Below are 72,089 nucleotides of genomic sequence, written 5' to 3' on the forward strand. Positions count from 1 at the left end.
CCATGGCACCCCCCCTCCCGCATACCTGAACATGATGCCGGCAGATTCTTCTTTGCAGACAGAGGATCTGGGACAGAAGATGGAGAATGTCTTGCCTGCCTCCTTGCAGCAGGAGGAAAGGAAAAAATTTTGAGAACCTCCCATGAGTTTTATGTGTCATGCTATTAATAGTTAACATCTAAGGAACACTTCATGTCGGGAACACTTCCTTTTTCTTAATGTTTTATTTATTTCTGAGAGAGATAGAGCACAAGCGGGGGAGGGGCAGAGGATCAGAGGCAGGTTCCTTGCCGACAACAGGGAGCCCAATGTGGAGCTCAAACCCACAAACCGGGAGATCATGACCTGAGCGGAGGTAAGACGCTCAACTGACTGGGCCACCCAGGCGCCCTGGGAACACTTTCTGTATGACAATACATTTATGAGATACTTCCATTATGTCATTTTCACATACATTACTTCATTTAATCCACTCAACAAACCTGTTTGATAAGTACCATTACGACTTCCACTTCACAGATGCCAAAATCGAGGTTTATAAGGATTGAACACCTTGCTTCAGCCACCGCATCATAGAGAGAGATTTCAAATCCAGAGATGCTGACCCTGAAGTCTCAATTCTTTACATTATACCACCTCACCTACAGTGTTGGATTATCCACCACCCACTCCAGTGTTTCTATTTCCCAAATCAGCTCTGAACCCCATCTAATGCAAGAGAAAAAGTGGGTATTTTAGAGGAATCAGCAGTTTTCACCACTCTTCTCCCTAGGGGAAAAAAAATCCTATGTATCAACTAATATTTCATGAACATTTTCTGAGCTTCTACTACATCCCAGGCACTGTACTAGATGTTTCCACATTATGTTACCTAACAGAGGATTTAGATATACAAGAATAGCCCAGGCATGCCCCCCCCCCCATAACTTAGCACACATCCCTAATCAATCAGGACGCTCACTCCACTTGGGTCTAAATGCAGCCTCAGAGCCCTTCTCAACACAGGACTCCAACAAACTGCTAAAATCTGCCAGCATCACACTAGATGAAGCCTACTGGAACTCCCTGCTGCAGAATTCCATAGGGAGAAACGACTGACATGGCACCAAGGAATAACAGAATGCAATATTTTCAGCAGAAGTTCTGAGATCAAATCCTTGTTCTACTTCTCACTAACTGGGCATGAGCAAGTAAGTTAAACTCTACTAGCCTAATGGAGATGATAGAAAGATATCACCTATGTCACAGGACTGCTGGATCCAGAATTGTTGGAAGGAGGGAGAAGAGAAAGCTGTAAAACCAGGAGCCTGGGGCAAGAGTACCAACAAGAGTTAAGACAGTGAGAGAGCACAGAAGACAGATTTTTGCCTGGGACACAGCCTAAGATTTTCTACAAAGGAACCATGCTGGGTGGGGGGTCGAAATGTCCTGTGCTACACCACAGGGTTTATTATGCACAAATGGTGGGAGCCTCTCAGTAAACAGTGGGCTTGAGCCAAGCCCCCCACCACACCCTGAGCAGAAACATGCTGGCCAGGGAGGAGCCTGGCTGCCTGGTTTGACTCCCAGTGCAGCCACACACCAGCTGTGTGATGTTGGGCAAGTTCTCTGACAATTAGAAGGTGGAGAAATGGAGAAGCCAGGATGTGGACATGTTAGCCTTCACAGGTGGTGTCTTATTTCCCTCTTGAAGCAAAGCTGCTGCTGCACTGGCATGATTGTCGTCCTTTAAGAGATGATGAAGAGTCCCAGAGGTTACATGACAGGTCAAGGACAGGGGAGTCACAGAGCTGGGCTTCAACCAAGGGAGTCTGACTTTAGCAATGACCATGGCCCAGGGCACCTGGGTGACTCAGTTGGCTGGGCATCTGACTTCAGCTCAGTTCATGATCTCATGGTCTGTGGGTTTGAGCCCCATTTCGGGCTCTGTGCTGACAGCTCAGAGCCTGGAGCCTGCTTCGGATCCTGTGTCTCCCTCTCCCTCTGCCCCTTCCTCGCTCATGCTCTGTCTCTCTGTGTCTCCCAAAAATGAATAAATGTTTAAAAACAAAAAAACAAAAAACAATGACTGTGGCCTTCCTTCCACTGCCCATTGCCTGAGCTGTGATCTGGCAACTTCACTAAGCCCACATCACACCTCATGCCTTGCCCTTCCTCTGAATTTTTGCTGCAGTGGCTGCCCCAAGGATGCCTCATGAGCTGAAAGGAAAAGAGAAGCAGCAGAATTATGAAGACACAAGGTCACAAGAAGGACAAGTGAGGGCTACAGCCCGGCAAGCATTTGCCCTTGGCCACTCTGAGGGAAGAGCTACCCTGCCCCTCCCAAGTGCAAGGCTGTGCCTTTTCCACCTGTCACCAGCTCCTCCAAGGCGAAGCACTGGATATTGCTAAAGCATCCATCGATTTCCAAATACAGTGCTAAATGATGTATCTGGGTCATAAATACTGTATAAGCACTTTGCAAACGGGTTCGTTTTTGTCACCATTTCAACCCTTTTATACATCATTACCTATTCTGACCATTTAGAACAAACTGTTTGAGAAACAGGAGACAGCCCACAGCTAGCAGTAGCCCCTCTTAGATTATTCTCGGAAGATTTGGCAGGGTGACAGTGGAAAGATGGGGGCAGATATCTGTCATCCTCAGATCCGCTCACAGTCCAGCCCGCCTGATCAACCTGTGCCCAAGTGCAACCTAACAGGCTTTATTTGAGCCCCGCTGTGGCCATTGGGCACCTTGCTTTGAGCCAGGGATCAAAAGCATCACAATAGAAGGAGACGCAATCCCTCTCCTAGATAGCCCACTCTGCCCAGACACCACATTGTAAAACTCACCCAGCTTTGCCGAGTTGTTGGGCCCAACACCAGAGCAATGGGGCCATTGTCCTTCGGGTAAAAATGCTGGCTGTCCCTAGCTCCATCTCCAAACTGCCAGTGTGACCTAGCTGAAGGGTGGAGAAGCTTCAGAGGCATAGCCTAGTTCAGAGAAGAGCCTCTGGGAGGAGGCTAATTTCTCAAATAACTCAATTAGCATTGAACTTGCAGGTTTGGTTTATTTACATCCTAAGGTAGGGAGGCTCTTCTTATGCTAAGGGTGGATTCGCATGTGGCAAACAGCCCCTCTTGCTGAAGCAACTAGAAGAATGAGGCATACTTAAAATATCTGTGTGAAGGCATCAGAGATCTCCTGAGCTAACCAGGACTTGATGACACAAGAGCACACAGTGAAGTGCAGGCAGGGGAGCGCCTTGTGGCATCTGCCCTTTCCAATATAGTGACTGCTGGCCGAAAACTTGGACAAAACGTAGGTGTCTCGAGAGCTTCAAAGTAGTAACATTGAAGTCTGGAGCCCATCCAGCAGCAAAGGCTCCAGAAAACAGTCCAGACTCTCCATCGAGAACTCTAAAGGGCTCCCCTCTAGGAGCTGGGTGCCAGCATGCACACCAGGGCCACAGAAACTGAAGCCCACCTTCGAATCAGCCCAGACCCCGAGCACTCCATGCAGCCGCTATCAGGCAATTGGAACTGACACACCAGGTAGAGGCTTGTGTGTCCGGGAAGAGTCCTGATTCTGGAATTAGAAAGGCCTGGAAGGTCCTGTTGTGTGTCTGGGTCCCTTAACCATTCTGCCCCTCAATCTCCTACCCTTAAGACAGAGGCTGGTGGAAACAGCACAGAGATGCCTACGGCCTCCCCAAGCACATACTGGGCACCTGGGAAACAGAATCAGGGGTGAGTAGGGAGGAGCAGTGCACTTTAAGGAGGCAGGAGACTAGACCAGCCCCAGCTCCACTGCCTGGCTGTGTGATGTTGGGCAAATCACTTGGCATCTCTGGGTCTCAATTTTCTAAATTATTAATAGAGAGGTTGGCTTACAACCTCTAGGGTCACCAATAAGTTTAAATTCTCTGTTTCTTGCTAGGCATCTTGCAAAGTCTAAGCTAGATAGATAGATGATTGATAGATAGATGACAGATACATGCATAGGTATATACACATATATAGACATACAGACACATATACACATAAATACAAATTTTTATAGAATTGTCGAGTATTTGTGCATATATGTATATATGTGTATGTGAAAAATATATATACTTTTTTTTAAAGTTTTGTGTCTTCTCAAGAATATTTTCATCTAGGGCTTTGTCAAAGGGTCTTTAGCAGGCATCACATAGCAGTGGGAGCTGCAGGGAGACATTTCTGCCTGGACCTTACCAGTTCGTTCTCCCAGGTACAGAGCTCAGGATGCCCCCAGATCACACTAGTCCAGGTACAGCTTTCCCCCTATTCCAGAGCCATCTCCTATTTCAGGCTACAGAGGACTGGAAGCCGGTGGAAGAAGAGAAAGCATTTATAAATAAATCCTAAGAGCCTCCCCAGCTGACTTTGGCAACAAAAAGCACTACACCTGAACCTGTAGCTTCTCCCTTAGGACACTACAGAATTCCTTGAGGCTCTGAGACTGGACTTACAGAGATGCTCCCATACCCAGTGGGTGGAGGGGCCTACAAAAGGCATCTGGCGCTAATGCCAGCTTCCGCACACACCAGAGTTTCAAGTTGGCCAGGAGGAGGGATGCCAGCATCCCCAGAGCATGCCATTGGGGAAAACGCGCTGAGAGAACACGGGAGCTGCTGTCAAGAGAAGACAAGTCAGGGGCTCAGGGCACTGCCTGTGAGAGAGACAAGTGGGGCCAGGATCCCAGCGTTCCCCATGGGGTTCTGGGAGAGAAACTGAACATTTTCCTCCACAGAACTATGTAGCTGCTTCCTTGCCGCTAGAAGATTCAGCACAGGTGAACTGATCACAAGTGTGAACACCTGAGCCAGACCTCCTGGCTTTGAAACCCAGCTCTGCCACGCTCTACCTGTGCAACCTTGGGCAAGTCACTTGACCTCTCTGTTCCCTCATCTATAAAACGGAGATCATTGTATCTGTTTCAAAGAGTTATTGAGAGTTACATGAGGGCTTGAACCCTTGGCCCTGGATAAACTTGATCCAAGTATGAATTATCATTATAAAAGTCCTATTTAAAGGTGTTTCAGTAGCCTTGATGTGGGCAAATGCATCTCTCCCAGCATTTCTCTGTTGACTCCTGGGCATGCATGTACAGCTTCAGCCTTCTCTTCCAAGGTACCCTTTTCCCGTCTGGGCAACAACCCCTTGTCGGTTTTCTTGCTTTCTCTGGCCCACAGGAAATACTCGCATTTGACCTCAGTCAGTGGGGGTGGAATGACTTTCCAAAGGCATCCTTCTGTTCACTGATTCACCTGCAGACAGCTTCAGCCACAGGCTCTTGCTCTGTAAATTCCCCAATTTGAGATAGATATCAGACCACTGTGGCTTTCAAGCACCAGGGGACGCATGCCAAGAGCTTTGAGAATTCCCATTAACATTCTTCTCAATAGGTTTGGGTCAGAAAGAAAGAATCCCCTGGTCCTCTGCTGCCAAGGGTAAAAACCATTGCACAGCTCTCTCCAAATTCTAATCACCCATCTCCTCCTTTCCAACTTTTTATGTCCTGTCTTTCTACCCCTTTTCACACCCTCCAGCGGGTAAGTATTTGAGGTTCCAAAACCAGTTTGCAACTATCTCTTCTGTAAATCCTCTAGCAGCAGACTTTGTGATATGGGAACAGTTGGCCTTCGCTGTCTTAGAACAGCGATGGAGGTGCGAGTCCCATTTTAATATCCTTTCGACAGAAAGAGTTCATAAGCGAAAAGCACCTGCTTAGTATAAATACTTTAAGGAAAATAGGCTGGGAACCTCACCGATGGCCATAATTACTCCCAGGGTTCAAGGCTGAAGGAAGACAGATATCCTTGCCTTGGTGTGAGGCCATTTCCTCACCAGCGGAAACGGGCTGCCAGGGGCACTGAAGATGTGCTAAATCTGTACAGGAACATTTTCCACCAGCTGCCTGCTAACTTCCCTTAGGGGCCAAGTTCATTATCCTCTTAAAAGCTTGCTTTCTCATGCAGAGGAGCTTGGCAGGCCAGAGAATCTGTGGGTCCTTAGTCTTGGTCTGTGGCTTCCACAAGAACTTATTTCCACGGAACACTGCTCAAGCCCAGGGGCAGCTCCCACTCCCGCACGTGGTCAGCACGTGGCTGTTGTTACTCCTTCTGGGGCCCAGCTGCCTTTCCAGAGGGACCTGAATGTCAGCCGTCCTAGGTTCAAATTTTGGCTCTCCCACTCCCCAGCACTGAGACTTCCAGTGAGTTATGTAATTTCTGCAGACCTCAGTTTTATGCCCTGTAAAATGGAAGTCTTAGCTCCTTGTTTTGAGGCTCTGGTGTGTATGTGATAGGATATTGTACACAAAGCATAGACCAAGGTGCATGAAACAGAGCAGAGTCTCAGGCACTTTGTTCCCTTTCTTCTAGAGCATGCTATAATCTGTGATTTTTTTTTTAATGTTTATTTTTGAAGGAGAGAGAGAGACAGAGGTTGAGTTGGGGAGGGGCAGAGAAATAGGAAGACACAGAATCTGAAGCAGGCTCCAGGCTCTGAGCTGTCAGCACAGAGCCCGACACAGGGCTCAAACTCACAAACCATGAGATCATGACCTGAGCTGAAGTCAGACGCTTAAACGACTGAGCCACCCAGGTGCACCTATAATCCGTGATTTCTTTTTTTTTTTTTAATGTTTATTTATTTTTGAGAGAGAGACAGAGTGTGAGCAGGTAAGGAGCAGAGAGAGAAAGACACAGAATCCAAAGCAGGCTCTAGGCTCTGAGCTGGCAGCACAGAGCCTGATATGGGGCTCGAACTCACAAACTGTTAGATCATGACCTGAGCCAAAGTCGAATGCTTAACCGACTGAGCTACCCAGGTGCCCCTATAATCTGTGATTTCTTATATTGCTCTTCATTCCATGGGTCTTAACACCACGTCAGCACCAATACGACACAAAATAAAAACACTGTCCTACACTAGAATAATAGTCTAATAATTTTTACCATCTGCTTTCACAGGGACACAAAATGTAGGTACTGACAGGACATATAGAGGACCAGCCCAGCAACCTCTTTATTTCACAAATGAGGACACTCAGGGGACAAGGTAGATGCATGGTTTAGTCCACAGAGCCACTTAATTGAAGATCTGACCCAGAAGCAAGGTCTCCTGCCTAACTTGGGGCTCTGTATCTGATTACCCTATTTCTAGGAGTGGCTGGAAGAGCATGATAAACTACGGATCGAAGAAAGGGGAAGTGTAGGAGGAACTACAACCAGAGTAACAAGCGAGGGTAGGGAAGCCACAGGAAAGACAGAGCCAGAGATGGCAACTTCAAACCACTTATCGTTATTGGGCATGTACTCTCTACCTGCTCAAAGCTACCTGCATTATGGACATTACCATACTTATGCTTACCCGTTCTTTTTTTTTTTAAGTTTTATTTATTTATTTAGAGAGAGAGAGTGCACGAGCAGGAAAGGGCAGAGAGAGAGAGAGGGAGAGAGAATCACAAGCAGGCCCCGCAGCAGCACAGAGCCTGTTGCGGGGCTCAATGTCATGAACAGTGAGATTATGATCTGAGCCGAAGCCAGGAGTCAGATGCTTAGAAGACTGAGCCACCCAGATGCCCCCTATGCTTAACAATTCTATAAGATGATTCTTACTATTCTCATTCCAACATGGGAAATCCAAGATTCTTGGAGTTGAGTAAACTTGACCTACATCCTATAGTGAGAAAATAGTGGAGCCAGGTCTGTCTGGCTCCCAGTTTGTAGGCATCAGGAGAGTTCAATCTGTCAGCGACATAGTCAAAGCATCCAGAAACGATCTGTCCGGGCAAGTTCATATGCCTGCATGTCCAAGATGAAGCCACAAGGATGGCTCCATAGGATGATGGAGATTTGCTCTGCAGAATGTGTTCATTCATTCATTCATTCATTCTCTTTTTATTTTTCCCCTTCATTGAATAAGCACTAACCCCTGTCCCAGATAATGCTGAGAAACTCCTCCCAGGATTTTTGTGCTGCTGCCCATGTGAACATCCCATCCTCACTCCATTCCATGAAAACCATGGGAATGTCCAAAACATCCAGGTAATAGTTCCAAACCCAAATCCATTATGGACTGAAAAAAAAAAAAAAAAAAAAAAAAAAAAGGTGCATTGAAATCCTAACCCCCAGTAACTCAAGATATCACCTTAATTGGTGACAAGTTCTTTGCAGATTAGCCAAGCTAAGCTGAGGTCCTTAGAGTGGGTCCTAACCCATTATGAGTGAAGTCCTCATAGAAAGAGGAAATTGGGACACAGACACACACAGAGGGAAGTAATGTGAAGAAGCACAGGGAGAATGCCATGTCAGACAGAGGGTGGGTATGAATCAATTATAAGCCAAGGAACACCAAAGATGGCCAGAAAACCACCAGAAGTAGGAAGAAGCAAGGAAGGGTTTCCTGTAGGTTTCAGAGGGAGCATGGCCCTGCTGATATCTTGATTTCAGACCTCCAGCTTCCAGATCTGTGAAACAATAGTTTTCTATTATGTAAGCCACCAGTGTGAGGCACTTCCTTATGGCAGTCCCCAGCAGGATAATATGGAGGTGCTCCACACACCCCACCCTCAGCCCCTCAAATCCTTCTCTGTCAAGCCTAGAAGCATCTATACCTATTGCTCAGAGGGCTTCCAGATGCCTTTTGGCAATCAAGCAAGCCCAGCCCTCTATGACTCATCCATGCCTCCATTCTTCTAAATTTCCCAAGTACCATTTCTTTTTTTTTTTAATGTTTATTTATTTTTTGAGAGAGACAGTGCTTGAGCGGGGGGGGGGGGGGGCAGAGAGAGAGGGAGACACAGAATCAGAAGCATGCTCCAGGTTCTGAGCTGTCAGCACAGAGCCCGACCTGGGGCTGGAACTCACAGACCATGAGATCATAACCTGAGCCGAATTCGGACGCTTAACCCACAAAGCCACCCAGATGCCCCATTCCAAGTACCATTTCTATGCCAGATACTATCTTGGTTGCTGGGGTCACAAACATGGGGGCATAAAATACACACCTCTTATACCAGGGAGCTCATATTTGAGAGGGAGAAGTATGCTCAGAAATTCAGGCAGGCAGCTCAGAGTGCCCTCCATTAAGACGTCGTCAGAGAGGGGATCAGGGAGAGGGTCAGACAGGGCCTGCCTTCTAGGGCTGGGATATGAGGCACCATATCCAAGTCAAACAGAGGCCCAGCCGGCTGAGAGCCAGTGCTTTGGGAAGACAGGACTGGGAAAACTCCTCCTAAGGATTGGTGTGGAAGCCAGGGCAGGAATGGCCCTCTCGTAGGATGACAGACAGCATCACTACTCTCGTGAGAAGCAGACAGGATGTGAGTAGCTTCTCTACCCGCCACACGCCAGGCTGCTCAGAAATCTCACTTGCAGGGGGGATCTTCTTTCCCCAGCAAGGCTGTCCCCATGGTTAAACAAAGGTGCATATTTGCAAGAAACTTGGCAGAGCTATCTCAAATTTGTCAACAATCTTAACAATTTGCATGATGTTACCAATAAAGAGTTGCGACATTGAAAGGAACATTTCTAAGCTCTCAATAATGAAAAGCCAATTTGATCCATCTTGCTGCAGGGAAGACTGAATCATCGTCCTATATGATTTTATGGCCTCTCTCTAAAAATATTACAAAATCATTGTCATGTGAAAAGGAAATTAAAGAATGCACAGCCACAACAGGTAGAGAAGAAAAACATGATGGAGGTGTGCAGGTAGGTAATTAATTAAAAAATAAATAAATACCATGTTCCCTTTCTAGATTGTGTGATATCTAAGCTATTCAGTAGCTTGTTTTGTTTTGTTTTTTTAATTAACACACTGTTTCCAATTTTAGGTCCACAGAAAAATTGAACAGAAAATACACAAAGTTCCCATAAACCCCCTCACGCACATACTCCAGTTGACTTGGCAGATTTTTTTTACGTTTATTTATTTATTTTGAGAGAGAGAGAGTGAGTGGGAGAGGGGAAGAGAGAAAGGGAGAGACAGCATCCCGAGCAGCGCACTGTCAGCATGGAGCCCACCACGGGGCTCAAACCCACAAACCATGAGATCATGACCTGAGCCGGGATTAAGAGTCAGATGCTTAACCAGACTGAGCCACCCAGGCACCCAATTTAACAGAGTTTTTTAAAAAAATTTTTTTAATGTTTATTTATTTTTGAGAGAGGGGAGAGAGGGAGAAGGAGAGAGAGGGAGGGAGAGAGAGAGAGAGAAAGCATGAGCAGGGGAGGGGTCTCAGAGAGAGAGGGAGACACAGAATCCAAAGCAGCTTCCAGGCCCAAGCTGTCAGCACAGAGCCCTATGAGGGTCTTGAACTCACAAACTGTGAGATCACGACCTGAGCTGAAGTCGGATGCTTAACCGACTAAGCCACCCAGGCACCCACTCTTTAAAAAAATTTTTTAACGAAAAAATTCATTTTGCACCTAACTTTATGTTTGTAATTTTGTACCCCTCTTCTCAAGAGCACCTCCCACGTCTCACAAGCTTCGAGCCCCACAAAGCCCAGACCAACCTCCCTGGCCGGCCACCCCTTTGGCTGGTTCCATTCTCACTGCACAGGCAGCACACATCACAACCAAGCACCAGCCTGCACTGAGAGGGGAACAGTGAGGCAGGAGGCCTGGAACTGGTGCCCCGCTGCCCATGTCCTTCAGACAGCACTCTGCCACAGGCCTTCAGGCTTCCTCCCCAAGGCCCGGCTGACTCATCTCCACAAGAGAGGTTGTGACTTCACCTGCTCATCTGGCAAAGGGATCATAATGGCAACAGGCCTGTGATCCCCCAGCCACATGCCTGAAATTCACTCACATTCATGAAGCTCTGAAAATGGAAGGTTTTTCAAAACTGGTCAACAGTGGAACCTGATTCAAATGGGTAAGAGACTCTTGGTTATCACTCCTGATACAATTTGGTGTGAAGTTTTATGTATTTTGCTGTTTGATTTCAAGTGCTGCCCCTGACCGCACGAAGGCTGTTCTGTCATAAACAGGACGTGTGCCGTGGTTGCTTTTCTTAAGTCTGCAGAACTCAGAATTTCCAGAATACCTCTGGCCCCAGGAGCTTTGATGAGGGTTTATAAACCTGAGCCTATCCCATGGGGTTGCTGTAAGGATGAAAAGTGGTAATGCGTACAAAGAGCCTTGGAGAAGCACAAACCACCAGCCAGATGTAGGCGATGGTGGTGGTTGTAACCATGACCATCGGCACCATCATCACCCTGAAAGTGGATAAGTAAGAAGAAGGGAAAAGCCTCATTGCATTTCTGAATAACATGTCCACTTGGCCTGAAATCCAAACACACTTCCTGGGCGGGATAAATACTCACACCAACTCCATGCCTATTTGGAGGACCCTAACCCCAAGGCCTCAGAGCTCCTTGATATGCCCCAGTTTTGCTGGAGCCCACTGACCTACAAGTGTAGCGGGAATCTGAGGTCCATTGCTAGGCCATCCCAAAGCTCCCTGGGCCCCCATTCCCCTTCTCTAAAGGATGGGAAATAATAGTAATCACAGTCTGTATTATGGGCTGAAATGTGCCCCCCAATCCTCCAAAATTCATATATTGAAATCCAGATCGAGAGGCCAAGATGGCAGAACACATGGAAGTTTTTTGTGTGTCTCGCGTCCCTGAAATGCAGCCAGACCAACACTAAACCATCCTGCACACCTAGAAAACTGATCTGAGGGTTAACACAACAGTGTGCACAACCCGAACCACACAACTCAGCAGGTATGCGGTGCAAAAAGATGAACTTGGGGAGAGAGAAGCCTCGGAAGACAGGGAGCTGTTTTTGCTTGTGGAGAGAGGATGGAGACGGCGCGGGGCGGGGGGTATAATAGGGGAAAAGCAACCGCCCCCAAAAGCAGCTGGAGAGAACGTGGAAAAGTGGAAACAGCCGCAGAGACTTAACTAAAAAAGGAGAAGGGAGAAAGGAGAGGGGTGAATTCCATTAAGACTGTATAAACGGGGAGCGCAGAGTCTGCAACTCCGCAGCTCGTTACCTGGTGGAGCTCTGGTGGGAAGGGCGGATCCTCAGGAGCAGAGTGGGGTCCGGGAGGTTCTGGGGCCACACGGGGAGAAGCGTTTCCCCTGCTGGAAGGACATTCGGTAGAGGCCGTGCAGCCACCCGGTCCCAGCAGACCCCAGAGAACAACCACATTGGCTGGTGCTGGAACAAGGTCACTGGGGTGAAGTCTGGTGCCAGGTGTGTGTTGTGATTTTCCACAGTCCCTGAAACGCTGCTGCTACACAAACGCGGGAACTTTTTCTGGGGCGGCTGGCACCCGGCCGCGGTCTCTGGGCATCTGCGGCAGCAGGGTCCCACAAACATTCCTGGGGGCGGCCGGCGCCCGGCTGGTGCTCGGGGAGACCCTCCCGCAGAGGGGCGGAGCGGGTCAAAGCCGCGGTCGCTCAGAAGTGAGGGGTCGCGAAACACAGCCACATCGGAGGTAAAACTCAGGAAGGAGGTGCCGCCTGGCAACCTGACGGCTTGGTCACGGAGAGTGTAAAAGCGGGCAGTGCAGGGAAGCCGGGGACAAAGGACATTGCATGACTGCTGATCCGAGAGAACAGAGTTCCAATAACAGAGACTGGGTAGATGGGTGACGCCATTGCCGTTGCTACCGCGCACGCACATACTACCTACAAGCACCACAACAATCTACCCCGTAAGCTAAGCAGCGCCATCTAGTGGAGAATGGAGCTGTTACACTAAGCCCCGCCCAACTGGGCCAACCTCACTCTTCAGGAACACAAGTCTCTCCCCCTCCTTAGTTTATGGACTATAAAGTGCTTCATAGTTTGACTTCTAAGGGAAAACGATGCAATTTCAATCGTATTTCAGTCTGTTCACTGGTCCATCTATTCCATTTTTTTCTTCTTTTTTCATTTGTTTTCTTTTTCTTGAAAACAAAGAGAAAAAATTTATTTTTATTTTCACTTTTTATTAAAAATATTTTTCTTTAATTTTTTTCTACTATATCTTTCACATTTTGTAAATTTTCCAAATTCTATTTTACTTCCATCATTTCATTTTATTCTATTTCATTGTATCCATTTTTTCAAATTTTCAAATGTTTCTTTTTTACCTCTTTTCTCTAATCTATCAAGCTCCTTTCAACAACCAGACCAAAATACACCTAGGATCTAGCATCATTTATTTGACTTTTTGTGTGTGTTGTTTTAATTTTTTAATTTTAATTTTTTTTACCTCTTTAATTCCTTTTCTTCCTTCAAAATGACAAAATGAAGTAATTCACCCCAAAAGAAAGAACAAGAAGAAATGACAGCCAGGGACTTAATCAACACAGATACAAGCAAGATGTCTGAAACAGAATTTAGAATTGTAATAATAAGAATACTAACTGGGGTTGAAAATAGATTAGAATCCCTTTCTGCAGAGATAAAAGGAGTAAAAGCTAGTCAGGATGAAATAAAAACTGCTATAACTGAGCTGCAATCTTGAATGAATGCCACGGTGGCAAGAATGAATGAGGCAGAGAAGTGAATCAGCGATATAGAGGACAAACTTATGGAGAATAATGAAGCAGAAAAAGAGGGAGACTAAGGCAAAAGAGCACAATTTAAGAATTAGAAAAATCAGTGACTCATTAAAAAGTAACAACATCAGAATCATAGGGGTCCCATAAGATGAAGAGAGAAAAAAGTGGTAGAAGGGTTGTGTGAGCAAATCAGAGTGGAAAATGTTCCTAACATGGGGAAAGACACACACATCAAAATCTGGGAAGCACAGAGGACTCCCATTTGATTCAACAAAAACTGACCATCAACAAGGCATATCATCAAATTCACAAAATACTCAGACAAGGAAAGAATCATGAAAGTAGCAAGGGAAAAAATGTCCCTAACCTACAAGAGAAGACAGATCAGGTTCACAGCAGTCCTATCCCCAGAAACTTGGCAGGCCAGAAAAGAGTGGCAGGATATATTCAATGTGCTAAATTGGAAAAATATGCAGCTAAGAATTCTTTATCCAGCAAGGCTGTCTTTCAAAATAGAAGGAGAGATAAAAAGTTTCCCAGACAAACAAAAATTAAAGGAATTCATGACCACTAAAAAGCACTGCAAGAAATTTTGAGGGGGACTCTCTGAAGGGGAGAAAAGATGAAAAAAAAAAAAAGATCAAAAGCAACAAAGACTAGAAAGGACCAGAGAATACCACCAGAAACTTCAACTCTACAAGCAACATAATGGCAATAAATTCCTTTCAGTACTCACTCTAAATGTCAATGGACTAAATGCTCCAATCAAAACACATAGGGTAACAGAATGGATAAGAAAACAAGATCCATCTATATGCTGTTTACAAGAGGCCCACTTTAGACCTAAACACACCTTCAGATTGAAAGTAAGGGGATGGCGAACCATCTATCATGCTAATGGTCGACAAAAGAAAGCCAGAGTAGCCATACTTATATCAGACAATCTAGACTTCAAAATAAAGACTGTAACAAGAGATGAAGAAGTGCATTATATCGTAATTAAAGGGTCTATCCAACAAGAAAACCTAACAGTTGTAAACATTTATGCTCTAAATGTGAAAGCACCCAAATATATAAATCAATCAATCACAAACATAAACTCATCGATAGTAATACCATAATACTAAAAGACTTCAACACCCCACTCAAAGCAATGGACAGATCATCCAAACAGAAAATCAACAAGCAAACAATGGCTGTGAATGATGCACTGGACCTAAAAGACTTAACTGATATATCCAGAACATTTCATCCTAAAGCAGTGGAATACACATTCTTCTCCAGTGCACATGGAACATTCTCCAGAATAGACCATATACTGGGACACAAATCAGCCCTCAACAAATACAAAAAGATCAAGATCATAGCATGCATATTTTCAGACCACAACACTATGAAACTCAAAATCAACCACAAGAAAATTTGGAAAGATAACAAATACTTGAAGACTAAAGTACATCCTACTAAGGAATAAATGGGCTAATCAAGAAGTTAAAGAGGAAATTAAAAAGTACATGTAAGACAATGAAAGTGATAACACCACAGCCCAAAACCTCTGGGATGCAGCAAAGGTGGTCATAGGAGGGAAACACATAGCAATCCAGGCCTTCCTAAAGAAGGAAGAAAGGTTTCAGATACACAACCTAACCTTACACAATAAAGAGCTGGAAAAAGAACAGCAAATAAAACCCAAACCAGCAGAAGACAGGGAATAATAAAGATTAGAGCAGAAATCAATGCTATAGAAACCAAAAACAACATTAGAACAGATCAATGAAACCAGAAGCAGGTTCTTTGAAAGAATTAACAAAATTGATAAACCCCTAGTTTGATCAAAAAGAAAAAGGAAAGGACCCAAATAAATAAAATCAAGAATAAAAGAGAAGAGATCACAACCAACACAGTAGAAATACAAACAATAATACGTGAATATTATGAGAAGTTATACTCCCCAAAAATGGGCAATCTGGAAGAAATGGACAAATTCCTAGAAACATATAAACTACCAAAACTGAAACAGGAAGCAATAGAAAATTTGAACAGACCCATAACCAGTAAAGAAATCAAATTAGTAATCAAAACTCTCCCAAAGAACAAGAGTCCAGAGCCAGATGGCTTTCCAGGGGAATGCTACAAAACATTTAAAGAAGAGTTAACACCTATTCTCTTGAAGGTGTTCCAAAAAATAGAAATGGAAGGAAAACTTCCAAACTCTTTTCATGAAGCCAGCATTACCTTGATTCCAAAACCAGACAAAGACCCCACTAAAAAGGAGAACTCTAGACCAATTTCCCTGATGGACATGGATGCAAAAATCCTCAACAAGACATTAGCCAACCAGATCCAACTATACATTAAAAAAATTATTCACCACGACCAAGTGGGATTTATACCTGGAATGCAGGGCTGGTTCAATATCAGCAAAACAATGAACATGATTCATCACATCAATAAAAGAAAGGACAAGAACCATATGATCCTCTCAATGAATGCAGAGAAAGCATTTGACAAAATACAGCGTCCTTTCTTGATAAAAACCCTCAAGAAAGTAGGGATAGAAGAAGCATACCTTGAGATTATAAAAGCCATATATGAAAGACGCAGTGCTAATATCATCCTAAATGGGGAAAAACTGAGAGCTTTCCCCCTAAGGTCAGGAACAAGACAGGGCTTCCACTCTCACCACTGTTATTCAACATAGTATTGGAAGTCTTAGCCTCGGCAATCAGACAACACAAAGAAATAAAAGGTATCCAAATTGGCCAGGAGGAGGTCAAACTTTCACTCTTCGCAGATGACATGATACTCTATATGGAAAACCCAAAAGATTCCACCAAGAAACTGCTAGAACTGATCCATGAATTCAGCAAAGTTGCAGGATATAAAGTCAATGCAGAGAAATTGGTTGCATTCCTCTACACCAACAATGAAACAACAGAAAGAGAAACCAAGGAATTGATCCCATTTACAATTGCACCAAGAACCATAAAATACCTAGGAATAAATCTAACCAAAGAGGTGAAAAATCTATACACTGAAAACTATAGAAAACTTATGAAAGAAGACACACAAAAAAATGGAAAAAGATTCCATGCTCCTGGATAGGAAGAACAAATATTGTTAAAATGTCAATACTACCCAAAGCAATCTACATATTCAATGCAATCCCTATCAACAACAGCAGCGTTCTTCACAAAGCGAGAACAAACAATCCTAAAATTTGTATGGAACCAAAAAAGACCCCAAATTGCCAAAGCAATCTTGAAAACAAACAAACAAAAGAAAAAGCAGGAGGCATCACAATCCCGGACTTCAAACTGTATTACAAAGCTGTAATCATTAAGACAGTATGGTACTGGGACAAGAACAGACACTCATATCAATGGAACAGAATAAAGAACCCAGAAATGGACCCACAAACGTATGGCCAACTAATCTTTGACAAAGCAGGAAAGAATATCCAGTGGAATAAAGACAGTCTCTTCAGCAAGTGGTGCTGGGAAAACTGGACAGCAACATGTAGAAAAATGAACCTGGACCACTTTATTACACCATACACAAAAATAAAATGGATGAAAGACCTAAATGTAAGGAATCCTCAAGGAGAAAGCAGGCAAAAACCTCTTTGACCTTTGCCGCAGCAACTTCTTACTCAACATGTCTCCAGAGGCAAAGGAAACAAAAGCAAAAATGAACTATTGGGACCTCATCAAGATAAAAAAATTTCTGCACAGCGAAGGAAACAATCAGCAAAACTAAAAGGCAGCCGATAGAATGGGAGAAGATATTTGCAAATGACATATCAGATAAAGGGTTAGTATCCAAAATCTATAAAGAACTTATCAAACTCAACACCCAAGAAACAAATAACCTAGTGAATAAATGGGCAAAAGACATGAATAGACACTTCTGCAAAGAAGACATCCAGGTGGCCAACTGACACATGAAAAAATGCTCAACATGACTCATCATCAGGGAAATACAAATCAAAACCACAACAAGATACCACCTCACACCTGTCAGGATGGCTAACATTAACAACTCAGGCAACAACAGATGTTGGGGAGGATGTGGAGAAAAAGGATATCTTTTGCACTGCTGGTGGGAATGCAAACTGGTGCAGCCACTCTGGAAAACAGTATGGAGGTTCCTCAAAAAATTAAAAATAGAACTACCCTATGACCCAGCAATTGACTACTAGGCATTTATCCAAAGGATACAGGTGTGTTGTTTCGAAGGGACACATGCACCCCCATGTTTATAGCAGCGCTATCAACAATAGCCAAAGTATGGAAAAAGCCCAAATGTCCATCGATGGATGAACTGATAAAGAAGATGTGGTATATATATAAACAATGGAGTATTACCCGGCAATCAAAAAGAAAGAAATCTTGCCATTTGCAACTACGTGGATGGAACTAGAGGGTATTATGCCAAGTGAAATTAGTCAGAGAAAGACAAATATCATATGACTTCACTCATATGAGGACTTTAAGATACAAAACAGATGAACATAAGGGAAGGGAAGCAAAAATAATATAAAAACAGGGAGGTAGACAAAACCTAAGAGACTGATAAATATGGAAAACAAACAGAGGGTTACTGGAGGGGTTGTGGGAGGGGGGATGGGCTAAATAGGTAAGGGGCATTAAGGAATCTACTCCTGAAATCATTGTTGCACTATTAGCTAACTTGGATGTAAATTAAATAAATTAATTAAAAACAAAAAAGAAATCCAAACCTTCATTATCTCAGAATATCGAGTTATTTGGACACAGCAACTTGACAGAGGTGATCGTGTGGAAATAAGGTCATGAGGGTACAATCCAACCCAGTATGACTGGTGTCCTTATAACAAAGGGAAATCTGGACACAGAGACATGCATAGAGGAAGACGACAGCAAGAAACAACGGGAGAACATGGCCATCGATAGGCCAAGAAGAGAGCCCCAGAACAGATCCTTCCCCCACAGTGTTGTAAGGATCCAATCCTGATGACACCTTGGCTTTGGACTTTCAACCCTCAGATACAGACATGTCTATTGTCTAAGCCACCTCATCCATGGTACCTTGTTAGGGCAGCTCTGGAAAACTAATGCAGTCTGTACGAAAGTGAGGTCTAATTCTCATAAGTGTTCCTCCAGCATTGCTCTTTCTCCCGTGGTAATGCAGGTCATACGTGCATCATCATGTATACAATCAACTCAGCAAATCCAGAGTCAGATTGATCCTGCTGTTGACAGTGAATTTCGTAGTTCCACATGCTCTCCTGAGAAGTCAACTTTGCGTATGTGCTTCAACTTGTAGCAGAACAAAGGCAGCATTAGGATATCTCTGCTCTGTCTGGTATCCAATTTTGGAGCTACTCTACTAACAAGTCAGTGGGCTTGAATTTCACCTCCTGTCTCTGCCCATCTGTCAAGTCAACACATTTCCAATGAGTTGCAGGAGTATTTACCGAGCTGCTCTAACCACAGACCATAATAGCTATCACTTATCAAGACCTGCTCTGGGCCAGGCATGGGGCTGTTCACTTAGAGACATCATGGAACTTCAAGTTCACCACAGGACCAGGAAGTAGCTCATTTTATTTCCATTTTATAGATGCGGAAGCTCATCTGTACCACTGAGACAGGCACTGGGAACCATGCAAAATCATAGTCTCTGTTCATGGGGATTTAGCAGTCTTGTTGCTGACACAGTTTAAATATACAAAGCAAGTAGAGAATCACATGACTGGATGCATAGAACAAGCTGTTAAACTGAATATAAATGAATGTCAACCCTAGAACATTAGGAGCTCCTCAAAGTACAGACCACATTATATGTGACTTTGAATCCTCATGGTTGGCACAGTTCTTAGTATTCAGAAGAGGTTTAGGGGAGGGAGGGAAGGAGGGAGGGAGGGAGGGAGGGAGGGAGGGAGGAAGGAAGGAAGGAAGGAAGGAAGGAAGGAATAGAAGGGAAGGAAAGAAAGCAGGAAGAGAGGAAGGAAGGAGAACAAGAGGAAGAAAGAGAAGAAGGGAAGGAGGGGAAGGAAAGAAAAAAGGGAGGGAGGGAAGGAAGGAAGAGGAAGGAAGGAAGAAAGAAGGAAGGAGGGAGGGAATTGGTTCCCCCAAAACAAGGGCTACTGTTTTCTTTTGGTCTCAAAGAAAAATGATAGGACCCAGAATCATCAGGGCATAGACAGGAGTAGCAAATAGAAATGGGGGAAAAGGCACAGGACAGGTGTCCGAAAGAGCAGATCAAGTCTAAACCACTCATGAAGATGGAGTGAAGGACACACAGTCTATTTTAAGGAGCAGGTGGGGAATGCACTCCTGACCTAGAGTCAAGGGTTCTTCTGTCAAAGCCCTCTGCTGGAGTGGACTGATAAAACACATTCTGAAGGCACATTCCCTATCAGAATCTTCAGGGCTGGCAGGACGAAAAGGCAAATGCACCTAGATGTGTCTCCCTGAGCACATTCTATGTGGCATCTTCTACATGACACACACCCAGGTCCTAACATCCCTGCTTAGCAGGGAAATGAAAGACACACACACACACACACACACACACACGCACACGCACACACTTTTTTAGAGTAGATCTGATTCATTGGATCTTGATGGGTTGGAATGTCTTTGAGTGGTAGGGAGGTAGGATTGCTCATAACCAGTAAAGGGTCTTAAAAGCCCAGGAAATCCTCAAGCTGGATCTTCTGTCTTTGACTTCGCACAAGCTGACTGCCATGAACTGGAAGAAGTTCACCACCGAAATGATCCAAAAAGAACTCATTCTCTCAGATGTCCCCACTGGTTCTCAGTGCAATTCCAGAGGCCCAGGGACACAACTGACTAGTTCAGCGATAATGCACAGAATAACTTACTAAATCCTCTCAGAAAAGGAAATCAGTTTTTTTTAAAGATCAAACCTTTGCCCTGCCAAGAACCACATTGGTGTCTGGAGCTTCCTCCTCCCGGGCCCCAAGGCTCAGCCTACTTGTCAGGGGCTGAACCACGTATCTGAACTTCTGAAAGTCACCCCTACCTTCCCCTGTGACAGAGACATTAGATAAAATTACCTAGATTGATTTATAGAAAAAGCCTAAAAAGTCATCACCTGCCCTTGGCTAGAGAAGAAAGCCTGCCGGCAAAGGGGCATATACTAATTTGCAGCCCTAGACAGGTTCTGCTCTGCCTTTCTGGTCTGCCTGCCCGAGCTCCACTTCCTAGTCTGGGAGTCCAGCCTCTCCAGTTGGAACACACAAAGCTTTTTTATTTCCCCCATTAAGCAAAGATCAAAGAACAGAGATTAAAAATGGCAAGAAATTCCCAGGGAACACATCGATATCAGAGCTCCATGAAGAGGACTTTGGCAGGGCCTGTACTCTTGTTCCAGGGTTCAGACCTGCCATTGGCCCAGTGGATTTGATTCCTGGACCAAGTAATAGGTTCTGCTGATCCAAACGTCCCCACGCTCATCCTCAGGAATTGTCACCCACCAGGACATTTAGTCTCTATTCCTAATTTCAAAAGTGGCTCCATGCTGCCTATCCCAGCTCGGACAGACGACCGTACTGTCAGTAAGTGTGCATTCCACCTATTCTGGACGAGCCAAGACAGAGGCCCTTCCCCTCACCCTGCAGGGTGCATAGTGATAGATTCCCAAAGAGCACATTGCTCGAGGTACACGTTGTTGGGGTTTGAGTCTAAATAGGTAACGGTTGGGCTGACCCAGTTATGTCCTTTACCTGAGACCAAATTTGCTAAGGAAGACGTTTTCCACATGTCAGGGAACATGCCCCAAGTGGCCAGGTGCCCACCTGGTTGAGGCAAGCAGTCTGCCAGGCACAGGCTTGCTGGGATAAGGAGTATGTGACAATTAGCTGCTTCCAACTGGGATGCCAAAGGATTCAGCTGTTCCCCCATGTGATGCTGGAATGTCCCTTGTGAAACAAAACAACAGAACCACACCACCACACAGCCAACAAATAAATGCCATGTGAATAAATGACCCATCAGCTTAAGTAAGACAGCACTCCATGTTTCCCTGCTAATTGTTCAAGGTCAAGACGTGCTGCCCCATTTCATTGAAAATTTAGCAGAATGCATCAGCAAAGTGAGCCCTACCTAAGACATGAAGTTCCTGTCTTGCATGGTCACTAAGTTCTAGTTGACCCTATGTTCTCTCTGCATGCTGCAGACCAGCCCTCCCTTCTGCAGGTCAAGCCCCACTCCCTGCCCTAATACTGGAAACAAACCCGCTTTACATAGAACAGCTGTGCCAGCTCTGTGCCCAGTTGGTTAGGCTGAACTACATTTCCCAGAATTCCCTTCATCTGTGTGTTTCTTGTTAGCATCGGCCCCAAGAAAGATTCTCCAGGAGTTGGGATTCTGTAACACTTGTGTTTTGTAGCTATTTTGCAGTACTTATGTTGTTGCTGATCTGCTGACTTGGCCTCTTTAGCTGGTCTTATAGTTGCTCTCTTCTTCCCCCTGGATTTCTCTTCCTTTTCTCTGACCCTTGGGTCAGGTATGTGTGTGTTCAGTTCCATGAAGAAACACTCTGGCCCCTGTAGGATACCCTCATCATCAAGGTCAGAGACAACAAGAACAGATGCAGGGTTCAGTTGGTCTTTCTGGGATTCCAGCTTATGCATGTGGAGGTCCAGTGGGCTTGTGATTTCTTTCCTTTCTGACCACCTACCTGGGGGCTTCAAGCTCTAGCATTAGACTAATTAGCAGCACGTGGGGGCTGCTTAGCCTATGCCTGCAAATACACAAGTCAGTTCCTTGTAGAAAATAAATTATATATTTATTCTGATTCTTTGGGTGAATCCCGTTCAATGCAACAAGTAAGGGATTTTAGAGACACAATCCTTAAAGAAGGGATCTGGAGTGGACCACACCAGATATAAAAGCACCCAGCACAGATTATGGTATATAGTAAGAGCTCAGTAAACATCAGCCAAGTTTGAATGGACAGAGTTTTTGTGAAGATGAAGGACATAATGCTTGTTAAAATGCATCAAGCTCTATGAAATACAACCCAAATGTCCATTTTCATTATTTCTACACCTAGTGATATTATTTATACCATCAGTAATATGGACAAAGAATGTCAATGAATCTGAGGAGACAAGACCTAATTATTTCAGATCAGGAACATATCGTTTGGGATGCTTGCTTCGGTACTAAATAACACCTTCTATCAACCCCACCTGAGTGCTCTCCTCTGCCTGTGCGGCTCAGTCAGAGCCCTTCCCCCAAAACCTTCCAGGACAATCTCAGCATGGGCAGGTGATGCACGGATTACCTCTTTCCTACTTCCCCCATCCAGTGGGACTTGAAAGGAAGTTATGTTTCCAGGACTAGGATCTAATGACCAGATCCTACTATTGGTCTCCTACCAACATGAGCCAAATAATCTTGTTTTCCAAACACACTTGATACCTATTGTCCTAGAAGAGTCATAGAACCAGTCGTACACATTCTTGCTTCTCTCCAACATGGGTAATAAATCCACCATCTCTGTTTCAGTTCCTTCTGTTTTATTCTCTGCCTTCTATCCTACTGCCTCCAAATACTAATTGGCTGAGGTGCAGGGACCATCCTCCCCAACTCACAAGACCTGGTGTTTTGCTACCTTCTTAAGCTGAATCTCCTGGAATGACTGATATTTCCCACCAGGCTCCAAAGGATTCCACTGCTGACTTTGCGGCCACAGGGTAAAATGACCTGGCATAGACCACTTCTAGAATTAGGAATGGGAGTGCTCTGCCCCTTTAAAGTTGTAGCTTGTCCATTTGGGTGCCCTCTCCCACCCAATCCAGCCCAAGAGGCCACATTAGTCCTCCCTTGCAACCTCCCCCTCCCTTCAGCCCTGACTAGCAAATGGAGCCCTAATGCCTTAGAGGCCAAGTTTCCCTTAATATCTTAATTCTAAAGATACCTGAGGTAGCCCCAGGGAAGTATCTATGCTTTAGGAGAAACATTCAGTAATTGTATCCTGATTCAAACAAACCAACCACAAAGGACACCTTTAAAACAATCAGAGAAATTCCAACATGTGCAGCGTAGTAGATGATATTAAGGAAACCACGGTTAACTGCTTTGGGTGTGATAATCGCAAGGCGGTTTTTAAAAAGTCCTTAACAGAGATTTATACTGAACTATTTATAGGTGAAATGATATGGGATTTGTCTTAAAAATAATGCAAAATAAATAAATAGGAGAAAGGTAAAACAAGATGAGGAAAATGATAATAATTGGTGAATTGGGATTGGAGGGGGAGGTCCATAAATCTGTTCTCTCTACATTTTGTATTGAGCAAAACTTACCGTGATAAAGTTTTGTTTGTTCATTTGTTTGTTTGTTTGTTCATTTGTTTTTAACCTGTGAAAAACATACAGAGACTTTTTACCTACAGGTAAATTCAACCCTATCAAAGCTAGTGAGGATCCCAACTCTAGTCAGCAAATGGGAGCTCAACACAGACTAAGAAAATCTAGGTATTCTCCACCTGGAGAAAGATGGCACCAGGAGAGAATGAACACAAAGTCGTGGCATTCTCTTTTAAAGCTTACTCTTCCTGAGAGCTGCAATTCATTGACCAACTTTTAGTGGCTACGTCCAATACTCTCAGACTCTAAGTGGAAGTAAGGGCTAGAAATAAGAATGCATAAAGCTGTTTGGAATTTTTTCATATAAATTTACTTTTATTATGCCTCGAAATATATGTGTAATATCGTAAATGTATTTAAAGTGAAAGAGTAGTTACTGTTGGAGGAAGCAATAAAACATGCGATCAAGTTCAAATCGCACTCAAACGTTAATAAACATATAGGCAACAAAAACTACTATCCACATTAGATTCGACTATTAATATGAAATAGAACCGCCATCTGCACTGTCAAACACAAAATATTTCACTCTTTCAGATTATATTGTTACCCAATAAAAATACTGGTACATTTTGAGCCCTAATGGAGTTTTCAAGGGGTCTAAGCCAAAGTTAAGATTTCCAAGGGGAAAATAATTCTGAAAATGTTCACGTTGCCTCTTTTAATAAATAGCTAACTTCAACTTCCTTACACAGTATTGGAAACTCGCCATACACAGTGGGTTGTATATATGTGTGTAAATTCTCATCTCTCTTCCTGTGAGATAGCAATCCCATTAAGGTACCATCAGACCCTCCTGCCCAATGGTCAACGAGTCATTTAATCAACAAACAGGTATTGAATCGCTACAATGCTCCAGCCACTTCCAGAAGCGAGGGCTTTAAGGAAATGGGCTTATTCATGGATACCATAATGGAAGCTAACATTTGAAGAGCGTTTTTGCAGTTTACAAAGTACAAACAGAACTCTCTTGCTATTCAAGTAGGTCTGTGTCCTGATTTGAAAAGGAAGGACAATATTACTATCCAGCTAAAGAACAGTGTTGGGTTTTTTCAGGTTTTTTTTTTTTTTTTGGTTTGGGGTTTACGTTTGGATTTTTTGGTTTTGTTTTTAGGGGTTTGGTTTGGCTTTGCTTTGCTTTTATCCAGAAAAAAAAATTGTGGGGCAACCACTTTGCAACAGGGCATTGTTTCTGCTGAAAGCACAGATAGTTGCTATGATGATCCAGTGAACTGTGACAGCACCCAGCTCCCAGCTTGGCAGAGTACAAGCTCCTTAAACATCTATTCCTTTCCCATTCGTTTATTTCATTGGATCTTTCCAGAGACCTCTCAGCCCACTTTCCCAGCCCGCCTCCTTGGCAGTGATTCAATCTCCTTCCTGCCACTAAGGCCTCAGGCCTTGAAGGCCGGTCCACGCTGGGAGCATCCAATGTCAGCACAGCATCAGTTGAGCCTGGCCCAGCCCAGCCAGCAAGACCCCGATGGAACTGTGGCCCTGGGGCACTAGAGACAGGGGAACCAGTCAGATCAGCTGATTTGAATCAGACAGACTAAAACTTTTAACAAGAGCTACTGCTGTGGAATTCTGGGGAACCGCTTGAATAAGCAACACTTTGTGTTTTCTTATTCCTGGCAAGGCTGCCCCACAAAGAGGGGTCCCCTCAAAGCCTATGTGGGGGGACCATGAGGGGCTCTGAATGGCTAGGCAGTTTCTCCCTTTGGAAACCAGGCTTCCCACCCCTCGCCAGCCCCTTTTTTCCCTCGTCACATTGTCTTCCTTCTCACTTCTGACCAAGGAACCCCATTAATTTTCTGTGATGTACATTCCAAATGACATCACTTCAGTTCTTTGAATTTCAAAGAGCTGGATTAATGAACCACAAACTTCAAGCAAATTGGCTGCGTAATCCATCACATCTGACCGCAGTTTTGCCAGTGCCTTGAATTTCAAAGAATGGCAGAAATTTCCCAGGCTGCTTTTGAAAAGGAACACAGAAGCCTCAGACAGCAGCCGACGCTGCGTTCATCCTTTCTAGAACCGTTATGTGTCTTCTGTGTGCTGGAAATTAAACAGTCCCATTCTCCATCTGGTATTTTATTGATATAAATTTAACCTGTTCAAATGTTATATTAAATTCCAATCTTTTCCAGAATAATCTACATTTAATTCCTCATTCCACCAATCTATTGAAAATATCCCTCTTGGCAGCCTTTCAGAGAAGCTATATGAATTGCAAACTCTCTTAGATTTTGTTGAAGTATTAAGAACACTACTTATCCACATATTCAACTGAGGCCCTTCTATTCCATTCCATTTCCCCCAAACTCCTTTCATATAATGTCAGAGCCACAAAAACCAGGAGCAGTGACTGGGCACAGCCATTCACCTTTCCTTCTGCAGTGAAAACGGCATTAACATTCGCCAGTGAAAAAATATATATCAAACTAATTACCTCCTTTTCTTCCAGGGTAAAAGACAATCTAACACTATTCTTTTGGACATAATGCCATTTATGTCACATAAGAGGGGTTTTGTGTGCTCAAAAAAGATGGTGTTTAATACGTGTGAATCAAAACCCAGGTTAGCTAATTAACTGATGTCTGAGAAAGAAATGAAGAATCAATATGCTGTGAAATTGTTGAAGGCACAGGAGAAATGTCATGCCAGGTGAGACTAGTTCATGTGGTCCAGACTTGTCTCTGCTGGTGAAACAAAAGTTTTTTTCCAAAAGCTCAATAGAATAAAACCTGGGTTACCAGAATGGTCAGGAAATGAATAATTGCTGGATAGCTAAGTTTTCCAGAGTTGAAGGCAAGTTCTTTAAGCAGCAAAAGTTTTTCTTTATCTTAACCATGTCCATATTTAAAATCATTCACTCATTCGGAGTCCACGCTAGGAGAACCAGAAGTTACTTACCAAAGGCTTGAGGCCTTGACCAGTTGGGCAGGGTTATTTGTCCCTCCATCAGTCGCCCCAGATTGTATAGGATGTGCCTGACCGTGACTCCTAACTTGGATTCTCTATTTTCTGACTCTCAGGTGGGCCCCAGAAGATTGAGTCTCAGACAGGTAACATGATGCTAGGTGACTTTCAAGGTTTCATTTCTTTTTATTTTTTTAAGATTTTATTTTTAAGTAATCTCTACATCCAACGTAGGGCTCAAACTCAGAACCCTGAGATCAAGAGTCGCATGCTTTACTAACTGAGCCAGCCAGGTGCCCCCAAAGTGTCATTTCTAATGATGAAGCATTTACCTTCCCCAAATCCCTAACCTTCAGTAAGAATTGGTTAAGACAGTCATCATGCAGAATTTATCCAGTCTAAGGGCTCCCATCAGGTTCGTTTTTCACAGGAAGAGAGAAATACACACATCATTTCTTCGATAATCACTGCCACTTGTAGGATGTGATGGTGATCCAATCTTGAGTTACAGAGGAGGAAGGATAAAAAATTAGATTCTTGAGTAGAGCTTGCTGGCTCTGGCAGTCAATTGCCTCACTGAAAATTCTAGAAAACCACAGAAATACTCCAGGCTGATGGACAGAATAGGCAACATCAATGCCATTGAAAATTTACCACATAACACTTCAAGATAAGCCAATCCATTAATTTAACTACTGCTGTAATATCTCTGTGTTTCTGGTTTGTAAAATTTTGGAGAGTCCAACTCCTAAACATTTAAATCTGTACTTCGATGTATATAAATTTTCTAGAAACTTAAAGCTGTATAACGTGATTACAAACTTTTCATTTTTCCCGTTTTGTGTGAAAGTCAGTAGATTTCAAAAATGTACCATGTGGTGTCTTATCTGTTTGACCAACAGATGCAGGGCCTCAATTATCCTGCTTTCTGTCTCATGAACGCATAGGCTCACCCAGTATCAGATCGTGGGGCAATAGGACAATGTTCTTAGGGATTTCCTTTCAGCTGGATGACTGTAGGAACATTTCTTAATGTTTTTTATCCATAAAATACAGAACAAGAGAGTACTTCCATCCTAAGGTTGATGTGAAAATAAATTAGATACTGTACGTAAACAGGCAGGCATGAGGTATCCTCCAACAGGAAGAGGAAGTTTCTCGGCCTTTCTGTCAGTGTATCCCGGACTCTGTGTCTTCTCTCGTTCTTGTTTTTGCTTTTCATTTTTCCTCCATTTTCTTCAGATGACAGCCATCCCTCTCCCTGTTTCCAGACCACCCGCTCCCTCTAATTTTGTTTTCGTATTTCCTGTGGAGTACCAAAATAAAATGAAGCTTCTTAGAGTTGTGTGTAAAGCAAGAAAACATAGGCCCTGAATTGGGGCCTTGCTCTGCCCTAAAATCCTTCCTAAAAGGGAGTATGTGACAGTTATGTCAGGCATTTGGAAGCCTATGGTCATTACCCAGCAGCAGTGTCCTAGATGGCCACGATTTGCAAGAGTCTGATTTCTGATGTGTGGGAAAGGACCATTCTGTATCATTTCCTCAAAACATTCGTCACCTTATGAGTTTTGTCTACGAATCAGGACCTGGAATAAATGCATACTTAAGAAACATAGAATTCTTTCTAAATATTGTAGGTTAAAGAAAGTGCACAATTTTGCCTATGAAGTATTTTTCAAAAAGAAAAAAAAAAGACCTGAATCTGGTTTAGTCTCTTGACCTAACTTTTTTTCTTTACAGGGGAGGAAAAACTATCATACACTGAAGGAGATATAAAAGCTGAATCAACTAAATATAGTGTGGACATTGTCTGAAATGTAATTTGAAGAATCTAAAGAACAGAATGGCATTTTGAGACAATCATGGAACATTAAACATGAAAGAGGTATTCTATGATAATAAGAAATGATTGTGACTTTGTTGTGATAATGATATTGTAGTTGTATATACTTTTTTAAATCATTCTCTATTGCAGATATATACAGATGTATTCACAGGTGAATGATATGATATTTGGAAATTTTTTTATAGTATCTCAGCCAAAAAGAAACTCTCTCTCCCTCTCTCTCCCTTTCTCTCTCTCTCTTCTCCCACCCTGTGTGTGTGTGTGTATGTGTGTGTGTGTATGTGTGTGAGGGAAATCAATAAATGAAAACAGCAGAATATCGATAAGTATTGAATCTGGAAAACAAGACCTTGGAGTTTATGATACTATTCTCTTTACCTTTTGTAGGTTTGAAAAGTTTCCAAATGTGTCTTTAAATTTATAGGCTGTTCGGTTTGGAATGTCACTCTAGCTGACACAATGAAAGCACCACGATCCGTGGGATGGGAGGCTAACTGAACACTCAGTCCATCCAGCCAACCATCAGCACTCATTGAGCACCAACTGTGCACCAACTCTGCCCAGCCAGGCAGCTCTGAGAGGTCAAGCTCATTAGCAAATGTAGCCTTTGACACTTGAATGCATTTCTTCTCACCTAATCAAGTCTGCAAAATCATGGTCACAAGGGGATTCTCATTTGGGATGAGCACAATTTGAGAGACAATTCAATGTGTCATTTTCGACCCTGTATCAGATCTCAAGTATTTTTAATTAATATAGAAATGCACAAGTGTGGCCTCAATTATTATGAACCAAGTTAATGGAAATTTATACAATGAAACAGCTCACCTGTCTCAATCTTCTTTGGCCTCAGTGCCTTTGGTCTTTCAAATTGTTAAGCACTGCTAAGGCTATTTCTGGAATCCCTCATTACTTCCAAAGAGTCTGGATTCTTTAATACTTTGAGTCTAGCAAAAACAGCATGTACCTGGGAATCAGGAGATAGGAACTCATGCCCCAGACTCCGCCGGCGATGAAATGTGTGACTTGAAAGACTGACTTTTCTCATCCGAGTCTCAGTCTCCCCATGTAGAAAGTAAGGCTAATTGTATCTGCCACACATTTTATAAAGAATATACAATTATACCTGCCATTATATTACAGGGATTACACAAAAATGTATAAGACATGTGAAAAATAATGCTTAATATTTATGAAGCTGGAACAGACACCTCAAGACACCCGTGACCTCGGTTCAAGACTTGCTACTCTTCTCAGAGCAAAACTATGTCCTGACAGAAATCTTCATCTGGGCCTTCCTGCTCATTTTGGGTGCTGGAGTCCAGGCACTCTTGAACCTCTAAAAACACAACGAGGTGAGGATACGGTGGCAGGATGTCATAGAGGACATCACTTCAAGTGATGCATGGATGACGACCTTAATCCCTGTTAACCCCAGAGGTGGCTAAAGGGCATTTCCCAGCTACATGCTTCAACTTGTCCACTGGTGACAGTGGCTCACTGCAGTTCTGTAACTCAGTGAGGAGATCACCCCCTTCATCAGGACATATCACAGTCCTCACAGGGGTTTCTTCTTATGAGCTCCCCTTGATAGCACTTTTGCAGAACTTCCTTTGCTCTGTGATGCTAATAAAGCTCCTGCTAACAGAACAAAACCTGCCCCTCACATCCCTCCCCAAGTATATGATAGCAATGCATTCCAGCAACAGACGTAAACATTCATACCATGACCATTCTCCATGGACAAGCAAACCAGCGATCCTGATGAAAGGGGGTGGGGGGGTAGGGGGAAATGCATGTCTTATCCAATGGGGTCATTACAACCTTGAAAGTGGCACCTAGGAGAACTGAAGCATTGTTGAGAATGAATAGAACACGGTACGAAGATGAATGGCACCTGTTCCACAGCCTTGAACTAATACAGTGGCCAGAAGCCACCTCTGATAACGTCCCTGGAAAACTCAGCCTTCAGAGCCAATCCTTAACAGTACATATGTAGGCAGGTGGCCTCAGACCTTCAAGAGGATGGGTCTAGAATTAGTGTCAGGGCCTTGGAGCCCACATCTGTCAGTAACACCAGTCTTGAGTCTGCTCTCGTTTGCCCACACACAGGGTACCCTCTGCTCCGGCACCCCCTGGCCCCACACAGCCCTCTAGCTTCACCACCCCCTTCTCCAGCACACCTGAGGGAGTGCAGCCACTGTGACCTAAGGATATTCCTTTCCCTTCCACGACTCTGAATCTCCATTTCTAATAAACAGGAGCAAATTTCTACCTGGTTGGCCTGCCCCTTGCCATTCTCATTCTGAATTAGAACTTAGAACATCACAAAACTGGAGGGGTCTCCAAGAGACCAAATGATCCACTCATGTCCCTGGGTTCCTTTCCACTCAGATCCTGAGCAAAGATATCGCCACCCCCACCTCAAATGTTAATAATTCCATTTGGGTTCTGGTTCCTCCAAATGTTCCTGTGTTGCTTCCCCACCCCCACCCTGGATTTTGGGTACAAACTGAGCTGGGCTGAAAATACTTTGGTGACAGCTGCAGGCATTTGGAGAATGCCAGGTTCCACACAGCAACATGGGGCGATGCACGGACCCTGCAAACAGAGCCCATCTGATGTGCTTGGAAGGAAAGGCCAGCAATCGCATGGCACATGCTGGCCTCCTGCGGGGAGCGGGACAGAACCGTGCTGTCAGAGAGCAAGATCAGAGCAAGAGACGGCCTTCTGCTTGGAGCAGCCTGGGGTCAACTTCTGCCCAGACACCCAAATACTCACCACCCGGAGGAGGTCCACAGTGAGATTTTGATCCTCAGGCAGGTGGCTAATGGGAGGTTTATCTGAAGTTCATAGGGAAAGATCTCCTCCCCACCCATCCTCCAGTACAACTATTATCACAACACTGGGGATGGTGAATGAAACACCTACTGTCATTCCCTCCAGTGGCCCATGGCAAGTGACGGACAGCTAACAAGCTCACAGACTTCACTCCAAAGTTACTTACCCTCCGTGCCTGACAGCAGCATCTCCACTCCTGAGCCTCTGGACGGCCATTCCCAAAGTCACCATGAGTTGGAAGGATGCAGACAGCACCTGGCTGGGAGGCAGAGAGCCCTGGGTGACTGAGACAGTGCAGACAGCCACTCTAAGAGGTCACCCAATCCCAAATCTCACGAGTCTCTGGGTGTCACAGAAGTGTCTGCATAGTGGCAGGCACAGAGGTATGACCCAGGAAGGACAATTTCACCAACTTTCGATGAGCTCTAGGATAAATTCCATAACATCTAATCAGTGTTAACACTTTAGTGTTCCAAAAATATTATTGGCAAGCATTTTGTTTGGTTGTCCTGGAGAAAACTAAAGAAATAGAAGTGGGGTCCACGGCCAAAGGACTTCCCATTTGGCTGGCCGGGAGGGGGGCGGGGGGAAGGACTCAGGATTAGGTGAAAACTGAATGCAAACTAACAATTCTGTAAGGTCACTGGAAGGTCAGTAAAGACCAGATTAGAAAAAGCTGCATAAAGAAGAGAAGGCTCGAGCTGGGCCTTATTCAAAGCAAACATTTATTTAGTTATTACTGTGCACCAGGCCATACAATAAATCCCTCACCAGGCTTTGAGACAGGTCCAATCATTAACTCCATTTTACAGACATTTAGAAACATTGCCATCAAGGTTCAGGCAGGCTACCCTGAAATTAGGCATCAGCTGCTCTGATTTCAATGCCAGTTTTTCTAACCACAGCTAGTGCTAATTATTATTCAGCCTCCCATAATGTTACCATCCTCCATGGAGCAGAGAGAGACAGGCAAAGGAGACAGAGGCCACGCTAAATCAACACTTAAAGGAGGGACGCCTGGGTGGCTCAGTCAGTTAAGCGTCCAACCCTTGGTTTCGACTCAGGTCATGATCTCCTGGTTCATGAGTTCAAGCCCCACATCGGGCTCGCTGCTGATAGCACAGATTCTGCCTCTCTCCCTCTCTGCCCCTCCCCTGCTCATGCTGTCTCTGTCTCTCTCAAAATAAATAAATAAACTCAAAAAAAAAAAAAAGAGTTAAAGGTAGAAGCAGAGAGAGACACACAAAGAGATGTGGTCCCATCCTCTCTCAAAAGCAAATTTCCTCCCTAACTGCAGTAACTTTCCGATTTTTTCCCTTGTGCTCCTCTGCACTTCCAAAATTTCTCCAATGAATACATAAATGTGTGTAATAAATAGCAATCAGTATTGTATTAAAACTGTAGGGGGGGCATAGTTGGGGAGCTTTGAAGCAGAGGAATCGGAGTTCATGATATTCTGCTAATTGCATCGTTTCATGTTACCCAGGAGGAGACTGAGACATTGAAATTGTAAGCCACTTGCTCAGGGACCCAGGGAGAAGGAGCCAAGGGGGCGAGAAACTAGGTATGTGCCTTGGTGGACGCTGTGTCATCACACTGTGTTCTGCTCATGTTTTCCAACACAGGAAGCACAGGGCACCAGGGACAGTTTAGGAAGATTGGCGGACAGGCAGGGTGGAAGGCACAGAAGAACTGAGGGCAGCTGACAGGAGAGATGCTACCAGAGAAGCGGTGGCCAGACTCCTGGACACTGAGTAGCAAGGAGCAGCAGAGACCATGTTAGACCATAACGAGGGAAACAGTTAAAGCCTCAGAAATTTATGTTCTGGAAGAGAAGACAGTAGTGCAGCTGTTGGCCTTCCCGACTGGTCTATGACCCAGATGTTGGCCAGTGCTGAACTCCAAGATCATGAAACCCAAAAGCGGAAAGAATCACCTGTTCCCCACCCCCCTCCTGTTCTGCCTCCACTGCCACAGCTCAGCAACGCTAAATTGGCAATTCTCAAACTTTTCCCTTCAGCAATGCACCTGACATTTGTTATTTACATATATAATATGCTCCTCAGATTTTGATGAAAACACATAAAAATTTTTGGTGGGAGTAAAATGCTGCACAATATTTTATTTTGCAGGTATTAATAGTAAAATGCTGGATAATATTTTATTTTGCAGGTACTAACAGAAGGATAGTCCTGTGGTTCCCGGTGTGCTATCTGTACATGTGATCATTTTTCTCCTACTCAAGAAAACACACCAGAATGCAAGTTGGTGAATTTTTGTAAAGAGATCATCTTGAATCTGCTTCCATTCATTAAAAAATTTATCAGCATTGATTCTTTCCCTATTGCTATAACAAAATACTTGTGAGACCTGTTCCAAGACAACATGTCTCTGGATAGGCAATCCCACCTCTTGCTGGCGGGGGGGGGGGGGGGGGATTCCTTAACTCCCTAGCTATACTCTGACCTCCCAACCACTAGGGGCACAGATGCTCAGACCCCTTCCTGACCTGGACACCATCTTGACCTCAGTGACTTTCTGACTTCCTACCTATTGAAAAACAGGTCCCTGACACCATCTTCCCTTCCCACCCCCAACCTTCTGGCTCCATGGATCCACTTCCCTGGTCAAAATCACTGGCTTTGTTCAATCAACTCATTTGACCTAACTGGTTCTCCACTGCTCTACACATTCCACCTTGGACAAGGATTATGTGGGGTCATATTGATTTCCCAATATCTGCCATGACATAGTTATTAATAAAATGGTGAAAGGCACAGGAACAGAAAAGCTAGGGCTACAACATGGCTAAGAGGACAGAAAGTTACAGAAGGTAAACGCTAGTGCTCACAAAGGAATACACACCTAGACATTTCACCTTCTCAAGGGTCATCGCCATGTATCACACTCATGTGTTTCCCATTAACAACTTACCATCTCGCCCCTGGTCTGCCATGTTTTTCTGTCCTACACAGCTGTGCTCACAGTTTACTTCCCTGGCAGAAATAGCATAATAACGCAACTCCCTTTGTCCACACACCGCTCAACTACTTTCCCAAGCTTAACCCCAACCAACAGACCAATCTGTTTGCCCCCCACCAGGCCCCGTCTCATTGAGAAGCACCACAGAATGAAATGGGATCCCACGTAAGACGTTCTGTTTTCCAGGAAAATGATGACTTTGGGACTTGGATTGATCTTCAAGTAGAGATGTTTCATAAGGAAATTGGAACTATACATCCAGGAGGCATTTATGAAGTCCCTGCCTTTATTGTGATATGTACTTTATTCTGGTAGACAAGACAAACCTGGTGTAATCTCACCAAAACTTTACAAGACCTGTTGATGCACTGACCACATTACCCTAATTGAACTGACCAGAATGGATATATTTCTGGGAGCAAGAGAACAGAATATATGAATTGAGGAAGAATTTGGGAGGGGGGGATTCTAATGGCTACTTCTTCTGTTGTCTGAGCACATTTTCCTATTACACAGGTAGAAATTTCCTGGCATAATCATTATTGTCATTTCCTTCAACCACTGAATTAATACTTCAGAGTTCCACTTTCCACAGTCTTCAAAAGAGGAAGCCATGTGTGCCCAGCCCCTGAATTATATGATTTGTAGCTCGAAATCAGTCTTGCTTCCTTTTCATCTATTGATTTTTATGTCTAAGCAGATTTTTCAGACAATCTTTAACTTGATTCTGAATCACGGCATCCGAAAGACCCAAGCAGGTGATGAAAGAGAAAAGAGTCACACACCGGATTAGAACGCTTTCTGGTTGCATTCTTCCCAGCTAGCAATAGCCCATGTCCACTCTGAAGGAAAATTAATGTTTATCTTGGCCTAAGGAACGAGCTGAGATAAACAGAAAAGTATTTTTTAATGAGAGAAGCATCATCTCTTGCAAAGTGTCCCCCAAATCACCACAACTTAAGGTGTTTGTTTCCCTGTGAGACAAACGTAAAGGGAATTGGCAAGGAAGTTGGGTCATTGATTAGACCTCAGAAATGAAAGCATCACTGTCATATTACAGATGAGTAAAGTGGGTGTGTAGAGGGAAGGCAGGATGTTTGTATGGGTCAAGGACCCATGATTATGTGACATTCTCTGCCCCCACCCCCCGCCACCAGGTGGCATCATTTATTCATGCCTCGTTATCTCAGCATTTATTAAGTACCTGTTATGCACCAGGCCCTAGAAACCAGGATGTGGTTTCTACCAAGAAGTTTCTGGACTAATGGGGAGAGGAACAAATCTGCCAGCCCTGTTAGGACGATGGAGTTTTGCCCAGCAGACCCCAGCAAGGAGCCCAGTTGGCAGGCTGCTCTGATGACCTCTGAGAGACCCAACTGCTGAGCTGATAATGACTAGAGAGAAGAAAGAATGGGCTCAAGAAATGTTGAGCTGGTAAAACCAGCAGAGCTGCTGGTGGATGGGATGCATGCGGTAGCACAGGTGGGTTCTGGGTGTCCCCAAGATTTTTCTTTTTGTGTCTTTTTTTTGACATTTGTTCATTTTTGAGAGACAGAGAGCAAGCAGAGGTGGGGCAGAGAGAGAGAGAGAGAGAGGGAGACACAGAATCGGAAGCAGGCTCCAGGATCTGAGCCATCAGCACAGAGCCTAACGCAGGCCTCGAACCCACAAGCTGTGAGATCATGACCTGAGCTGTAGTCAGACACTTAACCAACTGAGCCACCGAGGTGTCCCAAATATTCTTTGTGTCTTGAGTGATCAATTGCTGGAATAAGAAATGGAATGTGGTGACGAAAGGTGCAAGTTCCAGAATGCAAGTTAGAATGGAAAAAGCAAGAGAGAGCCACACACAAATGCTCTGAGAGCAGATGGAAGGAGCAGTTCACTTCCAGCTGGGGACGCCGGGAAGGCTTCCTGACAGATGTGATGTCGGAATGGGGTAGGATATGAGGAGGTGAAAACAGGGGAGGAAGGCATTCTGGGTAAGGGCCCAACACAGGCAAAGCAGACAAGGGTCTGGGGGAATGGAGGGTAACCCAATGTGGCTGAAACAGAGAGTAGGGGGGATGGGATAGTGGGAAGTGTGGCTGGATAGGTGGCCCACTTCCCGCACAGGGCCTGAAATACCGGAGAAAGGGTTATGGAGTCCCTGAAGGCAGAGGGAGAGGGCAAAGGTTATTGAGTAGGAGGGTGATGAGATCAAAGCAGAACTCTAGAAGATACTTTCCCAATTTACTCAGACTTCTATCATCTTCCTGCACCTGATCCAAGAACAGAGGAGGCAATTCCACTGCTTGGGAGACTTGAAAATGAACAGAAATGAAATTAAATAAAACCCCTTCCACATTCCTCTGGCTGGCCTCTCTCCAGGAAGGGCAGATGGAAAGAGGTGGCCATGGCTAATTCTTGCCCTTTGACCCTGAACGGTGATCGACCTGCCCCTTGGAGCTTCCTAGGTGGGTCTCTGATCAACTGATGAGGAGTGCTCAATGGCCAGAAAAAATGTCCACCCCTGAGGAAAGGGAGGGCTTTCTGGAGAAACTAGGGTGACAAGCTGGCCTTCTGGAGTCTTCTTGCAAAAGGGTTGGAGGAGGAGAGAAGGAATGAGACTGAGGAATGCACTGCCTTGCTCCTGGCAAACCCGACTCTGTGTCGGGCAGGAGCTGACCAGGCTGCAGGTGCCCAGGGAGCCAAGCACCCCTTCTCCACTGCCCACAGCAGCCTCAGGGCACTGAGTTGGACCCAGCCAGTTGACTGCTGGGTTTGTGCGAGTGACAGACAGGCTACTGAAGGTAGAAAATGAGTACAGGCATGAGAAAAGCCCCAGGAATCCTACAGAGCCAAGTGCAGTAAGAGCTACAGGCACAAACCTTGGAGCCAGAGTCCCTGGTGTTCCGGCTCAGGCCACACTTGCACATCCAAAGTCTGGTGCCCTCGAGCCCCCGGGCCACCTGGAATGTGCCTTCTCTGAGGACGAGGGCCACTCAGGCTTATCCCTGGACTCATTCTTTGTGCCAGAACCAAGAACAGGACCTATTTTTTAACACAGTAGGAGACAGACAGACTTGGGTGACTCAGTCAGTGAGCAGGAGGGAGGGGGCGGGAGTATGAGAGCCTCGAACAAAGTATGTGGATGGATTGATGTCCATTAATAATGGGTAACTTTAATGAACCGTGTCCATATAAAATATTCCACTCTACACCTAGCTACATGTCTATGTTTGTGTGCATATGTGTGCATCATATACAAAGTGATTAAACTATACCATCTCTTACCTTTCTTGTTCAAATTGTAGTTGCTGCTATGAAGTGGTTTGTTTATTGGGCCTTACATTTTTTTACAGGAGTAGTTGCTTAGAACCTTGCCACAGAGATCTGGGGTTTGCACCACCCCACTGCATCTACTCCCTGTATTCTGGCAACTGTGACCCAATTTCCTTTTATGAAAATCAACTTGCCCTAATTTGCTCGGTAGAACTGTAAACCAGAGCGACATTCTTTCCCCTAGCTGAAGGGTTAGGCACATCATCAAAGCCAGACAAATTAAACTCACTCTCTTTCTCTCTCTCCCTCTCTCTCTCTTCCTCCTACTCTCTTTTGGGACTTTGTGTCTTGAGCAGTGATACATGGAAAGAAATAAATTATCAGAGCTTTGTTATAAATAACAGCTACTTCATTATTTTCATACAAAATAACACATAATCACACAAAAAAAATAACAATTCTACATCACTCCTGAATCAGAATTAAGAGTATGCAGACAGTCAAACCTAGGAGGGAGGAGATGGGGGTTGCATACAGTAACTCAGATCTTTACCATGGAGAGAGTTAAGGGCTGGGCAGTATGGCCACCCTCTTCCCTTCTCCCACCCTCCTGCTGCCTTAAAGCTTTTGATATGAACCAACAAAGGTTTAGTCACTGATTAGGGGAAAGACAGAAGAAAAATTAGCTATAATACTTGCCTTTTATACTTCCCTATACATCAGGCACTGTGTATATATTATATAATTTAAGGCAACAAATTCACCATGTTGGTGCCATTATGTCCATTTCATTGGGAAATAAGGCACAGGAGACAGCACTGCTGTCTTTCCCTAGTTGGATTCTGAAATGTGTAGATATCACAAAAACGATTCTGTCTGTGGCCATAATTGTTTGGCTAATGCAGATCCCTGGGCTTATCACATATCATATAGGGGGTGATTTGCAGACACACTGAGCTAAGAAGCACATATTCATAAAAACCAAACATACAGAGTGTGAAATGACTAAATAATAGCACCAGGTATAATACGAAATTAACTACCCAGTCCCCAAAGATTAATATCAAAGGCAACTTTGTCTATCGGGCTGAATATTGAACGTAGGAGTCACATGGATATCCTTCCATCAGGTGTAGCTGGACAAAATAACTGCTGGGCATGGGGGTCATACACAGGCTGGCCCTCAGATGTGCCACCGAGCCTTTTACCAGCTGCTGATCTCAGAGTCCTGGGTTGGGGAGTAGGAGGGGAAAGGGAAGGAGGCCATATTTGGGGGCTGGGCCTGAGAGAATGACCTGGAAATGCCAGGCCTGTTTCCTTAAGAGATAAGAGATCTGAAGTACATGGGGTCCCCGAATGGATTCATCCATGCAGAAGTGTCTAGATTCCTACTGCTTCACTAACTCTGACTGTCCAGCCTTCCGTGAGCACCTGTAAGCTCCAACTAACCGCCTAAGTTAGCTGGACTGTTCCTGTTGCTTACAACCAGACGCCTGCCTCCCAGAGGCCCTGAAGAAGAACAAGGTAAACAAACTTCCAGGCTATATAAAAAAAAAAAAAACATGCCAGTCACATTTGGGGTGTACCACAGTCTTCAGGCGGTGGGACAGGTAAGCCTCTAGAACATCCTTCTTTCAACCAGGAACCACTTAGTGAGTACCCATTAGTGCTGATCCCAAGACAACCATCTTCAAAGAGAATAGAAAATCATTTTATCCTGTGCTATCTACCCTGTTCTCAAACCGGTCCTTGGGTTTACAGTGTCCTTGGGGGGGGGGGGGGATGGTGGGCACAGGTTATGTTTCAGTCAGCTTTGCTGCGAGTCAGTATTAAATTATTCCCTAAAACTTACTAAGTATCGCAAAATGTTGTCTTAATCGTTCTCACCCTCTTGCCGCAGGGTTTTGGAACATGTTCTCTTGGAGGCTGAGTTGAGCAGACACAGACTACCTAAGGGACAGGCATGAGAAGCACAGAATTGAAGTAATTTCTAGTTTAAAAAAAAAAAAAGTAATACACTTTTGAGCATTTGTGTCTAGCCCCAATAAATGGAGTACAGTGAAAAGGTCCCAGTTTTTAATGATTGTCATAATATTGGCATCTGTTTCTTGAATGCCTGCTTGCTATCAACCTGTAAAATTATTTTAGGTTCTTTTCATTTATTGTAGCATAGATGTAGCATGTAATCCTCACTGGTGAAGAAACAACTCAGAGTGGCTGAGACGTGTCCAGTGCCTCCCAGCTGTCGACAAGGAGAAGCAAGAAACTGAAGTCAGGTCTTTCCAAACCCAAAGCCTAAGTCTTTCCCCAGCTTCCCTTGATAATGAATCTAATAATAAGTGACTCTGAGATATGTGACATCCCAAAGGGAGTTTAATCCAACCCTCTCTTTTAAAAAAAAAATGCTTATTTTTTAGAGAGAGAGACAGAGAGACAGAGCACACAAGAGTGAGGGGGGTGGGGCAGAGAGAGAGAGGAAGACAGAGGATACTAAGCGGGCTCTGTGCTAACAGCAGAGAGCCGGATGTGGGGCTCAAATTCACAAATTGTGAGACCAGGACCTGAGCCAAAGTCGTGGGCTTAACTGACTGAGCCACCCAGGCGCCCCCCAATCCTCTCTTTTTCTAAATGAGAACACTGAGGCCCAGGGCAGCGGGCTGGTTCTTGACTAGCGTCAGAATGGGGACTAGAACTCTGGGTCTCCTGAATCCCAAACCATTTCTCCTCCCTCCTCCCATCCTACAAGAAACCGTCCCTGAGTCCGTCCTGCTGCAGATGAAATCGATGAGCTTTTTTTCACTGCAATATTTCATGCAAATATTAAATCTCATATGAGGCATACATGAACTCCCATCCCTCCCTCCTTCCCCCCAGTGTTTCCATCTTTTCAACGCGTCCACATCCTGAACGACCTCCCAGATCCTCCTGCCCTTGCCCCGGAGCCGTGGCCGGTGAAGGCTGTGGCGGATGCATATTGAAGCATGGAGTCGTTCAGGAGCGGCCAGGAACAGCAGGGGAGCCAGGAGAGAGCCAAGTGCGGCTGGTCTGAAGAGCAGAACATCAGCTGGCACTTCAGAAGGCCACTGTCAGCACGGTGAGGGCAGAGCAGGCCCCAAGGAGTGAGAGTGGCCACACGTCTCCAGCCGCCACCAAGAGCCAGAACCTGACAAGGCTTAACTGTCCCTACAAGCACTGCGGTTGGAACAGGTGTTCCAGCAGCTGACTAGGCAGCTCAGCTCCCAGCAGGAACATGGGGTGGGGCTGACTCCTCAGGGAATTGCAGAAGCTCAAGGAAGAAGAGACAGCCAGACCCTCGTAAAGCAGTTGCAAGTAGCAGCCTGGGATAAAGGTACTTAATCCCAGTGGGATGGAAACTCCTGACCTTCAGCCAGTCAGACAAAGGCTAAAGGCTGCACGGTGTAGGGCCACGCGACCCAAAGAGTGGTCCTCAGAGGAAGCATCAGCATCATCCAACATGCACATTCTCGGGCCCCACCCCAGACCTACTGAATCAGAATCTGCATTTTCGCAAGATCCCCGGATGACTTCATGCACATTAAAGTTCTAGAAAAGCTAGCGTAGGATGACAGTTCTCAAAGTGTGGTTCCAACACCACAAGTATCAGCTTCCCCTGAGAACTTGTTAGAAATGCAAGTTGGCAGTCGCCTGTTTCCTGGACCTCTGCAGATGGGACTTGGCAAACGGTTTTAAAGAACCATCCAGGTGGTTCTGAAGCACAGTGAAGTTTGAGTGGCACCGATTTAGGGTACTGCTTATGCATTTTGGAAGGCGGTAGTTTGGAGGCATCTCAGAAAAGGCGTTCTGATTACAGCTTGGAAGGAGGATCCAGAACGTTGGCTCTGGACAGCAGCATCTGTCGCTGTTCAACATCTTAGCATAGTTAGCCACAGAGACCAGTTCCAGAATCTAGGCTCCTCCCCAGCCCTGGGAGTCCCAAGCTTTAGACCTGAGCTGGTCAGTAATGATCATTCCATATTAGTGTACCCTACTTAGGTAAGCTGGTCCCCAGATGAAAAAAAGAAAAGCAGAGGTGTATCACCCACGTGGCAGCTCTCTGCCCTTCTTAAGGACCAGGACTGATCAGCCAGAACTTCATTCCTTGACCCGTGGAAATCCTAGGATCCTCCCCCAAGATTCCTGGGTGTTCCTGCAAAGTTTCTGATCTCAGGGTTTCTTCCAGGTTCGGGTTCCTATAGATCAGGTCAGCAGTCAGATAACCTCATTCACCCTCGCATGCACCCTGTGGGTAGGGATCCATCCCACTGGTGGTTTCATGTTGAAAGGAAAGGAAAGGAAAGGAAAGGAAAGGAAAGGAAAGGAAAGGAAAGGAAAGGAAAGGAAAGGAAAGGAAAGGAAAGGAAAGGAAAGGAAAGGAAAGGAAAGGAAAGGAAAGGAAAGGAAAGGAGGAAGGAAGGAAGGAAGGAAGGAAGGAAGGAAGGAAGGAGGAAGGAAGGAGGAAATAAGGAAGGAAGGAAAGAAAGAAGAAGGAAGAAAGAGATAAGGAAAGGGAGGGAGGGAGGTAGGAAGAAAAGAAGAGGAAATAAAGGAAAGGAAATAAAAGGAAAGAAAGGAAAAGAAAAAAGAAAGGAAGGAAGGAATAAACAAGGAAAGGGAGGGAGAGAGGAAGGAAGGAAAGAAAGAAGAGGAAAGAAAGAAGAAGGAAGAAAGAAAGGGAGAAAGAAACGAAGAAGGAAAGAGAGAAGGAAAGGGAGGGAGGGAGGAATGAAGGAAAGAAGAGGAAAGGAAGGAAGGAAGAAAGAAAGGGAGAAAGAAAGGAAGAAAGAGAAGGAAAGGGAGGGAAGGAGGGAAGAAAGAATGAAAGAAAGAAGAGGAAAGGAAAGGAAAGAAAGGAAAGGAAAGGAAAGGAAAGGAAAGGAAAGGAAAGGAAAGGAAAGGAAAGGAAAGGAAAGGAAAGGAAAGGAAAGGAAAGGAAAGGAAAGGAATGGAAAGGAAAACCTGCCATAGGATTTTAGAGGTGGCAGACTTTCCAAAGTTACTGTGGAAAGGGACTATGTCACAAAAACATAAATCATTTGTAATTGAGTAATATCACCCCATTCTTAAAAGCAAGACCCTACCATAGTATTCTGACATTCTCCTCCCCTTCTCACCTCCCTCCCTTTTTTCTGCCGCCCCTTCATCACCCACCTGCTGCTTATTTATAATGCACAGAGCTTGTTTCTTGACTCTCACTAACGTCTGCCTGCAACATCTCCTCTTCTAAACCAAGCAAGATATTTTTCTAAATAAAACATTTTCTTTCCTCATGGTAACTCCAATGTCAACTAAAACAGACAGAAAAGACAGAGAAATCGGATGCAGTTCTGCTCCACTGGAGCACGCAGTCCTCCTCCTTTCCACTCCACCCTTTGAAGAGTCTTGATCATGCCTCCTTGTCCCATTTTCTTAACCTAACTCTGAGATCTCTTCTTTCATTTATAATAATTTGGGTTATTTTCTCTCCTTCCTTCATCGGAGACCAAAACCTCCTTCCTAGGACTTCTGTGTTGTATAAGGCTAGCCATTACCCACAACACAGCCCGGAATTATATACCTCTTATTTGTGGGTCCTTTCCAAGGCAGCTGGTAGCTTCATACGAGAGCTGGAATCTGGCTGTCATTACTGTAAAGGCTGGTGTCCCTTCCGATATCTGGGGACTTACGGATCCCAGAAGGAGCTCTATAACTCTTCCCGCCCCCAACCCCACCATAGCTCTCTCTCTCACTCTCCTTCCCTTGACTGTCACAATAGTACTGTAAATGATGTCACCAATTTGGCCCCTCGCCACCCACCACCCCACCCCACTACCGCCAGGTCCTCTGGTTCCTACTGATAGAGTCAGCCTCATGCCCACGAATCTTCAATGGCTCCCACTTGCCTATACAACAACACCAACCTCCCCCGCCCCCCCTCTCAAATTCCCACTAAAATAAGAAAGGAGTAGTGGAAGGAAAATGGAATCCTTGGAAGCTGGGCAGAGAAGAGACAGCACTGCCCTCTCGTCATGGAGGGAGGAACAGGGCAGAGTTGGTGCCCATGCCATACAGTAGGACATGCAGTGCAAGCCATAAAGCTAACCCAAGGGAGAAGCGTGAGAAACATCTGGGGCCACCTTGTCACCCACGGAAGGTTGGCTGTGGCTTCGCATTGAGGATGCACTTATTATGCAAAAAGCTGGAATAAGAAAAAAGGTAGAGATAGATTTTGGACATGGGGCACGTAGAAAAATAAACCAGTTCGAAGGCCAGTTTGCAAAGAGAATACATGCTAAGAAATGTTTCTGTTTTGTAATGTTATACTCCCCTAAGATAAAGGGCCGTGTGAATGCCTGCGTTGGGATCTTATTTCCAAAATAATCTCTGTTCAGTTCGCTCCTGAATATGGCATAAAGGTTTTATTTATCGAGTGTTTTGTGCAGTCTTTTGTTTGGTCATACACCTGTGGCCCGTGCTTCAGGATCCATGCTGCCTGAGATTGAAAGCTCTGGAATCCACCATATGGGTTAAATCACTGTGTGTGGCCCCCTGATGGCCCATGGGCTATACAGCATCGTTTTGATTTTGCTGATAAAGAGCTGGGAGCAGCTGAGGGAACCATCTCAGGGGCTGGGAAGACGCTAGTTAAGAACATCCCTTGGCCACCTACAGCAGAAAATCACGATTTTCCTGTATTCAAAGGCCAAAGCTAACTCCAGGGAAGCATTCAGAAGAGGAGTTGAATATTGAAAAGCATAGATGAGGTGGAGACAAAGCCACAGCCATTTGGCCCGCAGGAGAGGCATCAGGGCTATGGTCATTTCGGTGATGGAATGGAGGGAAAGCTTGTCCAGGCAGGCTGGTGAGGAGGAAAGAGCAAGCGTGGACCAGGTTTGGATTCAGAAAAACTAGGATTTGAATGCTCACTCTTGTTACTCACCAGATTATTGGCTAGTATCTCAATTTAAGGCTTAGCTTCCTCATCTGAGAAATGGGGATCAAAGAGCCCAGCCCCTAAGACTTCATGGAAGGATAGACATAAAGGTGTCAAATATCTGATCTGTGCTCAGAAAGTGCTATTTCCTTTCACCCTTCCCTCCTGCCTTCTCATTTCCATCCCTCCCTCCAATAACCTAGCCCTAGAAATGAGATAAAATCTCATGTGTCCTCCCCCAGAAGGACATCACACACAAACTCTGACAAAGATGTGAGCGCTTGCAAATAATCCTAAAGGAACTCTATCCAGGGTGTAAAGAAATCCCTAGAAGGCCAGTGTCATCCCCAGCTTCTGAGGGATTGTGACAAGCAGCGGTGGGGAATCAGGACTCAAAGATGATCGATGTTCATCTAACATTTTCAAAGTTGCAAGGAAATTTTCCCAAAACCACATGTTATCTCATCCCAAAACAGGCATCTTGCTCCTCTGTGAAATGATGGGATCACCACCATCCCTTCATAAGAAACGTGTCATCCACTTAACTGCCTCAGAAATACTGCAGGATGTTAACAGACAGGGACAGATGAGAGGACCGGTGATTTGCAGATCTAGTTGGGATGCCGGAGGGCTGTTCAAAAATTTGACAATGACTGTAGTGGTTCACGCTAGAAGTCACCAAGCAGGGCCCTTCGTGAGGTACCTCCATCCCCTGACTTCCAGATGCTTCTATCCCACAGGTCTGTGCTGTGATTGGAGCCTGAGCCTCGGTTCCCTTTTCCATGGCACCTATGCTGGAAACAGCCTTCTGGTGACCCCCTTGAGGGCAGAGAAACACCTTCCTTGACAGGAAAGCATGATGTCTGTGTCTGGCAAACACGGGCCCCCACAGGGTGCCTTGAGGGGCTCCCGGTGACTCAGAGAGGAGAATGTCACCTCCTGAATCACCAGGGCTGCTCTGGCCAGCTGGTTCAGCTGCTCTTCAAAATCTCCTCCTCAGATCTTGACAAGCTCTTCAGTGACAACACAACCAGGGGCCACTGGGAGATGTTTTGTCTGTCTTTATTCCCACTTTGCTACCTATACACAGCATGACCCACACGACAGTCTTGGGTCAGTGAAATGATGGGGGAATTTGGCAGCTAACCTAAAAGGAAACATTTCTTTATGTTGGACATAATCAATTTTGATTAAGAAATCCATCCAGAGAGACTCCTGGGAGACTCAGTTGGTTAAGCATCCCCGACTCTTGATTTCAGATCAGGTCATGATCTCACAGTTCGTGAGTTCAAGCCTCACATCAGGTTCCACGCTGGCAGTGGGGAGCTTGCTTGGGCTTTTCTCTCTCTCTCTCTCTCTCTCTCTCTCTCTCTCTCTCTCTCTCTCTCCCTCTCTCTCTCCCTCTCTCTCTCTCTCTGCCCCTCCCCTTCTTGCTCTCACTCTCTCTCTCTAAAATAAACTTGAAAGAAAGAAAGAAAGAAAGAAAGAAAAGAAAAAAGAAAAGAAAAAAAAAGAAATCCATCCAGAGCAGGCTTGAAATCACCATACCAGGATTCTCTAGCAAACAGAGGCATTCTGGCAAAAAAAAAAAAAAAAAAGTTCTGTACAGAAGATCCTTCCTGCATCAGAGGCCCCTGGTCTATTTGCCTTCTTGCCTGCTTGCTCTAGACAGAGCAGGGCGGGAACAAGGATCTAACACAGCCCAGCTGATTCAAGTCTGGACAACACCAGGATGTGGGAGTTACAGACAGCCAGAATCACTGCATGAGAAAAACCACAGACAAACTGGAATTTACTTCAGTAAAAGAGATCCTTGCTTGTTTTAACTTTCAGACAGACTTGTGGTTTTTATTCACTGAGTCCCAGGAAACACCAGGCAGAGGGAACACGGTTATGCCAGAAAGAAAACATGGTTTGGAACCATGGTCTGGCCTCCCTCGACCTCAGTTTCCTCATCAGGAAAATGGGAGTAATACCAGATCTATCACATAGGTTTGCTGTGAGATTAAACATATTGTGTAGGGGCGCCCAGGTGGCTCAGTCAGTTAAGCATCCCCAACTGTTGATTTCGGCTCAGGTCATGATCTCATGGTTTGTGAGATTGAGCCCCACATTGGACTCTGGGCTGACAGTGCAGAGCCTGCTTGGGATTCTCTTTCTCTCCCTCTCTCTCTCTGCCTCTGCCCTACTGGTTTTCTCTCTCTCTCTCTCTCTCTCTCTCTCTCTCTCAAAATAAATGAACTTTTAAAAAAGCATATTGTGTAGATTGCATTCCTGGCCTCAGTTTTCATCTCTCCTGCACACTTTGCCCTGTGTGACTTTGGAGCTGTCCCCTCCCTGCCCACCACCTCTTTCCCATCCTTTAACTTTGGGTTTGGCCCCATCCTTTGCTTTGACCGATTGAACAAGGTGGCCATGACATGTACCAGTTCCTAGCATAAACCATAAGAGGCCTTGCATTTTTCCCTTTGTTCTCTTGTGCCTCTGCCATAGGCAAGAGAAGAGCTTGCCATGGCTAAATGACTCATCCCAGGAGGGTGAGACACATGAGGCAGAGCCCCACCCCCCACCAGTCACTAGCACCTGAAACAGAGCTATCCTGGCAAAGGTGTAGACCTACAATAAGAAGAAATACCCAAGCAAATCCAGTTCTGCTCAGTTTGGATCAGCCAAACTGCACAAATCTGAGCAATTCTAACTGCTTGAGGGTTCTCAAGCTACTGGATTTTGGAATGGTTTGTTACACAGCATCACCATTGCAACAGCTAACCAATACAACATACCTTTATACACACACACGTGCACGCATGCATGAGGTTATCTCTCACAGAACTCAGTGTATAGTGATGCCCAATACATACTAATGTCCTTCCCTCTCCCCACTACATTCCAAGTTCTATGATACATTCTGGAAATACAGAGATAAATGAGACCCTCGGGAAATGTTCAGGATGGTGGAATAAGAACCATAATGTATCAGTTCAAGTCCTAGATCCCTCACAGAAAATTAATGGAAGCTGTAGAAAGGAAAAGCAATGAGCGACTGCCTTCTCTTCCCCAATTTTGCACTAAAATAGGATTAAATAGATGCTCTCCTCAAACAGAGATGTCTTTTCTGTTTCCTGGGACCACATCCCTCAGACACTTTCATGAGTCTGGAAAGAAAGACTCCTTCAAGATGGGAAGAGTTTTGAGGGCTGTATCTGTTCTTTGCCTTATATTAGGTTTCTGTTCGAGACCTCAGCAGCCAGCGTGGTTTTGGTGGGGTCAGAGAATGTCGCAAATCTAGCTAACTTGAGCTCGAAGCTGAAGCCCTTCACGGGAGATAAAAGGACTTTTTTCTTTATCAGTGTTGAAGAAAGTAGTTCAAAAGCGGACCTATTTTTGTGAAGACAAAGGTATACTCTCTGTAGCTGCCTACCCTCATGAAAAGAAACAGTTCTTGATGGGGACTTTGCCGTGGAAGAATCAAATCCACTAGGAGGCAAAGCGTGCAGATATTAGTGATTTTATCACCAGCCATGTAATGCCTGTCATTGAATCCAATAATGGTACAGCCCAATAATACCCTTCGTGTTCTTAAATCTCTCCTGTCAGGGGAGCTTTAAGGATGGTTTCTATTCTTTACCCTTTTGAAATGACCATTCAATGATTTGCTATGAGAGAAGCCTCAGCCTGACAGAGAATTATTGGCTTTTTACTTGTCAGCTCAGAGAAAACGTCTATGTGATGCCACTGGCAGCCGAAGCGGCTAGCAGACAAAAGGGCACCGAGATGTGGAGCTTGGAGTCCAGAGGGAATGGTGTTATCCAGAATTCACTCATGCCTCTGCTCCAGCGAGAGCTGGTCTCCTCTGGCCGAGGGACCTGGTTTAGGAGAAAAGACTAGAAGATGTGTTTGCGTGACCAGACCCCATTGTGGGGAAATTGGAGCCCTGAGCAGCATTTCCCTCTGACTCTGATGAACAGAGGACTCCCTCCCTTCCAGCTGGATGGCTCCAGAGTCATCCTGAGACTATGGGTTACAAAGCACTGTCACCTAACGTGAGCTCATGTGAACCTTACCTCTTACAGTGCCCTAGTGTGACTCCTCACATTATGCCTTAAACCACATGACATAGACTGGTTTTTGACTCACAAAAAAATGCAGTTTCAAGAAAAGTGTTAATTTTATGAGTCAGGTTTATTATACACAGTAAAATTCAAATCTATATACATACACACACACGCACACTTCTATAAATTTTGGCAAATGCTCTGGCAAATGTAACCACCACCACAATCAAGATCTAGAACACTGCCACAACCCCAAAAAGTTCCTTCGTGCCTGCTTTGAATCAATTCCCATCCCCCATGCCCAGCCCTGGCAACCATCCCTATGGATTTGCCTTCTCTAGAATGCCCTAGGAATGGAATCCTACAGCAGATGGCCTTTTGACCTTCTTTCATATAGCATCATACATGTGAGATTCAGCCATGTTGTTGTATGTTTGTTTTAGTAGCTATTCCTATTTTTTCACGTTTATTTATTTATTTTGAGAGAGAGTGTGCCCAAACACGTGTACACTCAAGTGCAGGAGAGGCAGAGAGAAAGAAGGAGAGAGAGAATCCCAAGCAGACTCCCCTTAGTCAGCACAGAGCCTATCGCAGGGCTCAAACCCACAAACCAAGAGATCACTACCTGAGCTGAAATCAAGAGTCCGACGCTTAACCAATTCAGCCACCCAGGTGCCCCTTTGTTCCTGTTTATTGATGAGCAAAATTCCACTGTTTGGATTCACCACATTTTTTTTTAATCCATTCCAGTGGATAGACAATTGGGGTGTTTCCATTTGGAGATGGTTATTAATAAAACCTTGCATACAGGTTTTTGTGTGGGTGAATATTTTCATTTCCCTTGGGTAAATACCTCTGTGTGGGATTGCTGGGTTGTAAAATAAATGTATTTAACTTTATAAAAAAACTGCCAAATGATTTTCCAGCAGAGTGGTTGTTCTACTTCCCTTTCCCAACAGCAGCATTTGAGAGACCAGCTCCACATTGCTGCCGAAGTCGGTATTGCCAGATGGGCGGCCCCTCTGGTGGGATGGTATCTGATTTACCTCTCCCTGATGACTGGTAACGCGGAGTATCTTTTCATGTGCTTACTTTTTTTTTTTTAATGTTTATTTTTGAGAGAGAGAGAGAGAGAGAGAGAGAGAGAGAGAGAGAGAGCGCATGAGCAGGGGAGGGGTAGAAAGAGGGAGACATAGAATCCGAAGCAGGCTCCAGGCTCTGAGCTGTCAGCACAGAGCCTGACACAGGGCTCGAACTCAGGAACCGCGAGATCATGACCTGAGCCGAAGTCAGGCACTTAACCGACTGAGCCACCCAGGTGACCATCATGTGCTTACTTCCTATCCATACATCCTCTTTGATGAAGTGCCCACTCAAGTCTTTTGCCCATTTTTTTTTTAATTGGGTTATTTGCTTCCTTATTACTGAAATGTGAAAGTTCTTTATTCCAGCTCTTTGTTCAGAAAGTTGATATCTAATACCGGGGTCCTCGGCCTTTATCAGATAGGTGTTTTGCAAATATTTTCTCCAAGGCCGCCTTGCATTTTCATTTCCTCATACAGTGTCTTTTAAGAGCCTAAGTTTTTGATTTTGATGAAGTCCAATGTTCATTTTCTCCCTTTCATAGCTCATGTTTTTTGCATCCTCTAGAAGAAATATTTGCCTAACCCAAGGTCACAAACATTTTCTCTTCTGTTTTCTTCTAGAAGTTTTATAGTGTTAGGCTACGATCCATTTGGAGTTAAATTTTGCATAGGGGGGTGCAAAACTTCAAGGCTGGCTTTTGTTTGTTTTATAAAGATTTTGTTTGTTTCACATAGAGATATCAATCGTTCTTACATGACTTGCTTAAAAGATCATCCTTTCTCCATCAAACTGCGTTGACATCTTTGTTGAAACCAATTGACCATACATGTGCAGTCCATTTCTGGACTCTATTCTATCCCATTGACCTGTATGTCCATCCTTTTTCCAATACTATATGGTCTTGATGACTGGGGATTTATAGTCTGACTCAAAATCAGGTAGTGGGAATCCTCCAACTTTGTTTTGGGTTGTTTTGTTTGTTTGTTTTTTTCCACAATTGTTTTGGTTATTCTAGTCCATTTGCTTTCGCCTGTGTGTCTTAGAACCAGCTTGTCAATATCTATAACTATGTCTGATGAGGGGGTGACTTACCCAAGGTCACGCAAATGTGCCTTACCAGCTTCAGTCTCCCATCGTGTTTATAGATCCAAGTGCACAATGTGGCCATGGGCTCTACACAGAACAATGAGGGAGAACATCATTATGGCAAAGAGCTGAGGCAGGTCCTGTGAGGCTTGCCAAAGTTCGGAAACTCTGGCTCTCGATACATTGGAAAGAAAACCAACCCCGTGTCCGGTCACTTCGCCCTGCCTTGCCTTATCAGCAAAGGGAGGATAATTGGATAGCGTCTGGAACAAATCACAGCGCCACAAACCCAGTGTCTGGGAGAGCCAAGAGGGAGCCCTAGCATCTCACAGAGCCTTGGTTCCCAGCTTTAGTAAGCCCTGTCCTGTGGATAAGTCCACTCAAGCAAGCTTCTGCCTTAGTTTCCTAACTAGCCTCCACTGTCAGCTGGTGATCAGACCCCCTGCCTTACCCACGGCAGGGTCCTCCACTGTTTTCTCCATCCTGTCATTGACCGGGGCTCCCAGACAGTGAATGCTCAGAACAGAGTCCTGTTCCCTGTGTCTGTGTCTGTCCCTGTGACTGGCCCCGTGCTCTGGGCTGCTCCTCTTATTTCTATCCCCTTCCCAAACCATCCCCAGCTTTAGGCTTCCTCTTGGCACTGCTTCTAGAAAGTATCCCTTCCAGTTACCTAATATCCCACAGCTGGGGGGCAGACTGGGATGGCCGTTGAGGATTCCAAAGCCGGATTTGGGACCAGACAGAACTGTGTTTGAATCCCAGGTCTGTATTTTGGGGCAAAATACTCCATTTTCTGAGCCTCAGTTCCTCCGTTTGTAAATTGCCCCCACATGGCTTCCAGGAGAATGCAAAGAACATCAGGCACTTGAAGTGTTTGGCACAGTTTGTGGCACATACCTGGTAGGAGTCAGCAGCTGGCTGACTGGCTCCTTCACCCCAGACCCCCAGGCAGGACTGCTCTCACAGCTCCAGCACCGTGTCCCAGACCCCAGACTGCAGTGCCTCCTCCTGCCAGCTGGGGGTGGGGGGTGGGGGTGGGGGTGGGGAGGGAGAGAACAACCACGAAAAGATTCAGCTGCAGAAAATCCTCCTTTGTGAGAACAGTGAGTCTCTCCCCCGTAGGTCCCTCGTGCTGACTGGATTGAAGGGAAATGGGCATTTATTTTTCATGATCCAGAAGAAGAAAAAAAAAAAAAAAAAACCCTTTAGCACTTAGAGAAAGGAACTCGAGCCTAATATCCGACTCTGTGGATGGTCTTATTCTCTTGTAATGGTGAATGGCCAGTGGGAGAGCTCGTCTCTGTCACGGGAGGACCTTAATGAGAGCTTTAATTTGCTCATTTTCTGGCTTACAGCAGAGTCAAATGAGAAGCTATCTTTCATGCCACTGGCTCACGAACGGAGAAGCCAGACACTGTTTTCCGACGGTGCCGCTGGACGGTGCAGGTCTACCCGGCTCTCCAGGCTCTCCCTGCCACCAGACGTAGGCACTAACGAGGCGGAAGCCTGAGCTTGGGGTGGAAGCTGAGGCCTGGCGTGCCGCGCCGCACCGCGCATGTGCAGGAATCACGCCTGCCCTCTGGTGCTTCCCCACTGAGCGCTAACCACAGATGATAGGTGTGAGTCCTCTAACCACACAAGGGCAGGTGTATGTCCTCTTGCCCAGAGAGCCAGCACAGGTGTCCTCCGGGCCTTGCCGGGGGTGGTCCTTGGAAGGCCTGGAACACTAGGAACAAAACTGAACCCAGAGACGTAGCAGAAGTCTCAAACAGCATACACAGCGTGAAGGAGAGCACAGCCCCAGGCCCTCGGGCACACCAAGCGGCACACAGAGCAACACCCGGGGAGGTGGGACACGTTCGCAGACATAGATCTGGACCCACTCCCTTCCTGTCCACCCTGCTTCCCGCCCTTCACCCGTGTCTGTCTACTCCCCTTCTCTCCATCCCTCTATTGTTCCCCATCCTATATTTCCTAATTTATTTTCCAAACGCTGAGTGGCCTCCCCCCTTCTCACAGCAAACTGCACCTAGCACATCTTTTTTTTTTTTTTACATTTATTCATTTTTGAGAGACAGAGTGTGAGTGGGGGAGGAGCAGAGAGAGAGGGAGACACAGAAACTGAAGCAGGCTCCAGGCCCTGAGCCATCAGCACAGAACCGACATGGGGCTCAAACTCACAGACCACGAGATCACGACCTAAGGGACCGCCTATACAGCAGCAATGCCCCGTGAGCAGCCTGGCTGAGGTTCCAAACAAGCGCCTGAGAAGGGCTGATGTCACCACCAGAAGAGTGCAGAACAATCCCAGCTCTTGTCCGGGAGTGGCAAACACCTCAAGGGTATGCCTCAGCGCCCCTCCCAGCCCCCCCCACACCCACCACCAAAACTTCACCTGTGACGGGCATGTCATTCCTTCCTGCTGCGCCAAGGGCAGTGGAGTTCAGCCCACGTCCCAGATCAGAGACGGGTAAGAGCATCAGTTGGCCCTGGAGTGTCCCAGTTTCAAAACCAAAAGTCCCAAATCCCAGGAATCCCCTCAGTCCCAGGTACACCAGGACAGCTGGTCACCTGACTAGACAACACCAAGTCCAAGGGGAGGTCCGTGCAGAAACTCCGACCACCGAACCAGCGGATGGCAAAGGTAGTAGGAAGCTGGAGGCAGGGCCGGAAGCCCCTCAGACTGCTCTCAAAACCGAACAGTCACTTCTTACATCAAGAACCCGCACGAGGCAGGATAGACTAGCTGGGGTTAAAAATAGCCCCCAGATCTCAGTGTCCTAAGGTATTGTTTATTTGTTGCTTATATGACAAATTAACGTGGGCTGGCAGAGAGGCTCTGCTCCACATTCAGCCGTGTGGGCCCTTCAGTGGATAGCTTTGTGACCCCTTAGGCCAGAATCCCCCCCAACCACCGGGTCCTCTGAGCTCAATCACAGACACAGGAGGAGAGAGGCAAAGAGTGCCTGGAAATGGGCTTCATGACCAGCTGGAACAAAATCTCATAGCTGGATCAGACTTCAGGGAGGCAGGAAAATACAGCCGTGTGCCATAGTAGCACAGGAAATAAGTTGTTTGTTGAATACCTAGCTCACGTTTGCCTGCAGAACTCACAAATCAGAGGGTTGAAATGCCCTCTTATCCGACACTCCCTTTATACACCTACAACATGAGAATCCTGTTGTGGCAGAAGAATAAAGGACCAGAAGCCAGCGATTCCACTCGTGGGTATAAACCCAAGAGAAATGAAGGCACGTGCTCTCCCTAAAACGTGCACATGAACGTTCACAGCAGCATTACTCACAATAGCCCTGAGCATCCATCAGTAGAGAACGGATAAACAGAATGTGATGTATCCACATCACAGACTATCATTCAGCCTGAAGAAGGAAGGAAACTAACACATGCTACAGTGTGGATGAGTCTCGAAAACATCATGCTAGGTGAAAGGGACCAGACACAAAATGGCAACCACGACACGGTTCCACTTAGATCACGTGTCCAGAATAGGGAAACCCACGGAGACATGGCTGGGGAATGGAGAGTGGCTGGGTTTCCGTTTGTGAAATTAGGTAGTGGTGGTGGTTGTGCCACCTTTGAATGACTAAAAACCATTGAACTTTATACACTTTCAAAGGGTGGATTTGGGGGCGTCTGGGTGGCTCAGTTGGTTAAGCGTCCCAACTTTGGCTCAGGTCATGATCTTGCAGTTTGTGGGTTCGAGCCCCATGTGGGGCTCTGTGTGGGCGGCTCAGAGCCTGGAGCCTGCTTCGGATTCTGTGTCTCCCTCTCTCTCTGTCCCTCCCCCTCTGGTACTCTGTCTCTCTCTCTCTGTCTCTCAAAAATAAATAAACATTAAAAGAAATTAAAAAGAGAAGGGTTAAGGAAAGAAGGAAGGAAGGGCTGACAGTCTGACACTCTGTACCCACCCACACCCTCCCACATCTGCACAGACCTCCCTGCCACCCCCATCGGCATCCTCCATAGGTCCCTCTCACCCCCGGGTTGAGACAGGTGGTTGGTGGATAGCAAGGGGACACAGGCAGTCGTCGCAGTGACATGTGACAGGTCCATGCCTGGCTTCTGCTTCTCGTCTCCAGTACAGCAGGTGGGCAGGGGTGCCAGGCACTGGCAGGGGCTGCAGTGCTGAAGAGCACCAGATGCATTGACTGAGCTGGCATTATTGACCTTCATCTCTGCAGGGCACTCCCAGGGCACTGGGGCTTCTAACTGAACCACAGAGCTTCTGGAAACAGTAACCTAAAGGCTTTCTCTGCCATCTGGTCTTTTAATGACCCTTCAACTCAAAGTGCCAAGACTTCCAGAGAAGGATTTCAGGTAAAAAAAAAAAAAAAAAAAAGGAGTTTTTCTTGCTGGGACAGCTATAGAAAGAAAGTTCTGAAGACACAGAGAATCTGAGATTTCTATATATTTTTTAATGGTTATTTATTTTGAGAGAGAGCATGCAAGCAGGGAAGGAGCAAAGAGAGGGGGGGAGAGGGAGGGAGGGAGGGAGGGAGAGAGAGAGAGAGAGAGAATGAATCCCAAGCAGACTCCACACTGTCAGCAGAGAGCCCATCATGGGGCTCGAACCCACAAACTGTGTAATCATAACCTGAGCTGAAATCAAGGGTTGGGCACTTAACCGACTGAGCCACCCAGGCATCCCAGTGAGACATATATTTCAGGAGAATTGCCCCTGAAGTAGAACAGCCCCTTAATTTTGGAGAGCGTGTTGTACAGTTGGCTGAGTTTGGTCACTTTGCCATCGCAATGTTCCTCACAGCAACTGTGTGAGATGGGTATCATTGATCCCATTTTACAGATGGGGTGAGTGAGACACAAAGGGAAGACGTTTGTCCAGGGTCACCTGCTCACAAAGAGTAGAATGTAATCTCAGACAACACTGGAGTCAAGGCAGTCTAAACGTGACTGGGGTTCAAACCTTTTATGGTACAAGGAAGAGAAATGAAGCCCAGGGGGGCTAAGTGTCTGCTGTGAGGTCACACAGCTCAGACTCAGAACTTGCGTCTTCTGCCTCCCAGGACACTGTTCCAAATGCTGCCACCCACAGCATTTTAAGGGAAAATCTGTGTCACAAGCACACAAATGAGAGAGCTCTATAGTCACCCCTGGTGAGACACCTCCCCTTCCTCAGAGGGGAATCAGCCACCCTCTCCTCTGTCTGCCCAGAGCACCCAGCACTTGCCTGATGGGACTCCAGTTGTCTTTTTATATGTGAGTCACCAAACCAGGAGCCACCTGTGGGCAGAGGCCATATCTTTATTTTTCCGTCTCAGAATCGAAAACAATGCAGAATCAAAATCATTCATTCATTCATTCATTCACCAACATTTACTGAGCACTTACTATGTGCCAGGTTTTATTCTGGAGTGCCAACCCAGTGGTGAGCAATCCAACCCAGGCGTTGGCCTTCATGGAGCCTGTGGCCTGTGGGAAGGGACAGACGATAAACTAGAAGTGAAAGAATAAGGAAGCAGATCCTTTCAGGTGGTGATCACCGCTTCACAGACGAAAAGAACAAGAAAAGTGGGATAGGGATGGAAACGTGGCACCTGAACAGAAGCTTGAAGGATTGGAAGGAGCCAGCCATGCCAGAGCATTAAGGGCAGAGGAAACCGTAAGTGCACAGTTTGGTGTCTGGAAAACACAGAAAGAAGGCCTGGTAGGTGGAGCACAGTGAGCAGGGGAGACTGGTACCAAATGATGTCAGAAGGGAGGCAGGGACCAGATGCTGCAGGATATAAAAGCCATGCCAGGAGGTCTGCAATTTACTCTGGGCGTGGTGGGAAGCGACAGGTAGAGTTTAGGCAAAGGAATGTCCTGATTCTATTGGCACTGTGAGAACAGCCCCTGACAGCTGTGGGGAGAGAACGGCCTGTGGAAAGTCATTCCACCATCCAGGATGGCCATAGTCACAGAAAGAGGGCTCTGCATAAGGTTTTGTGCCTTAGCCAGGTGCTCCAGCTCAGCACCACCAAGATGGTGACTGTGTGACATCACGGGTCACCTGAGCTGACTCAACAGGAAGGACACCAGACGACTCAGGTAGAATTCTTGCCAAGATACTGAACTTCAGTCGAATCACACAGAACCAATGACGATAAATCCAGAGGGCTGGGCATTCTACAAGACCAGGGAACTGGGCTGTTAAGAAATGTGAAGTCTTAAAAGAAAACCCTCCCCCAAAAAGAGGGCGGGGGGATAAAAAGACACAACCGCTAAATGCAGTATGTGATTCCCAAATGGACCATGGAGGAGGGATTGGAAATCCCTATAAAGTACATCACTGGGACTATGGTGGCAATTTAGATATGGATTGAGTGCACATAATATTAATGCATCAACGTTAAGCTTCTAGAGTGTGATAATGATGTTGTGCTTATGTGGAAAAAGGTCTTCATTGTCGCTGATGTTGAATGACTGAGGGCTGAAGCATCAGGATGTCTGCAGCTTACTGTCAAGCATTTCTTCCCCAAAAGGGGAGAAAGACAGAGACACAATAAATGTGGCTAAATGATAACAACCGATGGGTCCGAGAGAAAGGCAAGAAGGTGTATTCATCTTCCAGCTTGCCTACAGGTTGGATTTTTCAGGATAAAAAGTTGGGACGATGGGAAATATGTAAACAATTTGATTAATCCATTGATTAAACAAACAGGATTCAGGGAGCCCCTTTCCCTGAGAGCTTTATGAGCAGTTGGCTCACACTGATTCGGACGGGTGCAGCTCTGGAAGGAAGGGAGGCAGGATTTGGATGAATGATCCTTCGTGGTCTCCCTCCAGATTGCAGATTTTTTTTTTTAATTTGGAAATTCCAGAAGCAGCACAGACCATATATGCCATGCTCTAGTGACTACTGCCATCTTGTGGATCTCTTCTCTGAGTCTCAGTGAGGGTGGAAGCCAGACATTCAGGGTCACTGGATGCTAATGAGCTACCCTCCACCGCCTGATGGCTAACACACTGGAGGTTAAAGGTTTAAGCCCTTGTGTTAGCCTCCTCCATAGTGAGTAATGGAGAAACACAGCTTCCGTCCTCCCGCCGGGCTCCCTGGACGCACAGCGTCTTTTGCCTTTAAAATTACCAGGCCTGGGGCGCCTGGGTGGCTCAGTCGGTTGAGCGTCCGACTTCGGCTCAGGTCATGATCTCACAGCCTGTGGGTTCAAGCCCCGCATCAGGCTCTGTGCTGACAGCTCAGAGCCTGGAGCCTGTTTCAGATTCTGTCTCCCTCTTTCTCTGACCCTCCCCTGTTCATGCTCTCTCTCTGTCTCAAAAATAAATGTTAAAAAAAATTTTTTTAATAAAAAATAAAAATAAAAATAAAAATAAAATTACCAGGCCTAACAGAACTTTCCATTGATTCATTCTACAAAACTGGAGTCAGGGAACCATTTAGGGGCATTTTACAAATAAATAAATGTTAAAAAAAATTTTTTAATAAAAATAAAAAATAAAAATAAAAATAAAATTACCAGGCCTAACAGAACTTTCCATTGATTCATTCTACAAAACTGGAGTCAGGGAGCCATTTAGGGGCATTTTACTGCCATTTGCACACAATATTGACTTGTTGGCATTGTATTCTTAGTCATAAGGCTACTAAAAACAAGACCAGGGGTTTTTGATAGTGCCTTTTCAAAACTCGAATTCACAGACAAAACTTAAAAGCAGGTCTGGGAAGGCAATAAGGAAGGAGAAGGGGGTAGACTGCCTTGCCAGAATGCTAAAAGCAGCTGGGAATAAAAGTGGATTTGGGGGGTCGGTGGGGTACTAGATTCTGGATTTTCCTTGCATGCAGGATAGGTGTGATGCAAGCCCTGAGAATTTCAAGGGTGGGCTTACGTGGGTGAGCATTTTGGCTTTGCAGGGCTGTTTCCCTCTTGGGGCAGCTTGGATACACCACCTTCCTGAACGTTCCTCATCAGCATGGTAATGATAACACATAGGGTTGTTTTAAGGATTAAGGATGTTTTCAGGCAGTGCTTCTCAGACTTGACCAAGCACCCGAAGACCTGTGAGTTAAAACACAGATTGCTGGGCCCCAACCCCATAGTTTCTGATTCACTGGGTCTCAGGTGGCCTGAGAATGTGCATTTCTTTCTTTCTTTCTTTCTTTTTTTTACTCTATCTAAATTCTAGTTAGTTAACATACAGTGCAATATTGGTTTCAGGAGTAGAATTCAGTGATTCACTTACATGCAACACCCAGTGCTCATCACAAGCGCCTCCCTTAATCCCCATCACCCATCTAGCCCATCCCCTACCCCCATCCCTCCATCAACCCTCAGCTTACTCTTCATTATTGGGAGTCTCTTGTGGTTTGTTTCTCTCTCTTATCTTCCCACCTCCCCTTCCCATACGTTCACCTGTTTTTGTTTCTTAAATTCCACGTATGAGTAAAATCATATTTGTCTTTCTCTGACTGACTTACTTCGCTTAGCATAATACATTCTAGTTCCATCCATTTCATTGCAACTGCCGAGATTTCATTCTTTTTGATTGCCGAGTAATATTTCACTGTACATATACACTACATCTTCTTCTTTTTAATGTTTATTTATTTTCAAGAGAGAGGGAGAGAGCAAAAGCAGGGGAGGCCAAAGGGAAAAGGGAACAGAGGATCTGAGGCAGGCTCTGTGCTGACAGCCCGATGCAGGGTTCAAACTCACAAACTGTGAGATGATGACCTGAGCTGAAGTCAGACACTGAACCAAATGAACCACCCAGGTGCCCTACACCACATGGTTTTTATCTATTCATCAGTTGATAGACACTTGGGCTCTTCCCATAGATTGGCTACTGTTGCTAAGGCTGCTATAAACATTGGGAAGCATGTACCCCTCTGAATCTGTATTTTTGTATCCTTTGGGTAAATACCTAATAGTGCAATTGCTGGATCGCAGGGTGGTTCTATTTTTAGTGTTTTGAGGAAACTCCACTCCGTTCTCCAGAGAGGCTGCACCAGTTTGCATTCCCACCAACAGTGCAAGAGGGGTCCCCTTTCTGAGAATGTGCGTTTCTAACAACCCCCCAGGTAATGCTGATGCTGCTGGTCTTGGTCATCCCTTGAAAGCCATTGTTTTAAGGATTAAACTCCACAAACATCAGGTAAGCACCTAGCAGGGAGCTGACAGCCCATAAATGTCCACCTGTCATCTCCCCCGATTCCATCCCACACACCCCCTGCACCGACCTTAGAGTTGACACAAGCATTTCCGAGACTGAAGTTATCTCCAAGAGCATGCAGCCAAGTCCTTCCTAAAGACACTTTGTAGCCCATAGTGGGGTGGACCCCCAAAAATGCTTGTCCACATGGAATCTCAGAAAGCGACCTTGTTTGGAAACAGGGTCCTTGCCAATGTGGTGTAGGTGAGGATCAAGATGAGACAATAGCGGATTAGAGTAAGTCTCAAATCCAGTGAGGGTGTCCTCAGGAGAGAAAGAGATACACAGAAAGACACACATTGGAGGGGCACCTGGGTGGCTCAGTCAGTTAAGCGTCTGACTCTTGATTTTGGTTGAGGTCACGATCTCAGGATTCATGAGATCAGGCCCCATGTCGGGCTTCATGCTGACAGTATGGAGCCTGCTTCGAATTCCCTCTCTCACCTTCCTTCCCCTGCTCACACTCCCTTTGTCTCTCAAAATAAATAAACATTTAAAAAAAGACACTCAGTGGGAAGACAGCCATGTGAAGACAGAAGCAAAGATTGGAATGATGCCGCCATAAAGCAAGGAAGGAAACATTTGGCCATCTCTGTGGTCTTTGGAGGCCAGTCAATCAGCAAGAATCAAAGGAAACTGTAGGGTTCTAGCAGGATCAATTGCTAAGGGTCCTTCCAGGAGATTTTAATAAAGAGAAAGGGTCTCAAATTATCCAAGAACTTCCCCATCGTCTACATGATCCCTCTTCTTCACCTTGACCTCCAGCTCAAGATATCCTTCCCTTGGGCTCATTCTGGATGGACATCTTTTGGATCCATTTGTTGGTTTTGCATAAGCTCACCCTTCACATGTGTGGTGTCACACACATGGTCAAGAATCCAAATGAGGGCCCACATACCACATATCTAAATACCTAAACGTTAGAAATCAAGCTAAAAAGCAATCAAATGACCTTCACATTTACCTGCAAGGCCAGGTTTGACTTTCAAATTCTTGGACTTATTAGTAATGTTTTCTGGAATATGGCAGCCTAGGGAGAACCCGTGTACCTCAGTCCCTTAGCTATTAGCACCCAGCCCACTCCTGCTCTTAACAGCCTAGCTCTGCCCTACACCTCGAAGGGCCTTACACACTTGCACTGAATGGATACCCCAGCCCACATGTCCAAGTTCCATCTATACCATCTACCACCTGTCACCCCTAGATCACCCCACAGGCCTAGGGTACCCACACTGGAAGTATAGTTGGCCCTCGGGAATTGGGCCCAGGGTAGAGATGCACATAGGTCCGGAAAGTAGCCTCCAGCCACCAGATGAGTGATATCAGGCACAGAGTGGTGTGGCACAGGTGTGGATGGACACAGTTCCTTAGCCCAACCTTGTGGGGCCCCACCCCAAGCAGGACCTGAGAAGGGCCTTTTAAAGCACAGGGCCTAGAGTAGGGGCTCCTGTTGCCCGGGTTTAAGGGCAGCACTAATTTTGCCTACCCAACATCCACGGCCCATCTTTGGGGAACAGCACCTCAATTTCCCTTCGGGGAACCACTCTCCACTGCTCCAGTCCACGTGGTTCACTTGGGTCTCAGTCTTGCCACTAGGGGCTGTGCCCCACACAGGGGCATGTGGCTGAAGGAGTGAGTGAGGCTGAAAGCCAGCTTCAGCCCAAGCATGTGCGTCTTCAGGCCAATGGATCAGTCCCCTTGCTATTCACCTGCCCTGAAAGGTCATCCCCGTTGCCTCTCCAGGACCCAAGCCTGATCTGTCCCTGGCCACAGGCACCAAAATGACCTCCAGGAAACATATCTGATGGAGGAGACCATTTCATTGGCAGCAAATGTGAAGAAGACCTAAAGATCCAGTTCTTTCAAGGCCCAGTGAAACAACAGAGTGGTGATGCTGCCCCCAAAAAAACAAAACAAAACGACAAAAACAAAAACAAAAACCAAACAAAAAATTTAAGCTAAAGCTGCCTTCCACCACATTTATAGAAGTGGAGCACTCAGATCAAAGGAAGATACAGATGCAGTAGGTTGGGACTGATCAGATCACACTGGAAAACTTTTTTAATAAATCAACTCTATGAAAGACTAAAAACAGACAATAATCCAATGCAGCCTCTAAATGCAGTTCATGAGAAAATTCTATTTGTTCTTTAAAGATTTAACATAAAGTTCTCAACCTTAGTTGCACGTTAGATTCAACCGGGGAGCTTTTAAAAATGTTAGTGCCAGAAGCAACCCCCTGAGATTCTGACTTAATTGGTCTGGGGTGGGGCCCAGGTAACAGTATTTTTTTAAAAGCTCCCTTGGTGATCATAATGTGCAGCCAGGAATAAAAATCATGGGTCTAATATTAGGCAAACACTTCAGGAAATGTGCATGTTCACTAAATAGTACAGACGTCACCTAAACCAGTAGTTCCCACAGCAGGAGGATCATCAGAAACATCTGAGACATTTTTTAAAATTTGGATCCCTAATACAAATCAAAACCACAATGAGATACCACCTTACACCTGCCAGAATGGCTAAGATTAACAACCTGGGAAACTATAGATGTTAATGAGGATGCAGAGAAAGCGGAACCCTTTTGCACTGTTGGTGGGAATGCAAATTGGTGCAGCCACTATGGAAAACAGTATGGAGGTTCCTCACAAAATTAAAAATAGGGCTACCCTACAACCCGGTAATTACACTACTAGGTATTTACCCAAAGGATACAAAATGCTGATTTGAAGAGGCACATGCTCCCCAATGTTTATAGCAGTGCTATCAACAAGCCCAATCATGGAAAGATCCCAAATGTCCATTGACTGACGAATGGATAAAGATGATGTGATATATACATACAATGGAATATTACTCAGCCATCAAAAAGAACGAAATCTTTCTATTTGCAACGATGTGGATGGAACTAGAGTGTGTTACGCTAAATGAAATAAGTCAGTCACAGAAAGGTAAATATATGGCTTCATTCATATGTGGAATTTAAGAAACAAAACATATGAACATAGGGGAAGGGAAGGAAAAATAAAAAGAGGGAGGGAGACAAACTGTAAGAGACTCTTAAATCAGAGAACAAAATGAGGGTTGCTGGAGGGGTGTTGGGTGAGGGAATGGGCTAAATGGGTGATGGGCATTAAGGAGGGTACTTGTTGGGCTGAGCCCTGGGTGTTATATGTAAGTGATGAATCACTGAATTCTACTCTTTAAACCATTATTACACTATATATTAACTAACTTGGATTTAAATAAATTTACAAATAAATAAACATTCAGATCCCTGACCTGACCCTTAATCAACTGAAACAGGATCTTCTTTGTTGAAGCCTAGAACTCAGCATTTTTTCCCAGATGCCTGCTTGATTTCAAAAATCAGCCAGCAACCTACAATAATGTTCTTCTGTTCGGGATATATATCAGCCTCATCTAGGATTCAACCCAGGTATACAGAATCAGTTTGGGGCTGAGAATCAGTATTTTAGAAATTCCCATTCCCTGTGATTCTGCTGTGTACCCAACCTGTATCTCTAACCTGGGGAAGAACAATTAAAATAATAGATATATTTGGGGCACCTGAGTGGCTTAGTCAGTAGAGCATCCGACTTTGACTCAGGTCATGATCTCACAGCTTGTTAGTTTGAGCCCCATGTCAGGCTCTGTGCTGACAGCTCAGAGCCTGGAGCCTGCTTCAGATTCTGTGTCTCCCTCACTGTCTGTCCCTCCTCCACTCACACCCTATCTGTCTCTCTCAAAGTAATAAACATTAAAATAATAATAATAAACATATTTTAATGGCTACTGTGTTAGTTATCCACTGCCACATAATAAATTATTCCAGTCTTTAAAAAATGTTATCTCACACTTTCCGTGGGTCAGGAATCCAAGTATGAGTTAGCTGGATCCTCTGGGTCTGGGTCTCTCCCAAGCTGCAGTGAAGGTGTCAGCTGGGACTGCAGTCATCTCTGGTCTTGGCCATGGGGTGGACCTTGGTCCAAGCTCACTCAAGTGATTTCTGATAGGATTTATCGCTCTCATGCTATTGGGTTGAGGTCCTCAGTTCCTCACTGGGTGTTGCCTAGAGACCCTCCTCTGTTCCCCGCCACATGGAGCTCTCTATAGGGCAGCTTACAACATGGTAGCTGGCTTCATCAGGACAAGCCTGAGAGAAAATGCTAACCTGATGGAAGTCATAGTCTTTTGTGACCTAGTCACAGAAGGGGCATCCCATCACTTGTGTGGTATTCTATTTATTAAAAGCAAGTCACTAAAACAAGAAATACCACCACACACCTATTAGAACAGCCAACATCCAGCACGCTGACAACACCAGCACTGGCCAGGATATGGATCAACGGTAGCTCTCATTCATTGTTGGTGGGAATACAAAATGGTGCATCCACAATGGAAGACAATTTGATGGTTCCTTACAAAACTAAACATACTCTTACCATATGATCCACCGATCATGCTTTCTGGTAGTTATCCAAAGCAGTTAAAAATGTATGTCCACATAAAAACCTGAATGTGGATATTTATGGCAGATTTATTCATAATTGCCAAACTTAGAAGCAACCAAGATGTCTGTCAGTAGGTGAATTGGTAAAAAACAAACAAGCAAAAAACTCGGGATAAATCCACACCATGGAAATATTATTTGGCACCAAAAAGAAATGGGCTATCAAGCCATGCAAAAACATGGAGGAAACGTAAATGCCTATTATCAAGCAGTCAATCTGAAAGGCTACCTACGGTAGATTCCAATTATATGGGATTCTGGAAAAAGGCTAAAGTATGGAGATAATAAAAAGATCACTGGTTGCCAAAGGTTAGGGGAGAGGGAGGGATGAATGGATGGAACACAGGCAATTTTATTTTCCAAATTTGTATTTAAATTCTAGTTAGTTAACATACAGTGTAATATTGGTTTCTGGCATAGAATTCAATGATTCATCACTTACATACAACATCCAGTGCTCATCACAACAAATATCCCCTTTAATACCCATCACCCATCTAGCCCATCCACCACCCACCTCCCTCCACCAACTCTCAATTTGTTCTCTATTGTTAAGAGTCTCTTATGATTTGCTTCCCTCTTTCTTTTTTTTCCCCTTCCCACATGTTCATCTGTTTTGTTTCCCGAATTCTACATGTGAGTGAAATCATATGGTATTTGTCTTTCTCTGATGGACTTATTTCATTAGCACAATACACTCTAGCTCCGTGCACATCATTGCAAATGGCAAGATTTCACTTTTTCGATGGCTAATATTCCATTGAATATATATACCACATTGTCTTTATCCATTCATCAATAGATGGACATTTGGGCTCTTTCCATAGTTTGGCTATTTTGATAATGCTGCTATAAACACTGGGATGCATGTACCCCTCTGAATCTGTATTTTTGTATCCTTTAGGTAAATACCTAGTAGTGCAATTGCTGGATCACAGGGTAGTTCTATTTTTAGCTTTTTGAGGAAACTCCATACTGTTTTCCAGAGTGGCTGCACCAGTTTGCATTCCCACCAGCAGTGCAAGAGGGTTGGCTCCCTTTTCTCTGCATCCTTGCCAACATCTATTGTTTCCTGGAACACAGGGGATTTTTAGGACAGTGAAAATACTCTGTATGATACTATAATGGTTCATAAATATCATTATACATTTGTTTAAATCCATAGAATTTCCAACACCAAGAGTAAAACCTAATGTAAACTATGGACTTGGGGTGATTATGATGTGTCAATGTAGGTTCATCAGTTGTAGCAAATGTACTACCTTGGTGGGGGATGTTGAGAGTGGGGAGTCCTGTGCATGTGTAAGGGCAGGGAACCTAACGAAATCTCTATAGCTTCCCCTCAGTTTTCCTGTGAACTTGAAACTGCTCTAAAAAATTGTCTTTAAAAAAATGTTTTTAATTGGGGTGCCTGGGTGTCTCAGTTGGTTAAGTGTCTGACTTCAGCTCAGGTCATGATCTAACAGTTTGTGAGTTTAAGCCCTACATCGGGCTCTGTGCTGACAGCTCAGAGCCTGGAGCCTGCTTCAGATTCTGTGTCTTCCTCTCTCTCTGCCCCTCCCCCACTCATGTTCTCTCTCTCTCTCTCTCTCTCTCTCTCTCTGTCTCTCAAAAATAAACATTAAGGGGCGCCTGGGTGGCGCAGTCGGTTAAGCGTCCGACTTCAGCCAGGTCACGATCTCGCGGTCCGTGAGTTCGAGCCCCGCGTCAGGCTCTGGGCTGATGGCTCGGAGCCTGGAGCCTGTTTCCGATTCTGTGTCTCCCTCTCTCTCTGCCCCTCCCCCGTTCATGCTCTGTCTCTCTCTGTCCCAAAAATAAATAAAAAACGTTGAAAAAAAAATTTTTTTTTTAAAAAATAAATAAATAAACATTAAAAAAATTTAAAAAAAAATTTTAAGTAATCACTAGCCTAGGCCATACTCAAGGAGAGGGGCTCTTACATTGGTGTGAATATCAAGAGGTGAGAATCACTGGGGACCATCTCAGAAGGTGGCCTGCCACAGACACCATATTTTCAGTACTCACTTGACACCTGTCTACAAATGCTGCACACACTAATTCACATAGTCCTTAGAACAGCCTTGTGAAAAATGCAAAATGCAAAAAATTAAAAACAGAACTACCATATGATCCAGCAATCTCACCTCTGGGTATATATGCAAAGGGAATGAAATCAGATCTCAAAGAGATAATCTGCATACCCGTGCTCTTTGCAGCCTTATTCACGATAGCCAAGATATGGAAACCACCTAAGTGTCAGACAATGGATGAATGGATAAAGAAGATGTGATAGATATACACACATAGATATAGATACACACAATGAAATATTATTCAACCACGAGAAAGAAGGAAATCTCGGATAGACCTTGCAGGCATTATGCTAAGTGAAATAAGTCAGACAGAGAAAAACAAATACTGTATGATCTCACTTATATGCAGAATCTAAAAAAGCAGAACTCACAAAAACAGGAGGTAGAATGGTGGTTACAAGGGCCTGGGAGGTGGTGGAAAATACAGAGATGTTGGTCAAAGGGCACAACTATCAGTCAGAAGATGAATAAGTTATGGGGATCTAACATACAGCATGGTGATTATGGTGAATAATACTATATTAGGTACTTGAAAGTTACTAAGACAGTTGATATTCAATGTTCTCAACACACACACACACACACACAAATGGTAATTATGTGATATAATGGAGGTGTTAGTAATGTAGGTAATGGTGGTAATCATACTGCAATATATAAGCACATCAAACCTTAAATTTATACAGTGTTGTGTGTCAATTATATCTCGATACACCTGAAAATATTTGCAGTTAAAAAAAAGAAAAAGGGGTGCCTGGGTTGCTCAGTCAGTTAAGCGTCCAGCTTCGACTCAGGTCATGATCTCACAGTTCGTGAGTTCAAGCTCTGCATCGGGTTCTGTGCTGACAGCTCAGAGCCTGGAGCCTGCTTCAGATTCTACGTGTCTCTCTCTCTGCCCCTCCCCCCCATTCTCTCTCCCTCTCTCTCCCTCTCTTTTTCTCTCTCTCTCTCAAAAATAAATAAACATTTTAAAACAATTTTTTTAAAGAAAAAAATGAAGAGACTAAAGCTGATGGGGAAAAGGGGGAAATAATGTCCTTGAAACCATGAGGCTGGTAGATACAGAGCTACTCTGACCCCCCACCATTGTCATTGATTCCTCAGCAAGAGACTTGTCCCTATAAATCCTGCTTCTGCCTATTTGTGAGCAGAATGCTTCCTATGACCAGCTGTTAGAAAGAGCACTGGACTGCAGCCCAGTTGCCAGGATCGGGGACAAAGACAAGGACACACCTCACTTAGCTGGGCCCTGATCGGGAGGTGGCCAATGCAGAAGCCTGTAGCTCCTGGCTGGGCACAACTCTTGTGATTCCAAAGGGGATTTTGAACTTTCTATCTTGTCCTGCCCCTGCCCAGCAGAGCCCTGAAATACATTTCCGATCAGCATGAAGAATATCCACAGGCTGACCCAATCTTGCAAGCATTTCCTCGCCATCTTGAATACGCTGGACTAATAAGCCACCTTTCATTTGCCATCCCTTGGCATGAATTTTGCATTATGCCAAATTCCATTCAGTTCAAGCTAACATCGTTCCCTCGAAGACAATACTTTCCACTCATGGGCATGCGTGTGTTCCCAGGAGGTGTCCCCAAGGGTCGAGGGGCTCCTGGCGCATCTTGAGAGTGCTTTTATGAACACTTGGGCCTTCAGTGCTTTGGGGTTAAATTGGAAGATGAAACTGCTCTTGGATTTATGCTATTAATAAAGCAGGCTTCTTTGTCTTTGCATTAGGGAAAATGACTAGACTTTCAACTGAGTGTCTGTTGTGGTTTGGCACTGTGGACCACGGTGCACCCAGAGGAAGGGTTGAAAGTGGCCTCGTGAATGGGGGAAACGCCACACACACTATGTTCTCAGGGCTGTGGGCCCCACTGGGGTTCAGTGCCCTCTACCTGTGTCTAAAGTTGGCCCCATGGGTCTAAAGGAGGCCTTTGTGAGGTTTCTCGTGCAGGGAACCTAAGCCCAGAGCTCAAAGCATGGGGCTGCCCATCTGGGGGTCCCCATGTTTATCATGAGTGCCCGGGAAGGGGAAGCTCCTGGATGCATTGACAGGCACACCTGGATGACTATTCACTCCATGGACCGTCCCTGACCCCATGGGTCCCACGACACAATGGCAGCACCCTGAGATACGGGCGCACAGTGTGTGCCAGGGCACCAGAGCCTGATGTGGATGTGGGATGGACCCGGGATCCTGTATCCCTAGCACACTGCAGAGGATGTCACTGGTGCTGGTCCGTGGACCACACTTTGACTAACAAGCCAGCTCAGAAGCCACGGAATGGTGAAGTGTCACTCCTGTAGGTGCCAGGGACACAGGGATGAGGCAAGGCACCACTAGGGTGGTCCAAGGTACCCACTCACTGCCCTCCTGTCCTGAGTGTGCACTTCTGAGCAGGCAGTGAACCTGCGAGACAGCAGCACAGAAGAAGGGGTCGAGAGGCTCACATTCTCGTCCCGGTTCCTCCATCAACCAGCTCTGAGATTCCAGATAGGTCTCCTGGTCAAATGAGCCAGCTGCCACAGCGGGCCATGTGACATCTAAGAGAAAATGAGATCTGAGAGCATTCTGAAAGTCACAAACCAGTATATAAGCACAAGGTCAAAGAACCATGACCATAAGTTCAAGGTCTAGGGCAATGTGCTCTGCCCCAGCATCCTCACCGGGCCTCATTCTCATTAGCAGGTGTATGGTCCCCTAGGGTGTCAGGGACCATCAGTGATCCAGAGAAGCCCCATACAGTCTTCTCAGTGCCCCCTTGTGAACACAGCCTGTCGCCCCCATCAGCATGCTTATCCCTGAAGCAAGAGGCTCTCCAAACGATGCTGGATCATCTCTGGAGCCTTCAAGCCCCAGCTGCTACCTTTGACTGTTCTTTTAAGCCTTCAGTACCTAAAGAGGTTGTGGGGAAAGTGTGTCCTTTTCAAACTGAGGGCAGTGAGGTGAATACGAGTTAGTACTATCTCCATTTGACAGATAAGGAAACAGACGGAGAGAGCATAAAGGTGGGGAGTGGGTCAGGACGGAGGGCCCTGCTGTGGAGTGAGGAATAGGCATGGCATATCCAGGAATGACTAGGCACCGAGCAGCCCCTGGGCCTCACTTTCAGTCTCCACACCACTGCCCCCGCCGCCATCACCTCATCATCAGCAAACACACACTGAGACCCTGCTCCAGACCTAGTGTTTGGGGGGTGGGGGGCAGAGATGGTCAAGAATCAAAGAAAACTTACACATCCCTTCTCTCCAGCAACGTAAAGGCAAATAGAGGGATAAGTTATACCAAAAACAAAAACCACAATCAAGGCAGAATACGCGAAATGCCAAGCGAGATTTCCAGATGCTAAGTGCTAAGAGATTCCCAGGCTCTGATGTAGGAAGGTGTTTCTGACCTGGGGTTGCAATGGGGTAACCATAACAGCTGGGGCAGCTGTGATCAGGGTTGTTATCCTGCAGCAACTGTGGTTTGTCAAAGGCCACATGAGTAGCAGAGCACTGGGGGCAGCAACACTGATCCCCCAGAGGCCAACTGAGACCCGTCCCTGAATATTGGAGATGCAGCCAAGATGCGGCCACCATCTTGATGTACATGGAGTTCTGGCACCCTGTGAAAACATATCTGAACGTGTCTCATATTTAGGGGTTCAGACATGTACAGAAGGTTTGCTGGGCTGAGGATCCCCCTTGGTGAGGCCCGACCTTGAGGCTCAAAGGAAGAATCAGCCCAGGTGTGTGGCTGAGAGCAAGGCCGGGAAGCTGGAGTAGACAGTCCACAAACAGCAAGAGGCTGGCCAGACCATCACTGTCTCCACCTGCACCCTCAGGGACTGACAGTCTGGAGAAGAGGGCTGGGCTCTAAGTAAAGAACTTAGCCACTAGGGCTATGTGCACGCATGCACACACACACACACACACTGCCAGGAACTCTGGGAAAGAACTGGCAGTAAGAAACACATGCTCTTTCTCCATCCATTAGGGAGTGTGCTTCAGGAGGAAGGAGGGCTGGACAGAAGCCCAGAGATCAGGAGGCAGAGGTCAGGTAAACGGCCCCTGCCAACCCCCTCTGCCCAAGCCTAGGTCACACCTGCCACCTATCCACCAGAGGAAGATACCGTTACCTTCATTCTTTTTTTTTTTTAATGTTTATTTATTTTTGAGAGACAGAGAGCAAGCTGGGGAGGGGCAGAGAGAGAGGGAGACACAGAATCCGAAGCAGGCTCCAGGCTCTGAGCTGTCAGCACAGAGCCCACCGTGGGGCTCGAACCCACGAACCATGAGATCGTGACCTGAGCCGAAGTCAGACGCTCAACCAGCGGAGCCACCGAGGCTCCCCCTGTTACCTTCATTCTCACTAATGAGAAAATTTGGTGATCAGACAGACTGTCAGTTACCCAGGGCCACTGATTTCACCAGTGGCAAAGACAAAGCCCATGCTGTCGGTGGCTCCAGATCTACCCCAAGGGCAGCAGACAGCACAGGAACTAGCATTCAGAAGTAAATACTAATAAAGAAAATAAATTACATTATTAGAACCCTAATAAGGAAAAAAAAAAAGTATAGCTTACACACGCCTCAGGTTGGAATGTGTAGCAAACCAGAGTCAAATTACCTTCATGCAGATCAACTAGGGCATCCTAAAAATTGCAAACTTAAGGTGTTCAGAGAAGGTCTAATGCAAAGCTGTTCCCAACCTGGGTCTTGTGTCTACATTTTTTTGTTACGTACTAACTCTGCTCTGTCGGAAGCTAAATGGCCATAGAAGAGGTATTTAAATTCTCATCCCAAAGCAGGGAAGGGGGCAAGCCTCCCTGACAGCCAAATAGAGAGAGAGCTCTTATTTTCCTAATGAGAATATATTATAAAAAAAAAAAAAGGTTTGGGGTCAATTTGAATATGCAAACTTTCTAGGAATGTGCAAGGAAGAGTCAAATGTCTACTTATAAATATTTCATTTATTCACTTCAGTGCTAAATGTTTTACAGTGGCATAACTTTTTACATCATGTATTATTATAATAAGTCTGAAGCTGGGCCATGGTAGCCTCATGGCCCCACATGCATCTGCCAATCACAGCTTTTTTTTTTATAGCCTCTTATACTTGGGGCTGATGGTGCCTTTCTTAAATCTTGACTTTCTAACTGAAGGAAATGCAAGGTATAAGTGTGAAAAATGCAAAACTTAAGAGACAGTTATGGAATTTGCCAGACAATTCTTCCTGGTTTTGTTTTTCTTAATTTTACACAATCAGAAATTTTGAGAAAAATTATGTACAACACCTCACATTGTCAGAGACACCACTCCAGAATGATATCTCAACAATTCTTGGAAAACTTTAGTGTTGCAACAGTATTGTTTCTTGGGAAT

General features: G+C 45.3%; 2 long non-coding RNA genes across 5 annotated transcripts; one reads left to right on the forward strand and one right to left on the reverse strand.

Annotated features, from left to right (window-relative positions):
* The first annotated feature begins 10,815 nt into the window (after positions 1–10,815).
* On the forward strand, positions 10,816–33,780 carry LOC122239377. Of its 2 annotated transcripts, none has more exons than XR_006218391.1 (4): positions 10,816–10,896; positions 28,577–28,721; positions 33,010–33,087; positions 33,696–33,780. It is a non-coding gene; the product is annotated as an uncharacterized LOC122239377 (long non-coding RNA). The 2 variants fall into 2 exon arrangements; XR_006218392.1 differs by lacking the exon at positions 10,816–10,896 and adding an exon at positions 11,684–11,752.
* LOC122239376 lies at positions 23,879–43,500 on the reverse strand. Of its 3 annotated transcripts, XR_006218390.1 has the most exons (5): positions 43,345–43,500; positions 42,939–43,075; positions 39,622–39,719; positions 31,690–31,782; positions 29,842–30,021 (listed from the first exon to the last, which is right to left on the reverse strand). It is a non-coding gene; the product is annotated as an uncharacterized LOC122239376 (long non-coding RNA). The 3 variants fall into 3 exon arrangements; XR_006218389.1 differs by lacking the exons at positions 29,842–30,021; positions 42,939–43,075 and adding an exon at positions 23,879–23,903; XR_006218388.1 differs by lacking the exon at positions 42,939–43,075.
* Positions 43,501–72,089: the final 28,589 nt, after the last annotated feature.

This window comes from Panthera tigris, chromosome B3, assembly GCF_018350195.1.
Source record: "Panthera tigris isolate Pti1 chromosome B3, P.tigris_Pti1_mat1.1, whole genome shotgun sequence".
Taxonomy (NCBI): Eukaryota; Metazoa; Chordata; class Mammalia; order Carnivora; family Felidae; genus Panthera; species Panthera tigris.